The sequence below is a fragment of the Biomphalaria glabrata genome, chromosome 6 (assembly GCF_947242115.1).
Source record: "Biomphalaria glabrata chromosome 6, xgBioGlab47.1, whole genome shotgun sequence".
Classification (NCBI taxonomy): Eukaryota; Metazoa; Mollusca; class Gastropoda; family Planorbidae; genus Biomphalaria; species Biomphalaria glabrata.
This window is the reverse complement of record NC_074716.1, coordinates 13,727,339-13,799,427: the sequence shown is the minus strand read 5'-3', so window position 1 is coordinate 13,799,427 and position 72,089 is coordinate 13,727,339. Positions and strand designations below refer to the sequence as shown.

At 36.3% G+C, this 72,089-nt stretch overlaps 2 protein-coding genes and 1 long non-coding RNA gene across 11 annotated transcripts in view; 1 reads left to right on the top strand and 2 right to left on the bottom strand.

The window, feature by feature from the left end:
- Window positions 1-14,719, top strand: part of LOC106073086 (arrestin domain-containing protein 3-like) — a 209,833-nt gene extending 195,114 nt beyond the window's left edge. For all 5 annotated transcript variants that reach the window (XM_056032067.1, XM_056032066.1, XM_056032065.1 and 2 more), the window contains exons 7-8: window positions 7,860-8,137; window positions 10,041-14,719. In XM_056032067.1, coding sequence (XP_055888042.1) covers window positions 7,860-8,108 — 249 coding nt within the window. In that variant the 3' untranslated portion in view covers window positions 8,109-8,137; window positions 10,041-14,719. The remainder of the gene's footprint in view (window positions 1-7,859; window positions 8,138-10,040) is intronic.
- On the bottom strand, window positions 4,549-9,809 carry LOC129926652 (uncharacterized). The gene is made up of 3 exons (XR_008778372.1): window positions 9,617-9,809; window positions 5,183-5,358; window positions 4,549-5,022 (listed from the first exon to the last, which is right to left on the bottom strand). It is a non-coding gene; the product is annotated as an uncharacterized LOC129926652 (long non-coding RNA).
- An 11,858-nt stretch (window positions 14,720-26,577) lies between the features above and the next one.
- Window positions 26,578-70,630, bottom strand: LOC106052131 (baculoviral IAP repeat-containing protein 2-like). Of its 5 annotated transcripts, XM_056032573.1 has the most exons (11): window positions 70,504-70,629; window positions 56,467-56,572; window positions 55,961-56,032; window positions 42,512-43,185; window positions 42,254-42,276; window positions 38,066-39,305; window positions 36,745-36,917; window positions 35,015-35,135; window positions 30,030-30,140; window positions 28,880-29,053; window positions 26,578-28,541 (listed from the first exon to the last, which is right to left on the bottom strand). In XM_056032573.1, the coding sequence occupies exons 4-11, from the start codon at window positions 43,170-43,172 to the stop codon at window positions 28,210-28,212; spliced, it is 2,835 nt and encodes a 944-aa protein (XP_055888548.1). In that variant the 5' UTR covers window positions 43,173-43,185; window positions 55,961-56,032; window positions 56,467-56,572; window positions 70,504-70,629; the 3' UTR covers window positions 26,578-28,209. The 5 variants fall into 5 exon arrangements, with proteins under 5 accessions (XP_055888548.1, XP_055888550.1, XP_055888546.1 ...); XM_056032575.1 differs by lacking the exon at window positions 55,961-56,032 and having other exon boundaries at window positions 26,578-28,538; window positions 70,504-70,630; XM_056032571.1 differs by lacking the exon at window positions 55,961-56,032.
- Window positions 70,631-72,089: the final 1,459 nt, after the last annotated feature.

Genomic DNA, 72,089 nt, shown 5'->3' with positions numbered 1-72,089 from the left:
GTTCAAGAAGAAACCCAAAGGTATCCATTTTCTTTCCAGCCTTTGGAATCTGCCCTTCATCTCCATATGAAATCTGTCCAGCACTTCTGTCGTAACACGTTTTGACAGTCCTACATTAGAACTAAACTTCCCATCATGTCTTTTCTTTCTTCTGGTTGTTTTGATTACAGGGAATCCATAGTATTCACTACCTTCTTTTGCTTTTTCGATGGATTGGGTTTTTGTCAGTTTCTCATCATTTTGCAGAAAGCATGAAAGGGTACTAATTTCTTCAGCAGACTCCCATATATGCAGTCCAGACTTTTGTAGTTTCTTCTGAACTATATTAATTGGGCGCAGGAGCTTTGACCAGAATTTCAGATAGGCAAAAAATTCTTAATTTTCCACTGCATGAAGAAGATTCTGTGCTAATATTATATGGTATTAAGTCATTGTTGGTTGTTTATGTTTTGTAAAGCAAAAGGATTCAGAGCATACACAAGTGGGAAAGATCCATATCTCGTTTTGCTCGAGTAGGCCTATAGAAATACTCCGATAAGTGGACTGCCGTATTCACCATCACAACTGCTGACGAGTAGAAGACTCAGGGAATCATTCCAACTGATCACAAACTATTGAAACCATCGGTAGCTGAAAATGCAGAGACATTACTCAACGAACGACAGATGAAAAGCAAAGTGAAATACGATGCAAAAGCAAGACTACCTAAAGATTATTCTGTTGGAGAGTTCGTCTAGGTCAAACATGGCAGAAAGAAGTTGTCATAAAAAAACATTCAGCACCCAGATCTTACATCATAAAGACAAACGATGGAAAAACATACAGAAGAAATCAACGCTTTTTGAATAAGAGTTTTGATGAAGACATCTCTGGGTACTATGAAACTGTTGGAACAAACGAAAAAGACAGTTATAGACCAACGTCTAGAGAACTTGTTGTGCCAGTCAAAACAACCAGAAATTGACGAATTGTTAAAGTTCCTAGTAGACAGGGCCGGCCTTATGCGCTTTCATAGGCCCCGCGCTAATTCCATGTGTACATTATTAAATTAAAGCATTATAACGTATATAAAATAACAGAACAGGGTTTTCGCAACCTCCTGATTTTCCAGGGCCTCCAGGAAATCTCATGAAAAGGAAAAATATACGATAAAGTCCTGAACTTTTTTTGACTTTATTCAAATCTCCTGAAGAATAGACGAAATTGACATTTTGGGTGCCAATATATAAAAAGTGGCATTGCGAGCTTTCATTTGATAAAAATTTATTGTAAAGACGAAAGAAGGCCTATTTTCTAATTTAAAAAAAATAATTTTGACATTATGCTTATCCCTACCCAGACTAGGCCCCGCGCGATCCGTTTCGCATAGGGCCCCGCAAATGCTAGGGCCGGCCCTGCTAGTAGATATCACTCTTAAGAACTTTAAAAGGAAGGGTGTGATAATAACTTCAAAAGGAAGGATGTGCTAATATTATATGATATTACGTCATTATTTTTTGTTTCTGTTTTGTGCGAAAGCAAAAGGATTAGATGTAAATAAAAAGAGTTTCCATTGGAATGAGGAAAGATGAATAAAGGGGTAATAACTAGAGTGTGAAGTTTAATTCTGAAATTATAGACGCCAAACCCGAATAATGGACAATTTTACATTATTAAGAATAACTTTTAGATCTGTTATACTCGATTCTGTAAATTTTGCTTCAAGGTTAATCATTGTAGCCATAAAATACTCGCCATTTAGATCTATTATTAGTAAAGGTAACAAGATACCTGGAATTCGCTGTATATCATGCATGACATGCAGTTTTATTCGTGGCAACAAAGTTTAAAATGTAAGACTAATTTTTTTTTTTTAATTTGATCTCTGTGGGAAAAAAATATTTTTAAAATGTCAACAAAGTCAACGTTCTGATAGACCTGAATCTAGGTTTAGTCTTTGTGATAAATTTAATCCATAAATGTGAAAAAAAAAGACACCCGTTGACACTATTTGTCAATCAAATATATTAATTTATGTATTTACAAATAAATTTCGGAAACCCATTTGGGGACCCCCCAGGTGGGGGCCCGGGGGGATTTTAAAATTCTCCCCCCATCCCCCCCTTAGTTACGCCACTGAGTCCACCCAACTCTAATGGGTACCTGGCATATGTTAGGTAAAGTGAAGCGGTTGGTCGTTGTGATGGCCACTTGACACCCTCGTTAACCGTCGGCCATAGACCTTTACATCCTCTGTCCCTATAGATCGTTAGGTCTGAATGGGGAACGTTGAAATACTGACCACTATAAAGTCAAGCGTAAGTAGAACAGTATTTATTCAGCCTAACACTTAGACGAGTAATGTTTACCATAAAATGACTTATGTTTTGTTCATTGTACTCCAGTCGAACCTTACTATAAAATGATGCACTGTAAGTTATTGGGTTTAAGAGGGCAGAGCTAAATGATGACATAACTTTGACATAAGTTTTTAAGAACTTCGTTGCTGAATATTCTGTAAAGATTGTACCCCTCCAATTCTTGTAATAGTAATCACTCTTCCGTCGTTTTTACAGTCAATGTTGTTACTTGTCAGTTTTGGCTTTTACGATTAGCATTAAGTGACGTCATTTTGATTGTACTTAAAGACAGCACAATCCTATTTTCTATTTACACTAGAATGGCCAATTAGTCCTCTCTTCACTCGGAAAAGTCGATTACATTCATGGCATTAGTAGGTTAACCTCGAAACAGCTTCATTTTGCATACAAGCCAAGTTTTTTTTTCTTTTAATACCTAAAGATTCTGTGACAAATGAAGAGAATGAGTACTCTGAAGCCGAGGCCAGTCCTCACGATGTACGGAATGCTAGGATATGTGCCAGTACAAACTACTCACCAACGTACCTAGCTAAACAATCCACTAATGTGCTCGTCTCAGGCACGCACAAACATCTCCTACTTGCATTCCAACACGGAAATCTAGCGTCTACTTTTAAATCTTATCAGCTTGTCCAATCTACGGGCATGATTGAATCGAAGTAAGAACTGATGGATCTCTAGAGAAAACTTGGGAAGTTGTGGAAGATTTTTAAAAAGAGAGAGAAATTTGAGAGGTAGAAAAGAGTGAAGGTGTTAGAGAGAGAGAGAGAGAGGGAGAGAGTAGGGAGGATAATACCCCGAACTGTTCTTCTGTTTACTCTAATGTCTGGAATGGAATCGACTGTGTTTACCCCAGACCTAATTTGACCATTTGGTTCCAGGTGTTCTGGCTACTTGTGGAACCTATTGATTGCTTATGGCATAGGTAAAAACAGGTCTACCATTTTAACACTATCAGGGTATTGTGTAAACATCAACCTTTCACAAAGTCTGTATGTGTGCGGTTAATGGGTTTGATTTGTGGGCCTTTAAAATTTTCTTTATTTTTTTTTATTCAGTTTGAAATAAAGGCTTGATCAGCATTTTCGAAGCCCCTGATTGAATGAGATATATAGATGCATACAGATGTTTTCAAAGCGTAAAGTAATGTAAGTGAGGCTTCATGTGCACTCTGCCTTTATTCAGTTAGTTAATCACCAGTTCTGATCACAGATACAACTGATAGTAATCTGAAGGGCCCGAAACAAACAATGCTAATAGAGCCGGGCAAAACTAAATGACTTCTAATTAATTGCATACTACTAAGCGATAGTGTAAAGAGTGGTATTGGCCTGATCGAGCCAATTATCACTTTAAAAATACTTAGCGCAGGCTGGAGGCTACTTATTTTTAATATGCTTTGCATCAATTCCACTTCCTTTTAGAGGCGGCCTAAATTAAAAAAAAACAACATATCCTAATAGCATTAATACGATAGATCTAGACTAGAGTTTGTTGTTTTTTTTCGAGAGAGAAAGAAAGAAAGAGAGAGAGAAAGAGTAAGTAATGATACTTTGTAACACTGTCAAAATATGAACATAAAAACACGGAACATGAACCTGGCATTTAATTGGGGCATGATTGGGGCCTTTGGAAAATGCATTTTTTCTCTAGGCCTGAAACTGATTGTATGAAGAAATGTATCCGTGTCTAATACCGTACATTGCATGCATTAAGATTAAATGTTGAAAATAATAAAAACAAAAAAAAAAAAGAAATATCCAAAAGTGGGGAGGGGAGTCCACGGTCGAAATATAATATATATTGAATTGAGAAGCCGAAGTAAAGTCATATGAGTGCGTGTATGTGTCAAGGGTGCATAATAGAGTAGGTGTTTCCAAAAAGTCAAAAGTCTATGTCAAAGCATTTACGAGTAAAAGGTTAAAAGAAAACGAAATTTGGGGTTCCAGAGAGCGAAAAGAGAGAGACAGACAGACAGACAAACAGACTGAAAAGAAAATAGCGGGGACACAAAATTTCATTATAACAGATACATTCATTCAAGTATGTTAGGTTGGTCGTTACAATGTGGCTCATTTATTACAATAAAAAAAAGGAGGGGGTGTCCTGCCATAATTATCAATATAAAGGCTGGGAGCAAAACTGCTAGTTTCTATTATATGTAAAATAACACTAACTTATGTGTGTATGTATCAACAGATCTCTTCAACTATCAAACGTATTGGCATGAAAGCTCGTACATCGGTTCCTCTTACCGCTTAGGTGTTTCCTAAGACACGGTTTTTATAGAGTATTGATCTAAACGCCTCAATTCACCAAAAAATGCAATCTTTCTATTCAACATTCGTATTTTATTTTCAGTATTTCCGTAAGGGAACAAATAGGAATAGCACAAAAATAGGATTTCCTGTATTTTTAAGCACATTTTCTTGTTTTTTTCCCGAATAACTTTTTAAAAATGTGCCTTGCGTCACCTCCGCTTTCTTTTAGACGCAATCTAAATATTAAATAATAATAATAATAATAATAATAATAGCATCAAAATGATAGATTTATGGTCTATTATTTATTTATTTTTGAAAGAGAGAGCAAGAAATTGTGTACGTTGATCTAATAGAAGGTAGGAAAGCTGCAGGATTGGCCACTTTAGTCACATTAGAATCTGCAAAGGGAAAAGATCTTCTCTCGAGTCGTAAAATGCCATTTAAAAAATCTGATCTGTGAACAAGTTCTTAAAAAAATGTTTTATAGCTTTCATTGTTAATTGGATTACATGCTGTTCTCCTATAGCTAATAGTAATAATGATAATAGTTGAACTTACTTAAAAATGGCGATTTTTCTAATTAGCCACAAACAGTTCTATAAAACACGTGGATAAATTGTCTTCCCTTGAGTCCATGCAGCTTCCTGCCAAATAGGAGTGTGTCTACGTCTGACAGGTTTATGACTGTCTCTGTTCTATAAAATTGTTCATACTTCACAGTCTGTGAATAATTGCTGGGGGATATCAATCAAGATTGCTCTCAGTGACACGTGCTAGAAGAGACACGTAGTACACTGCTTTACCTGGTAGAAGGTGGGCAAAGACAGATAGTTCAACAAAAATATTCAAAGCCACATTTTAATTACAGTTCGCTACTCTATACAGCTTTACCCAAGCCTTATTATCAGAACGTGGCTAGGCCGCATAGATTAAATTAGTTTGTTGCCTATTTTAAAAATAAATCTGTCGATCGTTGACAAAAACAAAAGACGTTTGAAAGAATTAAACCATTCGTTGTGTTTCCAAATGCGTGGCTGTACTTTTTCCAATGAGACCTTGGCATTAAAACACTTATATTTGAACCTATTTATATACAGGCATATGGGTCTTTTTTACCGTAGAGGTTTCTTTGGTCTAGAGACACGAGGGGTGCGCCATGAGATAGATGAGTTCTTTTCAGGCTCGGGTATCTGCCTCAACGTGGCACCCGGGTGGAAACGATTACTTGAGGAAGTAATTAAGACTAAGACTAAGACTGCTTTATTGATCCTTACGGAAATTTGTTGTGATTACAAGGACTCGTTTCTCATATATAGACAACACAACAGAAAAATACACATAAATACAACAGACAACATAAAGAGTTCATTCAGCGACTACAAACAGGTATCTTGGTGCATTTCATGTTCCCTGATCAATGAGTGGCGGTGATAGAGTCTGACCGAGTGAGGTACGAACGAGTTTTTGTACCGCTCCGTTCTTGTTTTGATTGACAGCAGTCGCCCACTTCGCGACGACCTAGCGTAGTTCTGATGGAGCGGGTGGCCGTTGTCTTCCAAGATTTTTTCGATTTTTCTTAGGCACGTTTGTTCAAAAAGTTCCTTTAAATGTGGTAATGTTGTGAGTGTAATTTTTGATGCTTTTTTAATGATGTTTTCTAGACGTTGCAACAGTTTATGCTAAATGAATAGCAAAACAAAACTCCTGTGGGAGTGTCCAAGGGAATGCGAGAGCTTTCCCATTGCACCGTGTGGAGTTGAATTAGAGCTTCCACGCCCCTGTCGATAATCCATGCGCCGTTCCTCAAGGGACCGTTACACAAATGGCGAGTCCTGCACGGTTAGCTTGGTACAACATAGGAAAATGGCGGAGGTTCCCGGTGTACTCGGCCTTCGGCCATGCATTCTAGTCCATGCGCCCGGAGTGCCAGATATATCGGAAATAGCAATGCTTTACATATCATTGACTTGGACCTCTTCCAGACAGAACGGTTATGTTCAAGCAGGCTTACATATCATTGACTTGGACCTCTTCCAGACAGAACGGTTATGTTCAAGCAGGCTTACATAGACATTGACTTGGACCTCTTCCAGACAGAACGGTTATGTTCAAGCAGGCTTACATATCATTGACTTGGACCTCTTCCAGACAGAACGGTTATGTTCAAGCAGGCTTACATAGACATTGACTTGGACCTCTTCCAGACAGAACGGTTATGTTCAAGCAGGCTTACATAGACATTGACTTGGACCTCTTCCAGACAGAATGGTTATGTTCAAGCAGGCTTACATATCATTGACTTGGACCTCTTCCAGACAGAACGGTTATGTTCAAGCAGGCTTACATAGACATTGACTTGGACCTCTTCCAGACAGAACGGTTATGTTCAAGCAGGCTTACATAGACATTGACTTGGACCTCTTCCAGACAGAACGGTTATGTTCAAGCAGGCTTACATAGACATTGACTTGGACCTCTTCCAGACAGAACGGTTATGTTCAAGCAGGCTTACATAGACATTGACTTGGACCTCTTCCAGACAGAACGGTTATGTTCAAGCAGGCTTACATAGACATTGACTTGGACCTCTTCCAGACAGAACGGTTATGTTCAAGCAGGCTTACATAGTCATTGACTTGGACCTCTTCCAGACAGAACGGTTATGTTCAAGCAGGCTTACATAGACATTGACTTGGACCTCTTCCAGACAGAACGGTTATGTTCAAGCAGGCTTACATAGACATTGACTTGGACCTCTTCCAGACAGAACGGTTATGTTCAAGCAGGCTTACACGCCTAGAGCTCGAAGAGCCTTCGTCTCAGTTCTTTTGACAATCACGCAGTTCTTTTCAGGACACATTATTGGGCTTGCCGGTGTGACCTAAATAATTGCCTGACTTTACGTTGGCCCAAAATCGTTTGTAGGATCTGCCGCAAGAAACACCAAAGTTGGTAATCCAGATACTAAGGGCTCCAAACTTGATTTTTTTTTATGTTTGCTCCTGAAGGTTAAATGCAAGGCGTTGAGGTTGGGAAGAATACTCTACTGCTAAATGACTCAGCTTATTAAACTTACAAGGTACTGCTTCTTGTGTTAATTTCATTTTAAAGTTGATGTATTACAAAGATGACAGTTTCCAGTAAAATCCAAAACAAACTGTTCAGAATCCCGGATATAAAGAAAACGATGTTAACATTTTAGGGTTAATCCTCTCAAATTCCTTTTTCTTTTCAGCTGTGCATCAAGCCATGTGGGGTGGCCAGAAAAGTGAAGCTCCCAGTGGACATTGTGATCGGCACCGTGGCCTTGAAGGACCAACAGCACAAGGTCACGTGCCACCCGCTGCTGTCTCCCGAGGACAACAACTTCCCCTTCCCCTTCTTCTCTGCCAACGACGACAGTGAGGTGTTTCTGACGGACCTGTCCATCCACAACATGCTCCCCACAGCCCCGCCTTGGGAGGAGGACGATGATATCCCGTGACACGGGCCCAGGCCTGCACTAGTGAACAAGTAAGTTATTTAACCTTGGTTAGGCCAATAATAGAATATGCATCCTCTGTTTGGGACCCCCTCAACTCAAGAAAACATTAAGAAACTGGAACAGACACAAAATAGAGCAGTGAGTTTCTTAGCTAACGAATATTCACAGTTGACAAGAGCAACATTTTTAGTAAAATCACTAAATTTAGAAATCCTTCAGGATAGAAGACTTAAAAGTAAAATAGCAATAATACATAAAACACTGAACCATAATCTTCAAATACAAAAACAAAATCTAATAAAATACTCAGAAAGACACAAAGAGAAAGACACATCCACATTCCTTGTTCCATATGCTAGAATAAATTTGTACAAATGCTCCTTATTCCATAGAGTTATTAGAGCAAGGAATGGGTTGCCTAAGCCAGCCAGGAAAACCAGTGAGTTGGCAGAATTTAAGTCATTGGTTGACTAGATGCATGACACGTAGGGTGTAGTCATCTTCTTTCTTTAAGTAACGTCTGTATTATATAAGATCAGTATTGGCCGGTGTGTTGATAGCTTGAAAGGGCTTAGACTAGAAAAGTATTTCACTAATTCATGCCAATCCAATCAATAAAAACTACTTTAAGAACATATTCGACTGTTAGCACAAAATGGAAAATGAATTAGAAGAGGTATATCCTCCCTCCTTGCTTGGTCTCCTCACATTTACTTTCACCTACTCCGTAGTCAGATGGGACCGTTGGGGCATAACACAAGATCTGTTTACAGTCTTTCTTCATTCCTCTCTATTATTTGCCTTTCAATGACAGACCAGCCCATTCTTTAATGTTGTTCCCATCGCTTTCTCTGTCTGCCTATTCTTCTTTTTATCCTGTAACTGTGTCCTGGAGGAAGGTCTTTGCAAGCCCTGAGGATCTTGTGATATGACTATAGAGATTTAGTTTGCGTTTTTGGAAAGTAGTTTTGAAAGTCTTTTGCTGTCCTATTGCTGTAATAATCCTGTCTCTAATCTCTAATAATCCTGTCTCTAATCTCTGCGTTTGTAATGCGGTCTTCTTATTTGATACCTAGGATCTGTAACATCCCAATCCCATTGCTAGGATCCTCCTCTCTATTTAATCAAATGTGTTCTTACATTTCTGATACAATATCTTACGATTCCAATACTATCAAATTTTAGCCCAATTTTAGGCTCTATTCTGCCAACTGTTGGTAATGCTACTGTAAATCTATTTTTACCTCAATTTGCCTTTTTTTTCCAGTTTTCAAAGAAATATCGAAATTAAAATGATTTAAGATTTAAATATGACCGGTATAAGTGTAGCACTATTACCAACGGAACATCTTGAGTAGTCCTATGTGCTAGAGGTGGCGGGAGCAAAATCACCCTGACAAGTAACGCGTGTACCAGACATGTTTAAATCATTTAAAATTTAAATGAGATTATTTGTGTTTTCTAGTTATTTCGTCTACTGGTTTGTCTTGACATTAAAATTGACTTACCTAAACAGGGTTATTGAATAGAAACGTTTAGGAAATGATTGACGAACGATAACTTTGGATCTCCACTGAATGCTAATGACGCCCCCTAGGAATTAATGTCTTGCACAGACTAGTTGTAGAGACTTCCGCTGTCATTTTGTGAAATATTTGTTATATGTGACCGAATGCATACATCCTTGGAAAATAAAAGGCAGTTTGTGCATTAATATTACCTATCTTATTACATTAAAGTGTCCATGGAAAGGGAGGTAAATGGAACAATATACGTATCTTGGTTCTAATGTAATTAGTGGTTGTCTACCTTTTAGTGTTTACCATGCTTGTAAAGCTTACGAAAATATGAATATCTTCTCTGTTTCAGCTATTCTAAACTCAATGTCTCTACTGTATCATTTAATACAATCATAATTTTGTTTTCTTGCAGATCGACAAAATATTCCAAGTGTCATTCCGTCATAGTCACGTGTACTAATTGGAACCATAATTCAACAGTCTTTGACAGTCAAGTTTGAGCTGCAGGGCTAAAGGGGGGTGCTAAACGGACATACACCACACACACAAAAATGGAGAGAACACGGGTCATTGAAGACGAGGGGCTGTCACTTGGACATTTCTGCTTCTCTTGGCTGTCTTCATGCAGTGCTCGGAGAGGACGCACCATTTACTAGACCATGACTCTTCACTTGATTATATTAGTGCATTTACATCCCCTTGTTCTATAAATAGATGTTGATGTTAACTCTCTACACAGCGTGTAGTGATGGATTTAAAAAAAAAACAAACTAACCTTAATTACACGTTGTTTGTGTTTGTTGTTGTTGTTGTTGTGGCATAATGGATAGAAAAAAAATGAATGTTGTATTTGTTACTGTTTTTGTGCTTCTCTTTTAAATCAACTAAATGAACTGGCCAAGTTGGGCTGCTAATACTAAGCAATTATTTTTTTTTTAAATAGGGTTCATAACCTACGTGTTCCTTACCTCTGGGTTAGGTAGGGTTCATTATTTATTTACTATCAAATATTGACTCTTATGGTATGCGATATTTTTGGACACACAACTCGGCATTAAAACTTGGTAAAGAATGTTATAGCCTAAACATTTGAAAGCAGTCACATTTCATACTCGATGTAGATATTGTTGTAGCTTATAAGAATTATTACTGGCGTACTACTGCAGCCGTGAAGATGTATAATAGTGAAAGATCTTTATAATATTTATAAATATCACATAACTGGTTCAATCAGTCACGAATAAAATACTCATGAATATGGTGCGTTAAATACTCTTGCTATAGGCGTACATTGTATTCGTTACTTGTTCAAATCTATTCTTCAAGAATATTGTTATTAAAAAATGATTATGTTGAGATGCTTCAAGGATACTTGACATTTATTTTGATATTATTCCATGAACACATGTAATAAGTTAGAAAATTATTATAAACTATATTTTGTATTGTGGGGCTCACTTAATTAGATATCTACTCGTCAATATTCTCAGCACCAGTCGATCACCGTTTGTCTTTGATACATTTTTTCTTCATTGTAGTCCAAGGGGTGTAACCACAAATTTGGTGCAAAGACCGCTTACTTACAATAATTACATCCCCTGCTGAAATACCCTTTCTTTGTTTTCAATCTCTTGATTTAAACTGATCCAAACATTTAACAAAATTTATTGTAGAAAATTACTTTGTTCAATTTTTAAATGAAACAATTAAACTACAAGTGTGAAACAAGAAGAGCGGTCATTGAGATACATGTAAGTAAATATAATATGTGCAGACCAATTTTAATCAGATTTCTTTTTAAATAAAGAATGTGTAGAGTCTATGTACACACCATAGTGATGCCAGAGACACACAGACACAAACTAGGAAATTAAGTTACACAACATGTTGAAACATAAAAGTAATTCTAACCTTATCTTTATACTACAGAAACATTTGAGTGTTCTCTGAATTTAAAGGAAATAAAACACTTTTTTATACATATAAAAACTTAAAAATCAATTAGAAAAAAAAAATACAATATATTGTTCAGTTTATAATATTTATATATTTTTTTAAACTCCTGACAGTTTATATACATATATATATATATATATATATATATATATATATATATATATATATATATATATATATATATATATATAGCAAGTATTGTCACAAAATAACTGAAGCATCTTTGTAAATCTTCGGTAATTCTTCCCAGTATACTAACTCTAGGATGACTGCCTGGTCGTGTGGTATGCGTTCAGTCATCTTCACGGTCCCGGGTTCATACCCTGCCTTGTTATATCCCATCCCTCTGTGGGAGGTTTGGACTAGGAAGTAGATTATCTTGAACCCTGAAGGAGCATTTGAAACATGTAAATCATACATATAAAACAAACATTGTATGTTTCAGAAAAAAAACTATATCACTGTGTGCATTATCAGATAATATATTAGTGGTAACTTAAAACTGATAATCTATTTACCAATTTAAAAGAAATCCTTATTAGACTCGTCTGAGAGTTTCTCCTTAATTTTTTTTATCAAGTAGTTAAAATTGTGGTACAAGTATCTTTTAGAGTTCATTATTTGAAAAGATTATTTCTGTTTTCATTAGATATCAGTATTGTCTTATTTTGCCTGAATAACATTTTTTCCTTAAGCTCACTCTTCTTCCTTGCTTATGATGGGTTGAGCTCTTGTGCAAAAGACATTTACAAAATAATGTTTTGACCTATTACTCAGTCTAATTTTGTTTATGTAAAAATAATTGAAAAAAATGTATAATTGTTTTTATCTTGTGTACAAACTGCCAAATTTAATTGGTGTTATGTTATTTAGGGTTTAATCATTTGTCTTGTGCTAATTAAAACTTTATCCACTAGTAAATACTATATCAATTTTATATATTACTTCATATTATCTCAAATATAATAACAACAATATGTCTTGGTGATTTTTTTTTAGTTTAGATACTTTACATTATTATTTTTAAAACAATCCTTCATCAGAGGGAGAAAACTCATTGTAAATTATCCCTGGAACCCAGTAAAAATTAAGAGGATAACTCTTGCCTAAAACAAATATAAAACTGAGATAACTCTTGCCTAACCTTACTAGCTCAAATAAAACAAAAGTGGGCCTTACTACATGGCAACACAAACTCTAATTGTTTTCTAATGTGTGTGTGTACAATATTTGCAAATGTAAACTTAACTACACAGTGACACACAGTAAACATTGTATATGTCTAATGTCATGTGTGAACAATGTTTGCTAATTAGGATGCTTGTGAAAGTATGGTCTTAAGCTTGGAGCATATGTTTTTATTCATGTTAAGCATACACATTTTTGTGTTTAAAAGTTTTTAGTCACAATATTGTTTAGTGTTTTTTTTTCTCAGCCCAACAAAAACTTTTTGTAAGAATAGACTGTTGACTTGTATTTCTCTGAAAGAAATAGTGTCTTAGCTTACAGGCAATTTATGGTATGCTAATTGTATTACATTTCACAAAGACATTAACATTTATTCCCTGTGCTGGGACAAACACAAAATTAATTGTACTTTTTAAACATATATGGATGGCTGCATGGTAGTGTAGTTGACGCTCTGGGCAGTTGTCACAATAGTTCAGGGTTTGAAAGCTGCCCACCATTCTGCATGAGGTTTGGATAGAATGAAGTTATCTTCAATTCTGAACTAACTTCAAAAAATATATAACAAATACAGTAAGATGAATAAATGAAAAGCTAAAAAAGAAAAACTACAATTTTATGTCACCAACAGACTCAACACAGAAAAGAACACAAACTTATCCAGGACTGTCATATATTTTTATAAAAACCAAATGTAAGTTTAACAAAGATAGATAACTTTTTTTTTTGTTTCTTTATAAGAATTGAATAATCTTTACGTTTTAGAAATCTCCACACTAAAGTGTAAAGTACATATATCAGGGAGAGTTTTTTTTTTCAGTTTTGACTTTATGTATAATTACTTCATTCTAGTTAGTTTATTGCAACCATTTGATAACGGAGAGACTATATGATGAAATGTTTGGTATGTGTGCATGTTTCTATGCTTGTAAACTATAGAGCTATAAGTGGACTCTATTGATCTATACACTGATATATCTATATATAATGAAATATTATCAGAATATTTATTCTCGGATCTGATATATCCATAGTCTGCTTGGTATTTTACATGTGTGGTCATCTTTTGTATCACTATTAAGTCAGAGAAAGATGGATGTCCATGGCGCTAATAGCTGACCAGTGGGCATGCCAATTAGCTTATACTGTATCTGTATATTTAATTTTAATGGTATCTGTTTCAATTAACTTATGAGTTTAAATAAAATCATAGCAAAAAGTATTTTTCAAGTTTAACTTGTTTTGAATTTTCCTATAGTTTATAGAATTGAAGAGATGCACTTGACAAAACAAGAATCAATTTTAAAAAATTAAACAACTATTTAATTTACTATTGGTAATTAATTATTTTGTTTGGTATTGAAAAGGGAAAGAAATTGTACATGACTGTGGTGATGATATACATTGAATTAGTCCCTTTAAACCTTGTAGAGAGAAATAGCTCACTGCTTTAAAGTTTGAAACTTACAATAGATAACTATAAACCTTCTTTGTTGATAAGCACTTCAACTGCACAGTGGTTAGTGTGTTAGCTTGAGGCGGCTTAATTTAAGCTTTTTTTTTTTTTTTTTTTTTTTTTTTTTTTTTTTTTTTAAAGTTTTTTTTTTGTTTTGTTGTAAAATTCTAGTATCAAGCCTCCATTATTACAAGTTTGTTTTATATCTTCTTTATCTAGGCCATTCAAAATAAAAGTCCGCATGATGGGAACTTTGCCAGATTTTTCTTCATTTAATATCATTTACTTTAGATTTTTTTTTATTTTATGGTTAATGAGTGTATGGACTTCCTTTGAACTTAAATCAGTTAATGAGAGAGAGCAATTTGTTGGAATGTTATTTTGTTGTAGTTCTGCTCTTAACTAAATCCATACTGTAAATATCAATGTATCACAAGTATTGACTTGATGGTTGATTTGGTCAGAACATAAATAAATGTGATTATATTTTTGTCTTGGTCAAATGACCTTTGTGTATTTTCTTTTAGAGTTAATATATCTGTTTCCAATTGAAGAAGGGGGTTCACGTTGATCATTCTGTTAAAACATTCAAACAAATATCAGTACCGAAAATATAAAATACATCCCCACCCCTTTTTTTTCGGTTTCTTTTTTTTTTTACTTTTAAAAATACACATGTTCTTAAATTGAATTTTTTTTGGTCTAAATCAACGCAACAAAAACTTGATTCTGATTTGTATTGACCCAAATTATATTAGGCATTAACTATTAAAGGTTAGAACTATTTATCACACTGTTAAGTCTTGTGGAATAAAATAGTTTCCTGATGTGACTTGACTAAAGCTAGGACCCTTAATGTCACCACCACACAATGTATTTCAGCATTTTTGACAACTAAATATTTTTGTAAACAAATAAGAATTCCAAATTTATTATAACTTGGGCTATTATTAACATTTATTATTTATATTATAATACTGAAATAGTCAACTACTAACAAATAATACCCGCTTCACACACGCACACACACTAACCAGACCTAGCTAATCAAACAAAAATTTCACCCAGAGACAGAATGAATGTCAAAATTACCAAGGCATTACAAATATAATACGGCCTACAAATAGCTAGCCATATGACTGGCACCCATTCATACCGGCCCATACAATGTGTAAAATGTATTAGTGTTAACTGAAGCTTGTTGTGGGTCTCAGCCTCCCACCAATCCTGCCATTCTGGGTAGGTGGCATAGGCTATACTGTCTCAGGTCCGAGCAGGGAATTTAGATTCCTGACACCGCTTGATTTAGGGCTCTCTTTGCTTCTCTGTCTGCCGTTTCATTTCCCTCACCCTCTATGCCCACATGGGAAATGATCCAGATGAAGGCGGCATCAGTGGCCTAGCTTCATGGCGCGAAGGAGTTCAATGAACCCAGGCCCTCGACCCTTATAGTGGCCCACAGTCTGTGACGTACCAACCACGGCGCAAAGGGACTTATTGCGTTTGGGCCCATGACTCATGACCAGTTGGGGCCCACATAAGACCTTGAGGATGACACCAAACTGGAATACATAATTGCACTTTCGTAAAGGCGATTAAAAAATATTACTTTATAAGCCTTCCCAAAATATCCTTATACCAAACGTTAACTTCAAAGCGTTAAACTGTACTACAGTTTGTATACCAGCAGCCTAGACTGCTTTGATGTAAAGATCTGCTTCATTTTATCAGGTTTATTGTAATGGTAGATAGCCATAATCGTGCGTTGGTGGTGTCAATTAAATTGTTGCCAGCTGGCACCATTTTTACAAAGCTTCTATTAACTCACTCTGTCTGATCAAAAGTCTGTACACGTTATTTCTCACTCACCCATTCTCGGATCAAGCTTAAATTTTGCAGAATTATTTCTTTTTTTTTCTGACCACACAATAATCAACAATAATAATAATAATAAACAATTAGTTAATTAGCTATTGGGTTGGATATCACGAACAAGGGAAATTTAACATAGTTGACTCAAATGCTAAATTTTGACTCAGTTGCAAATTATTCAACTTTCGCAAAGCTCAATCTGTTTCTTTTTTTCTGCATTAAAAAAAAATTGACAATTACTCTAAAGTTACCGGGAGGATAGTTAGAGATTGACCATTGGTTATTGGTTGAAACTTGAATCATAGTTTAACAACATCATATATAAAATTTATATTTAAAATTGATATGAATATTGAGATATTTGACAGAAAGCAAAGCTCCACAGATTCAAAACGAGATATGCCAAACTGCGATGCCCAGGCTATGATGGTCATTTCAATATGAGAGGAAAGTAAAATGGCTCTGAGGCATTGCTTCATCAAAAGCAGCCGATCGAGCACTATGTTTACCGTGCTAACCACAACTTATACTTGGTCTGAAATAATTCCGTCAGCTGTGTTCAAGAAGTTGCAGATTTCTATGACTTTGCATAAAATGTGCATATGTTTTTAATCACAGCATATCAAGATGGGCGCTTCTTGAATCCAACAGAGAGAGCATAGTTTATAGGACAGTTAAATAATTGTTCCTTACAAGGTGGTCATCAAGGAATAATGCTCTAACTGCAATGAGATACAGATATTTTGATGTACCAAAGAAGATTACACAAAATACTTTCTGTTCCTCAAAGAAAAAAGAAAGCCTGGAAGCTGCAGCACTTAAAGGAAAATTAGAAATTTTTGATACTATTGTTCTGTACAAAATTGTGAGCGCAATCAACGTTGTTTAACAAATGTTGCAACGTGAGTGTCAGGGTTATGTTAAAGCCTTAGCTCGTTTGCCAGGGCCCCTGACATTCAACAGTCACCTTCGTGCTTGCAATAAACAGTCAACGAGATATTAACAGTATAAATGTTTAATGAGATGAATAGACTTTGATGACAAAGTGATGAAGTAATATTCTTGTAGTTACCCGTTTTACAACATGATTGTTATATTACTTAAATAATCATTCTCCACCTTGCTGTCCTACTACTAAACACATTAATATTCACAATCACAGCACAACACACTGCCGACTCGACTCTAGTATGATAAGTATCTAGTGTGGACTTCGAATCCCATACTAACTCCCTGTAGAGACAAAAGTAAAGACAAACTAAAAAGGTATAGTATACTATGGCATCGAAACAACTGTGAAATGCAGTCATGCCTTAGATACTCACCCTAAACAGGTGAGCACAGAAGAATCTGAATCTCAACAAACGTTACACCAGCATAACAAAACCACTCCATAAATTTACAAGCAAGGCAACAAAGAAAGTGCGTTCAAAAAGTGTGCACTTAATAAACATTGGTGCTATAATACCATAACCTACGCACCGACAGTGAGCATCAAGATCTACGCAAAGCTGTGAATCATCTGGAGAAGATCTAGACTTAATTAGGCTACAACATTGGAGAAGATCTAGACTGAAGTAGGCTATAACATTGGAGAAGATCTAGACTGAATTAGGCTATAACATTGGAGAAGATCTAGACTAAAGTAGGCTACAACATTGGAGAAGATCTAGACTGAAGTAGGCAACAACATTGGAGAAGATCTAGACTGAATTAGGCTACAACATTGGAGAAGATCTAGACTGAAGTAGGCTACAACATTAGAGAAGATCTAGACTGAAGTATTCTACAACATTGGAGAAGATCTAGACTGAAGTAGACTACAACACTGGAGAAGATCTAGACTGAAGTAGGCTACAACATTGGAGAAGATCTAGACTGAAGTAGGCTACAACATTGGAGAAGATCTAGACTGAAGTAGGCTACAACATTAGAGAAGATCTAGACTGAAGTATTCTACAACATTGGAGAAGATCTAGACTGAAGTAGACTACAACACTGGAGAAGATCTAGACTGAAGTAGGCTACAACATTAGAGAAGATCTAGACTGAAGTAGGCTACAACATTGGAGAAAATCTAGACTGAAGTAGGCTACAACATTGGAGAAGATCTAGACTGAAGTAGGCTACAACATTGGAGAAGATCTAGACTAAGGTAGGCTACAACATTGGAGAAGATCTAGACTGAAGTAGGTTACAATATTGGAGAAGATCTAGACTGAAGTAGGCTACATGATTTGAGAAATGAACATGAGGCTGCTGTAGTAGATCTTGGGGTGTTGATCCAGTTTTTTGTTTCACATGATTGAGGAAAATTAAGATCCAATTTGACTACTGTAGACTTGTAAAGAGAAAATTTAAGACCCAGAGACTACTTTCAAAATCAACGTATTTTACCTAACTATCGATGTCATTGTTTCTCATTTACTTGACCGATTTCATGGGCATATCAAATGTCAATATTTTAAGTCGTTCATTTAAGTCGTTTCATTTTAAGTGCAAACGCTGATGCACACATGCGTCTTGTCGCATCTGACACAGATGATATTGCCATAGAAAATTATTCAGAGATGCAATCTTTAAAAAAGCCATCTATAAACACATATAGAGTCTGTGTTCAGTACTAGATTTTGTTGTTTTATTTATCATAAACAACTACATTTTATCGTCAAGCTTCCCAGTGTCACAGCATGCATGTTATTTCTGGCTTTGTCACAGATTGTTCAGCTGAGCTGTTATTCTCGAAGTTGAGACTGATAAAAAATTATTGAAGTGTTTCTATGACACATAGCATGTTGGCTTCACTTTGTGTGTGTGTATGTTGTTTTTTTTTTTTTCTCTGACCAAAAACTGCCGGGTTTTTATTAAGTAAATGTGTATAATAGGAGAAATTACACATGTGGTGGGTTTGTCACAGAAGAAACTAAATAAATGACAAGACGAAGGCAACTCGTAGGCCGATTTCAATCAGTTTATTATACACTAAAGACCTGCAGCCATACGTAAACATAATGATGTAGAACCAGGCACAAAAAGGGAGTTGAGACGACGTAGGTCCAGTAACGTACGGACACTTCAGTGACAAGAGATGCCGGTAGAATAGACTCTGTCCACGTTGGTCTGCCTTTTTAAGCACGGACACAATACGCCACCTATGGGAAAAAGTCACGTGGATATCGAGGTGGCCGGTGTGGCCTCAACAAGTATTCACCCCACTACACACACAAAACATTTGTTTGTTCATGTATAACGCTTCAAGTAGTTTAATTCTGTTCAGAAGTTGAAAAAAAAAGCAATTTAAGACACTGTTGCTCGATGGAGTCCTAATTGAATAAACTTAATGACATTATTACTTATATATAGGAGCAATACTTGCACTGGAATGTCGTTTTCTAAATACATTCAGATTACTCAAGTTTTTTTGTCACACACTAAATTAGTCTTTTTGAGGGGGAGGGGGCCCACCTATATATTCTTGAACCCGGGCCCACGGCTACCTTGCTACGCCACAGTCCAAAGGAACGGCAGTGCCGATAAAGTTTGGGGTCAGCGGCGTCGCAGGTTCTGCCAGGGTGTAGCATTGAGTGCTTCAAACTGCCTTAGGGTCGCCAGATCATGATTTTTCCTCAGGGTTGACTCCCGAAGCCTTTCTCATGATTGGGTATAGCTGCAAGGAAGCAGAGGTTTGAATTCAGAGTTTTCCTTCTCCTAGGTGAGTAGGTGAGTAGCCAGCCATTGGCAATAGAGCTGTAAAGCGTCTATTAAGTTGTAGGTAGGCTACTTTGCTTTGCTTGCAGCTTTCTTATCTTTTAACGTCACGATATGCAGCTGCAAGATTTTCCTTTTGTACTTTACGCCTGAGACTTTATCAAAGATGGAGTACAAAACTAACAGGTCTTGTCTTGGAATACTGTGCTTACAGCATTTTGACTTCTTATAATCTAGTTAGACAGTGGGTTGAAAATGCGCCAATTTGTTATCATCATCATTAAACTCAATTTGAGTGAGGGCTTGAGAGGCTCAAATTCTATTTTGCAAAAGCCCTGGACAGAAAACCCTGCTGTCTTGCGTAGTGCATACGTGTCACCTGAGATGAACTCCAATTGGTAACAAGACTAGAAGGATTAGTCCTCCCGGAGAGCCTTGGCGAGAGACTCTGCTGTTAGGCGTAATGCCTTTAACTCTCATACAGGTCAAGTGACTGCAGACAAACTACCCCGCAGCTCTCAAGCTGCGGACACTCATGCAAGAGATGCGCCACTGTCTCCACCGACTCTCCACAATGTCGGCCATACATGTCACCATACACGTCGAGTATTTTTGGTTTCCCAGACCTGTCGAGACGGAGATCAGCAAGTCTGGGGCAGTCAAAAAGAATACGAGACACTGTCAAGACTCATTTTCTCTCTAATTAACTAATATAAGTATGTGTCATGCTAAATGTACCCAAGTCCTGGACAATACCATAATGACACATACAACGACAAAATAAGATTCAGAATGCCACTTTACCGACATATAATTACCGACATGTTTAATTACATTATTTTCACTATAATACAGAAAAATAGTTAGAGTCTACACTTAGATTATATATATCCAAAAAGTCCAACTGTCGTGGACTAGGAACAAAAAAACACACTCCTTATCATGAGTTACATTATGTTTAACCATTAGTATAGTTCCATGGTTTAACAAAACATCTCACCAAATAAATACAACCCAAAACAATAACAGTTTTGAAATCAACAACCTGAATTGCCCCCCTTCTCCTCTACAGTAAACAGGAGACCCAGGCTGACCAGAACTCAGTCCTGACAGACACGGTTTCCTCTTCTTACCCACAGCGGGGGCACCGTTAGTCAAAATTTGACCATAGCTGTGAGAAATATGAGCCAACAGGACAGTGGCTTGTCTTGCACTGTGCTATAATAGCTTGCTTAGGCCTGGACAGCCTCCACCACGGGAAAGTGCGGTCAGAGCGCCTCATGCGCTCCCAAACTCCACAAGCTTTTTGGGACTTGACCTGGCACTCAAACCACTTTTCCATTTCTATTTTTTAATTTTCTATTTTTTAATTTTAGCCAGAGCATGATGAAAACTCACAGCCTGTTCGTTTAGTGATGTTTGCCCTTCTTGATGGGCCAAGGAGTCTGCAATAGTGTTGCCAGTCACACCTATATGACTCAGTACCTACTGCATTATTACAGGGGTACCATAGCGTCGGTTTATGTTATGTGAAGCCATGATGACAGTGTTGATATTGGGGGGGGGGGGGATTGGTCAAGGGCTTTGCAAAGCCTGTAGTACAAGTTTTGAGTTAGTGACCACAAAAATATTTGTTGCCCTCAAGTGTCCATCGCCGAGTTGAGTCAATGAATTTTAAGGCTTCACATCAAATTTGCAAACGCTGCCACATGGTCCAAAGATTTTGACTAATTCAGAGCCGAAAAACTCGATGTAGGCTCCATAGCTTGCTCTTCCAGAATCGATCGATGCCGACCCATCAGTTTGTGCAAAAATGGCACTGGACTTGAAGGCATTAATGGTCTCCATTGCTAAAATTTGAAGGTCGTTAGATGAACGACTTAGCTTAGTGGCATTAGAGTCTACTAGTTTCAGTCGTATGTCTGGGGTCGTTGGGCGACACCAAGGGGGAAGGGGATGAAAACGTTGAATGTTTTGTCAGTTGGTGGAGAGACCAGCCTTATCAGATAGTCTAGTGGCATGATGCATGAAAGACTGCATCTGGATACGTCTTCTGCATCTCCAACCATCCACTAATTTTCTAGCTGGGTGGTAGGCTATTCATCCAGCATTTTATAGCGTTCAAAGCAAGTCAATATTGACCTTTCTCTCCTAAGGTTTAGTTGACTTACAATTTATTCAAACATGCTGGACTCTCCTCTGACCGGCTAACTATTTAACAATTTAGTGTATGACCTCCAATGAGATTTCCCACCCCCACAAATAAACATGAACCTTGTAGGGCAGGACGAAGCCACCAAGAAGCATATATCATCTGCCATACTCCGAAAGATAGCATCAAACATATTCAAGTCCTACCCATCAGATGTCATCTACTGCTACACCTATGGGTCGGTAATGAAGCACCCCTCTAGATTTGGGTATGGGGTCCTAGTAGTCTACCTGGTGTACAGGACTAACCCAGACAAATTCTCTGCCACATGCTATTTCGCCGCCTGTTCTCTGGTCGTTAATCTTACAGGGATAACTAGGGCGTACGAAATGTCAAACAAAGAAACCAGCGCGACTACTGTCAGGTTGGTCACTGACTCTCGATCCAGTCTCTTAGCCATGGGTGGCGGCGGCGGATAGTCACCTACACTAGAAGAGGCAGTCGGTGCTGCAGATAACATCCACCGATTTATTGGAGCTGTTATGTCTAAGCAGTGAATGCCCTCACAATGCGGCGTGAGGGGCAATGATGCGGCAGACGTCCTCGCAAGGGTATCTGGAAATTTAGGCACCGGATAATTAGGCACCGGATATTTAGGCACCGGATATTTAGGCACCCGGAAATTTAGGCACCCGGATATTTAGGCACCCGGAAATTTAGGCACCCGGATAATTAGGCACCCGGAAATTTAGGCACCGGATAATTAGGCACTTTTTGACAAGGCGGAAAATTAGGCACCGGATAATTAGGCACTCTTTAATTAGCGACCTTAATTTTGAAAGTAGTTTTAAAATGTTAACGTATATGTTATCCTTAGGCTATGGGCTATTGGTGACGTTATCAAAAAATTAGCAACTATAACGATTCTAACTGAATTTTCATGATATAAAAGAAAAACTGACAAAACGAGGAAAAAAATGACAATCGTGAGAATGTGTGGAAAAAATGACTGCGGATTAATAGTCATTATAAAATATAGACCTCACAGGATTCAGGGAAGGGGAGGTAGAGTTGATTCTCTTCTCATTGCTTCCTGACCTTAGCCCTTCCCCCTCAACGCACTCCCACTAAAGGAGAGGATTTGTGGCGGGTAGATGTTGAACTAGGTCGTGAAAATGACGCAATGAGTCTCAAGGCTACACACTGGAGTACAGGGCAGGGTACAGCATTGAACATAACTGCTAAAATGGAAGTCTGGAGAAAATTGTCTTCTTATAGTGGGAATGGAAATGAGCAGGGTGGATTTGCACGCGTTACTTATAGGAATTAAATATGTTGATAAACTAAAGTAGTATATATATTTTATAATAGCATTAATATCTATTATCAAAACTCCTTCTTTTATATTGTTAATGGGTGACCCCTTTAGGAAGATCTATTGTGGGAGTGTATAGGTGTGTTACGTCCTTCAAATGTGGTCATTAACTTTTATTGAATTAATATGTATATTTATGTAATATAATATTTATATAAATAGCAATGGATATCGCAAAACGGCTAGAAATTACGATAAAATATAATGTTTTGAAAATTAAAAAAAAAGTTTATGGAGAAGACAGATGAGTTAAAAATTTAAATATCATTTTTTTTTTTGGAATATTGGTCTCTTGTTAATACTTATTCTGCTTATAGAAGATTGTTGATGTTCCAATTTAACCCCGCCTTCTCTATCATAAACCAAATATATTTACTACAATTGTCGAGAAGGTATGATTCCTCCATTCCTTTTGTGTTCAGTAAGCCTACCTTATACAATTATTTTTTTCTTCAGAATGAAAAAAAAAACGACAAAAAAGGTTTCATACACTCATTATTAAACACACACACATATTAAAAAAACAAATAAAAAAAAACACTCGTTTCCCTAACTTTCAAAACTGCCAATCAAATTTAACTATCTTCATTTCCCTTATATATATTATTATTTTTATTACTGTTCTTATTATTATGATGGTTTTAACAGAAATGTGTCTACCAAAGTTTTTGGAAGGCCTCTAAAATATAATCCCCAGACTTCCATTTGAACACCTTTGTGTTTCCATACCCTTTAGTCCAGTGTGTAGCCTTCAGATTCACTACGTAACTTTTACGACTAAGTTTACATCTACCTGCCAGAAATCCTCTCATTTAAGTGAGAGTGTGTGCGCCCCCCCCCCCGCCCCGCCCATCCCATTTTAAGAGTACGACCCCTCCTTTTTCCACAAGCAGAGGGCGATTGCGATTATATTTAACGCCAACACTCCCCGACATAATAAAAATATTTTATAATACTTTTTAATCCTAAGTATTTACATTAGTAACTAAATATTTACACAATTTGCATAATCATCAATTTAAAAAAACTCAACAGTCAACCTTAGGGGTTGGTGATGGACGGAAGCAATGAGCGGAGAATCATCTCTACCTCCCCTCCCCTGAATGCTGTGATGTCTATATTATATAATGACTAAGGAGTCATTTGTTTCCACACATTCTCATGATTGTCATTTTCCCCATTTTGTCAGCTTTTCTTTAGTTAGAATCGTTATAGTTGCTAATTTTTTGATAACGTCACCAATAGCCCATAGCCTAAGGATAACATATACGTTAACATTTTAAAACTACTTTCAAAATTAAGGTCGCTAATTAAAGAGTGCCTAATTATCCGGTGCCTAATTTTCCGCCTTGTCAAAAAGTGCCTAATTATCCGGTGCCTAAATTTCCGGGTGCCTAATTATCCGGGTGCCTAAATATCCGGGTGCCTAAATTTCCGGGTGCCTAAATATCCGTAAATACGCGGTGCCTAAATATCCGGTGCCTAAATTTCCTAAATTCCCTCGCAAGAGAGGGTGCGTTAGCAGCTACGAATCCATAAAAAAAGTATCCATTTTGCCAACAACCATCACCATCCATCCAACCAATCACAGCCAACATTTCAACCAACCATCAATCTATTCAGCTAATCAACAATGCCAACCAACCACAACCACCCATCTGTCAACCACCATTATTAAGATTTTAGCCATCCCTACAGCCGACCAACAATAACCAACCAACCAACTACGCTGATCTACAGGATTACCACATTTTCTACTATAGCAGACCTGCCTACCAAAAAAAGTCCAAATGCGTAACGCTGATGGTCAAAATGCGTATTTTGGCACCAGAATGCGTAACACTTACGCGAACCACTATTTTGTCATATATATATATATATATATATATCTAGACTAGATTTGGATCTATGTCTATATAATGAATATAATCTACTCTAGATCTGGGCTCAAGAGTGTTACCGATGCCGTGGATCCGCTACAAACATAGGTCTACTCCAAACCTTCGTAAGCCTACCTTCATCCTTGATCTATTCTATACTAAGACTAAGAATTTAATCTAGTCTAAATCTAGACTAGATGGTAGTAGATGTTATCGATCTAGATCTAGTCATTCTAAATCATACTGCAACTCGTAATGTCTAGCTAGATCTATTCCTGTATAACAAGTTATCTAGATTCTAGATCTAGAATCCAGATCTAGATCTAGACTAGATATCTACAATGTCACTCAATGTGTTTTAAATCGATAGCACTTCGATATTTTTTTTCTATACAAATGAATACGGGAATCAGGGATTCAACATAATTATTTTCTACTAATGAACTTACAAAAAAAAGTCACGTTGGTGTATCAGCTAACTGACGGTACCAACCCGCCACTCCCTCACTCTCGCGTTCTTCATTTCTAGACTAAATCTAATTGCTTTTAAGAACCAATCAACGTATAGATCTGGACACAATGTGTTCCCCCACCTTTTCTGTTCCCTCCCCCCCCCCCTCAACAGGACGGCTTACCGTGACCTCCGTGACCGATGGTAAGCTAGGCAAGAGAGAGAGATGGGGGGGGGGGGGAGGATACGAAATGCGTAACGCGACGGGTTAAAAGCTATTTGCGTACTGACGGTCATTTTTGGGAGATTTTGCGTAACGAATACGCATTTTGCGTAACGGTAGGCAGGTCTGCTATAGGCATTTGTCCTTTGAAAGGCAATAATCCAGAAAGTTCCTCCTTAAGACCTGAATCTCGCATTATAGCACTCAATTCTAGTTAGCAACTGAATAATGGTAAAATAAATTCAGAACACAACTACTAATATTTTGGTGTTCAGCAATTTAACGGAGATCACAAGTTTGCAAACTATTCTTGTTTTCTAAAAATGTTCGTGTGCGTTTCAACAATGTCTTATTGTCTACTGTCTAACTAAAGTGGAACAGCCGCAGCCAAGAAGTCAAAAGAATCGTATGTCGCTCGAAATCCAGTCTAAGATCACTGGCATTTCCAGAAGTTACAGCTAAAATTTACTTCAGGAAATTTCCATTCAATTCCTTTTTTTTTAACTATATATAACATCTACATCTAACTAAATTCAACATAATTAGTGAGAGCAAGAAAAAAATAGGCAGAAAGATTTTAACCTTTTTAAATCAAATTCAAAATATGCCAAAGAAAGATTAATGCAAATCATACAGATATGTTACAAATAGACACACACACACACAAATTACAATAAATGGCATACACTGTTTTTAAATGAAAAAAAGACTTTATTCCGTAATATACCTGGAACTATATATTTTGATTTTACAAATTACATTAATGTACAATGAGCCCTCCAAGCAGAATGAATAAATTACTTGCTCTCCCCAGACATCAGGATGAATGAAGTAGTAAAACTAGATCTGCTACTGTAAGCTAGTCTAGAAACAATGATAATGCTGCAGTTATTCATGACCAATCAAGACTCAAGTTTAGTAACAAGAAAAGGAAAAAGGGCAAACATTTTATATTATATACCTAGACTTGAATCAATGAAGTTCACTAATATCAATCAAGTGGCATGATTTTCTAATGAATATACTTCCAAGAGCCCCATGTAAACTGATAACTTACTTGTATTCACCAAACATCAGGAATGAAAATGGGTGAGGTAATAGTTGAATATGGCATGGATTAAATATTCTCACATGGTTGAACATCTTAAATGATTATAATGCCCATATGGATGAGTACAAATTGGTATGTACTGTGAATGTTCCTGTATTCGCTTGGTGAACATATTAATGATTAAAAGGATAATGCCCATATGGATGAGTACAAATTGGTATGTACTGTGAATGTTCCTGTATTCGCTTGGTGAACATATTAATGATTAAAAGGATAATGCCCATATGGATGAGTACAAATTGGTATATACTGTGAATGTTCCTGTATTCGCTTGGTGAACATATTAATGATTAAAAGGATAATGCCCATATGGATGAGTACTAATTGGTATGCACTACTATCAAGTTTGTGTCAAAGTAACAGTACTGATATGATTGATTGGTCTACTCTGCAGAAGAATATGTAGCTCCACAAACTTCTCCAAGAAATACCTAGTCTGGTGTTAAGCACCACAGTGAGAGCTCATGTGTTAATCAACCATGGACACCAGACTAACCATGGCATATTGTGAAAAAAACAACAAACCCTCAAATCAATCACTGAAAGAAATTAGGAATTACAATAACAAATTGAATCATCCACTGGTTCTAACAAGTATACTACAAGTGCAAGGCAACAAACCAGAGTTCACTTAACATTCTAAACTAGTTTCAAATATTTCTAATGTATTAAATACTACAGGAAAAAAAAATATAATTGTAAAGTTCCTGGAAAAACATTTCTAGAGATTGGTGATTTAATTATTATTAAAAGTTATTAAGAACAACAATTTTCCATATAATAAGCAAAGCACATAATGTTATACAAGTACGTAGCTTGACATTATTTAGGATAAACAATCTACAAGATTTAAAAAAAACAAAAAAACATCCAAATCTGTATGACAAAAAAAAAAAAAAAAAAAAAAAAGCCCTGAAAATAAAAAGCACAAAAAGAAACACCTATTTTGTCGAGGCAGGTAATGCTGGGAGGCCAGTTTTTTTTCATCAGTAGAGGGCTTCACTGATTTTTTTTTATATATACACACATTTACAATCGATAAGGTTAATTATGTATTAGCTGATTAACTAATGATATACTAGGGTATACATATGGTATACAAGTTGCAGAACCACTATGGTATTATGTAGTCACATGAAAAGGTGCTTTATGAGTTGATTCTGCACAATGTAGCCCAGCATCCAGAGGTAAACCTCACAAAACAAAGTGTTATGATAAATATACGCTGCTAGTGCCTACGATAACTTTGTTACAAGCTCTGCATGTACGCTCATTGAGTGCACAGATCTGGCATGCTATGACATGCCCACATGGAAGAAAGACACAGCCTACAGGTCGCATTTGACATATCATACATATTGTTCTTTGATTTAGATAAGCATTCTCTCTGACTATAGCCTGATATTGTTCGATTGGGTCTTCCCTTGAGGAACCGTCCGGCACTTCAAAGGCTCCAGCTGCAGTATTCTCTTCTGTGGCTCTACTTTCACTAGCGTTAGCTAATGATGACAGTTTGTCAGAAGTGTTGATTGGTTCATCTGCTGAAATTTAAAGTGAATGTAATAAACATTTATAGAAGGTTAATTACGTAAGACAATCATATGAAGATGATCAAATTAAAGTTTTCAAAATGCTGGTTCCGCTTAAAAGTATTGTCATACACCTAAGCAATACTGAGTGACTTTGCAAATATTCCAAGAAACTTTCTACACTCAAGTGTGAACTGGTATGTCACGGTGAACCAAAGATGGAGTTGCTGAATTCTTTTTAAACGTAGAAACTAATAATATTGAGCATTTTCTTTCAATATGGCTAAATGAAGGAATGTGTTAATTTTGAGTGACATTAAACATTTATAACAAGATCAAAATGTTGTTACCTGAGATACGTGGTCTAATGGTAGCCATTGAAGTATCAGCGATACTACTACTACTAATGCTATCATCTCTTCTGGAATTATTGATGCCAGTTGAGGCTGGTACATCATCAGCTGAATAAAGTTCTCGTAAAACATCGAATAGTACATCCTGCTGAAGATTCTGAGCCGTAACACCTGTAGTAACATTTAAAGATTACTTTAAATCAGGAGTGATCTAGAATATTTTACACAATTTACTATCCATTTTTAAATAGTTTTCCTTAGTCAAACAACTAGGTTTCGAGAGAAACCTGCCAGTCCTTAGCCCCTAAACCTAACTGTCCCTAATGGGAGCACCTGAGGAGCACACCACTTTCTTACATACATATTTTGAAAAATTATAATAGACAACCAAAGCATTCACACATTAACTAGTAATTGTTTTCCCAAAGATAGACATAAACTGTCGAATTTCTAGAAAAATCATTAGAAGCAATTTATGAAATCTGTGTCCGCCCTGAACCCAAGTCTCGTACAATTGAAGTATAAACATTCTTACAATTCTGACTCCTTAGGGTCTTTATCAACTAAAATATCAATCAATTTTAGGCTTATATATGTGCCCAGTTCATGTTTATTGCAAATTTTGCATATAAAATCTCACCAATTCAATATGAACACATGGGGTAGACACGTTCAATGTAGTTTAATTACAAATGGTTGGTTGTTTTTAAATTCTTAAACTTTTTTTTTTCATGTAAGAGGTGAGTACTAAAAAATAGGTAGTGACATAGCGACATTTTGGAAATAACCAAAAAAATTAGAACAGAGTTAATTTTCTTTGTTTAAAAAAAAAATTTTTTTTCAATGATAATCACCTGTTAATAAAAACTAATTTTCCATTCTATATGTTATTTATTGTTTTACATTTCAAAAATATAAACAAATATCATATTTATATCCTTTTTGCTGAATTCAATTTAAATAGTAGTTGTTTTCTTTTTTAGATCTATAACCATGTGACTTACCATTTGTCCCCAGTCTGTAAGTTTTATATGTGTTAAAAACAAAGGCATGGGTTTCTTTTAATTTTATACAAAACAAACACAAATGTCTTTCAAGTTTAATAATAACATGATAGAAACTACATGCAGAAAGCAATACTTCTTACCAATTTCCTCGACAACATTAGTTACTGCTTGAATAACTTGATCAGATCTCCAACCAACTCTCAATGCTTCTTGAGCCGCAGGCAACCGAAGGTATTCATGGTCTTGTTCATCTAGTGAATTAGAGTGCTACATGATCAGTTTCAATCACACAAATTTTTTGTACCTTGCAATGGCTTTTAACCACATACCCGTAAATTATATATAAAAAGTGGGGGAAAAAAAAGGTTATTTCTATTACAGTATTGGTATTTTTATGTTTCTGTTCTAGTGTAATTTGAGTTTAATCTGATATGCCAGTACACTGTAAATCAAAGCTAGTTTGAAATCAATTTATAATGAAAACTAGTTTGTAATGACACAAAACAATTATTTTTGAATGAATATTATTCTTTTTTTTTAAGAAATTTTTCTTAATATTTAATAATTTAAAATTAATACAAGTTTAGTGAAGGTATCACATGACCTAACCACAGCAGTGGAATTTAATTATTATTACCATAAATAATCTCTAATGCCTCAATAAAATCCTAGTTATAATGTAACAAACAGGGTATTTATAATACCACATTCTTTTCCATTCAAGGTTGTCTCCTGAAGCCTCAGTACCGCAAGGCAGCGGGGGTTTGAAGTCAGAGTACCCCTCTCCTAGATGAACTGCCTTACTAGGCTGACGAGCTCCATCTGCCCGAAGCTCCCGGTTTTGTGGTGCCAGGTATCCGCCTTCACCCCTTCACCTGTTAGTAAGAGCAGTTTCGCCGGGCTTAATATCTAAGCCACACGAGCAGGCCAGGTGCTGGACTTAGTTGTCAGAGGCTATTTGAGACGCATGCCATTAGGAGTACTTTATAGACAATGGGAGCTTAACCCCATTGACACCCCTGGCCATGACAACCTTTGAAACCAGGAGTGAAGCCCCTTAGGCGTTGGGAGTATCAGCTACGAAATTCCCTCCGGCAGCTTCTGCAACTGAGTTGGTGCCAAATGTAATGCGATGCGTTCCTTTGGATCACATCAGCAAGGTCGAGAGAGGGATCATGACGCATGGGCCACCCATGACCCCTTTATCCAAGGCCCAGGAATGCGCCCCGGAGAGGAAACTCTGGTGCTGCTGCAAAGCGGCTAAAACAACACGGGAGACAACAGTTACGGGTTATAAGTCCAACTTGATTGGCGTAATGTATGGACGCCACGGGTTGTCGTCTCTGACGGTGGGAGAGGTCTTCGCGCCTCACTGATCAGCTACCGCCCGCCTCAACCTGGGCAGCCCCCAGTCAGTTAGGTGCTGATCCGCCACAGCCTGCCTGCTCTAATGGGTGCTTAGAGCTTAGTTTAAAACGACAAGTAGGCTGGAAACTTGCACCAAGCAACAAAAGAAGAAAAATTAAACTGAAAAAGAAAATCCCTGTCATGCGACTGGCCACTTGGAATGTCAGGACAATGTGTCCTGGTCTCACTGATGATCTAAGGCAGATCGACGATGCAAGGAAGACGGCAGTTATAAACAACGAGCTAAAAAGGCTACATATTGACATTGCAGCCCTGCAAGAAACCCGACTGGCCGAAAACGGCATGCTCCGCGAGACTGACTACACTTTCTTTTGGAAAGGGAAGGCACAGGATGAGACTCGAATACATGGTGTGGGCTTTGCTGTCAAGAACAGTCTTCTTCCCATGATAGTCCCTCCAGTTGGTGGCTCGGAACGGCTACTAAGCATAAGTATGATGACAGCATCTGGAAAAGTCACTCTAATTAGTGCCTATGCCCCCACACTATGCTCGCTTCAGGAGGACAAAGACAAGTTCTATGAAGACCTCAAAGAAGCCATTGCAAACATTCCTCAAAAAGAACATATGATCCTTCTAGGTGACTTCAATGCCAGAGTAGGATCAGATCACACTACCTGGCCAGACTGTCTTGGGCTTTTTGGAATCAGAAAGATGAATGAGAACGGTCAAAGACTGCTTGAATTCTGCACATACCATAAGCTCTGCATTACCAACACATACTTCAGAACAAAGCCACAGCACTGTGTCTCATGGAGGCACCCTAGGTCTGGGCACTGGCACCAGCTGGATATGATACTGACACGAAAAAAGGACATTGGAAATATACTGCTGACACGTAGCTACCAAAGCGCGGATTGTGATACTGATCATACTTTAGTGTCCTGCCGGACAAGACTGCTGCCAACTAAGATCCACACTTCACAGGGAAAAAGAAAATCACACCTGAATACTACTAGCACAAAAAATCCTGATCTTTGCACCGAATTTGAGAACAAATTAGAGGAAGCTTTTAAAAACTTCTCTGTGACTGAGGTAGAAAAAAGCTGGACGTTTATGCGTGATACAATCTACCAAACATCATCACTGGTCTTTGGAAACAAAACCAAGAAAAGCGAAGACTGGTTTGAAGCTAGTCTACCAGAAATGGAAACTGCCACTACGAACAAGAGAGCAGCCATGCTAATCTACAAGAAGGATCCCACCCCAAGCAACTTAAAAAGGCTCAGAGCTGCACGTAACAATGCCCAAAGAGTAGCGAGACAATGTGCTAACAAATACTGGCAGGAGCTATGCGAAGATATTCAATCTTGTGCCGACTGTGGTAACATAAGAGGACTATATGAGGGCATGAGAAAAGCCTTTGGACCTCACACCAGCAAGTGTGCTCCGCTCAAGTCAAAAGATGGCTCAATCATCAGCGATCGTGCGCTGCAAATGGAACGATGGGTAGAACACTATGCAGAACTCTACCAGATTGAAAACGCCATCTCACCAAATGCTGTTTCCAACTTCCCATCACTTCCAGTTTTGACGGAATTAGACGAAACGCCCTCAGTAAAGGAGCTGAGCATTGCCATTGACATGCTTGCACATGGGAAAACACCCGGAGGAGATGGCATTCCTGCTGAAGTAATTCAGGCTGGAAAACATGCCCTAATCAAACCACTCCATGAACTGCTAAGCTTGTGCTGGGAACAAGGAATGGTCCCCCAAGAATTGAAAGACTCCAACATTGTTACAATTTATAAAAATAAAGGCGACCGCTCTGATTGTAACAATTACAGAGGCATCTCACTGCTTAGCATAGTCGGAAAGGCTTTTGCTAGAGTATTACTAAGCGATTACAGATCCTGGCAGATCGTGTTTATCCAGAGTCGCAGTGTGGCTTTAGGGCAGGTAGATCTACAACAGACATGATTTTCTCTCTGCGGCAGCTACAGGAGAAGAGCAGAGAACAAAAGCAGCCCCTCTTCATAGCTTTTATTGATTTGACCAAGGCCTTTGACCTTGTTAGCAGAAGCGGTCTGTTTGCTGTACTAGAGAAAATCGGCTGCCCAAATAAGTTAAGAAAACTAGTGTCAGCTTTTCACGAAAATATGCAGGGTACCGTTCAGTTTGAAAGTTCTTCCTCCAGGCCATTCTCCATTAAGAGCGGTGTAAAACAAGGATGTGTACTGGCCCCTACACTATTTGGCATCTTCTTCTCAGTCGTACTATCCAGTGCTTTTAAATCCCTGGAAGACGGAATATACATCCATAGCAGATCCGATGGAAGGCTCTTTAACCTGGCACGTCTTAAAGCCAAAACGAAAAGGCGTCGTATCTTGATAAGGGAGCTGCTGTTTGCAGATGACGCGGCACTCGTATCTCACTCACAAGGAGGTCTACAGAAGCTAGTGAACGCCTTAGCAGCTGCTTGTCAAGAGTTTAGCCTTACTATAAGTCTCTCCAAGACCGAAATCCTGGCACAAGACGTCGCAGAAATACCTATAATACAAATTGGGAACCACACCCTTTCAGTGGTGCAGGAATTTACCTACTTGGGTTCAACAATTGTCAGTAACCTAGACTTGGACATCGAGCTGACAAAAAGGATAGGAAAAGCTACCACAGCATTGGCAAAACTCTCCAAGCGCGTCTGGGAAAATGGTAAATTGACCACAGCGACCAAAATCCTAGTCTACAACGCCTGTGTTGTGAGCACTCTCCTTTATGGCAGTGAAAGCTGGTCAACATACATGTACCAAGAGCACAGATTGAATAGTTTCCACTTGCGCTGCCTGAGACGCATAATGGGCATCTCTTGGAGGGACCATGTCTCCAATCAGGAAGTTTTGAGATTGGCCAATATGAACAGCATGTATGCTCTCCTGACACAAAGAAGATTACGCTGGCTCGGACATGTCACCCGAATGCCAGATGGTAGAATCCCGAAAGATATCTTATATGCTGAGCTTGTGGAAGGAGTCAGACCCAAGGGCCGCCCAAGACTAACATATAGAGATGTCTGCAAGCGAGACATGAGAGCCTCAGGCATCAGTGAAAGTATGTGGGAAAACATAGCCAAAGACCGGAGTGCATGGAGACAGACTGTGCGTGCTGGGACAACCCTTGCTGAGAACAAAAGAATTGAAGCGGCTTTAATCAAGAGGGAAAAAAAGAAAGCTGCCCTGTCTGCTAGCCCTAAATCAGAGGCATACACATGTACGAATTGTGGCAAAGTCTGCCGTTCTAGAATTGGCTTGATTAGCCACACCAGATTCTGCCCCGTCTCAAGATTAAGCCAAAACCAGTGACTCACTTGGGCGCATCCATTGCCTTTCGAGACAAAAGGAGCCATATATATTTCCATTCAATTTATGAATTGCACTGCAAAATCAATGAAGTTCACATTGCAGCCAATTTTAAACAAAATTTAGAGATTACTTTCCCAGTGTAGAAATGTTCTAAAGAAAGTAATTATAAAAAATGTACAATTCATTTTTGTAACAATCACTTTTATTTTCAGCAGCACTTGATGTTTTACTGCAGTTTACTACAAAATCAATTAATAAATTAACTAATATAAATGCTTCAGCTTCTGTTAATGGAAATTTCAGAATTTGCTTGCCTACTAAGATTTAAAAATTACAGGTTTAAAAAAAAAGAGAATTACTAATCAAAGGCACAAATTTAATGTGTAAATAATTGTACTTGCTTGATGCTGGGCTTGGGTCAGGAGGAGGAGGAGGTGGAGGTTGCTCAGGTCCAGAGAGATCAGTGAATTCAGTAACTACTTGATTGTCTGGTCGGTTGTTTTCAGCTGCTTGGACTCTTGCCTAGTTTGAATTTCAAATAATCAATATCAATATAGAACTCTGAAATTAACTAATCTAAAAAAAATAAGCATCAATAATTATCTGTAACTGGACTAATTCTGGACTTTATTCTTTTATTAATTAATTTACACATCTAAAATTTTATAAATTTCTAGAATTCTGAGTAAAGGTATTCAAGGCAGAAATGAATACCCACTGCTGTAGGATTCAGCTATCACAATGTTATTACTACAACAGTTCTTAAATAGTAAATTCAAAAAAATACTTTGATAAGACTTAAAAACACAATATATAATACATTTTAATATATGTTTTTAAATCTAAACTTTTTTTTCATTTACAGCTAACTTGAGAAACTAAATAATGAAAGCTGTTTGTACAAATCTATGGCTCATTCTGATTCAAAAGACAAAAGATGCGCCCAGATGATCATTGGTTTTAGCTTCTTCTTGAGTTGGGGCAGCATTTGGTGTGACTAATCAAGTAGATTCTGAAGTGCAAAGTTTGCCACAGTTCATGGATGTGAATGTCTGAGGCCACTTTTGCTCTAGATGAGGTTCATACCATCACGCAGTCTGTCCCCATTCTGTCTGATCTTCATCTTGTGTTATTCCTTCCCAAATACTTTCATTGATGCTTATTGTCTTCAAATCTTGGTTACAGACATCTCTGTAGGTTAGTCTTGGGCGGCCCTTGGGTCTGACTCCCTCTGCAAGCTCAGCATAGAGGATGTTCTTATGAATTCTTCCATCTGAATAAGTGGTATGTCCGAGCCAATGACTTCTCTGTGTCAAAGTAGCATAGGTACTGCATGTATTGGCTGATTTCAAAACTTCCCAATTGGAGACACAATCCCTCCAGGAAATGCACATTATGTGCCACAGGTAGTGCAAGTGATAGCTATTTAATCTAAGCTCTTGATGCATGTATGTATCCAAATGTTTGTCAGACATTACTTGAATATAATTATCCAACTTACATACATACATTGAAACACAGACTTAAAAGAAATGAACCCAATATCACACAAAACAATCCATTGTCAGTGAGGCTTTTTAACATGCAGCTGCCAAAGTATTTACTAGCCTTTGTAATCCTTTTTGGGAATGGGTGGTGAGTACAGCGATGTCGGTGAACAGCATTTCCCTAATAAAGATACACCCTCTTTTATATTATTTATTTATTTGGGCCATGATAAAAAGCTTTCCATCGGATCTACTGTGAATATATAATCCATCTTCCAAGGCTTTAAAAGTGTTAGTGAATACAACTGAAAAGAAGATGCAGAATAATGTTGGAGCTAAAACACATCCTTATTTACCCCATTCTTTATGGAGAATGGTCTAGAGTTGGAATTGTCAAACTGTACAGAGCACTGTTTATTTTCATGAAAAGCTGACACAGGTTTGCATAGCTTATTTATACAGAGACAATTTTCTCTAGTACATAATAAAAAACTGTTTGTCACTTTTAAAATAGATGTTACTTGTTGTTACCAAATTGTTGATTCTCAGATGAAAAAAAACATCTTGGAAACAATGTATCAGCAGAATTTGTTTTTTAAATCTAGAAAACTATCTTCATTTACTATTTTTAGAGTGTAACATACTTGCTCTTCCTGAAGGTCCTGTTGAACTTTATTAATATAATCTTGACCTTTGTACATTTTATTATATACACAGTTGGGCCTGAACCTAGCATGCTGGTAAGCTGGAATGTCACTTGGTCTCCAGTATTTTAGTCCAAGTCCACAGTTGAAACACCGCACACAGTCAGCATAACCTTAAAAAAGAGAACATTTCATATAGATAGAAATTTAAAGTGCAGTTATGGCAAATATCCAAATTGTGCTTATAGATATTTAATATTAATATTGTTATAAACCTGGTGGTGGCACAGATGGGGTAGTGCTGTGTGTGTTTTTAGCCAACGTGGTCAGCCATGATGAGTTGCGACAACCAGCCAAGATGAGTGACAGTACACAGCAATTCGGGAAGGACCTGTGTTGTGAATAGTACTCAGGCAAGTCTTATTGAATGTAGTTGGGAATGGTTGGGCCCTATATAAGAGCGATGGTGTCTGAGTCAAGTCACTTCACATTATCTCGCAATTTCACAACTACAAGTCGAAGTTAGTCCAGAACAGAGAATTGAGTACAAGTCAAGGAAGAGATGGAGAGCCAGTGGCGTCTGATACAGCATTACAGAGTTGTGGCAAAGTTTTTGTACAGTAAGTGTTATGTTGTTGCCAATTGTACAGTATTGGCTGTGATTTATTGGACATTAAAGTGTTACATTACTTTGGAACCCTGAGTTGGCAAGTTCTTTGAACAGGTTGTGTCGTGTGGTGCAATTTTCAGAGAGCCTGGATAGTGAGAAATGTTACATAATAATATTACTAAAACTATCCAGTGGCATTCCCAATTATTGGGCATCTGATTTTAGTTTAGAGCCAGCTAAAGGAAAAGCCTCTTGCATTAGCTGATTGAATGAAGCCTTATATGCAGAAAGAAACTTTCAATGTCTCATGACTTGCTAAACTGAAAAGCTACCAAAGCTGAAAAGAAAGTGTTGTATTTACTATTCTATCATTTTTATTGAAAGGATTTCTAACATGCAAATGAAAACTTTCTGGTGGATTAGAAAGGCTTGTATTCAGAATCCTGGCAAAGACTTTTAAGGTTTTGTTTCTTTTGCTCTGAAAGTGGAATACCATTTTTAATTTATTGGGTTGTTATGCAGAAATTATTGCAGAAATTATGCAAGATGTACTGGTCTACCTTTCTTGACAAATCCAATCAAAAAAAAAAAAAAAAAAAAAAAAAAAAAGCTTGCTTAATAATAAATACATTTTTTTAGATGATACAAAAATTGAAGAAATTAAGAAATTCAGAGATATAAATGCTTGATATGTATGACCTAAATCTTTACCTGCATAAAAGAATCCGCCAGCCGCAAGATCATCAGGACGCTGAGGGTGGTCAGGATTCCATCCAGTAAATGTTGCTCTTCTAGCTGAGCTGCTGGCAAACTGTGGATATGATGCTCCACTTAACTCAAATGATGCAGTATGTCCTCCCACAGCACCCTCTTCTGGAGGATTTTGTGCATTGTTTGTTTCTTCTGCACTGGTTTCTGGAATAGTAGCAGCTTGGCTTGGTGTGTGAGTAAATGGGACAGGCTCTATGGATTTAGAAGTGAGTACTTCTCTAGATTCTGATACATCACTCTCTTGAAAAACTACAGAGCCAGAAACTTCATTCAAGTTTGTTGGTAAACTTTGATGTGACTGGGACACAGAACCTTCAGTCGTATCGGGATAACTTGAAGGCAGTCTAGTTTCTCTAACATCAACTACTTCAGTAAAACCGTTATTCACATCTTGACCTCCAGAAGCAGACCCAATGCTTGGTACAAGTTGATTTGTAGCATTACTGTCTTGATGATCTAATCCTGATTCAAAAAAGGATGAAGTCAAACCACCAAAAATTGACTGATAGAGCAATAAATCACCTGAATCTATGCCCCGCGTCCATTCATTCAAAGGAATATTACGTTCATGCCGCCGACATTCATGCTGGTTAGCCATTTCAATAGACTCTGCATTGGTAACATCACATACATATCCACAACTAAAGCAACTAATACGTCTAGTTTCATATGTGTAATAAAATCCAGCCTGTGCCAGTTGTGTGAACCACATATTTAGACCCTCTGGATGATTAGCATAAGCAAAGGAGCACATTCTACAAATTTCATATCTCATAAGTTCACGAATATCTGGCCTTCTATTTTGGTTGAAGACTGGATACAATTGTAATGTTTGAGGGAAAGTATGATGCTGTTTAAATTTTAACAGTTCACCTAAATTTTGAAGTATTACTTCTGCATGATCTTGTTTCATACCAAGGTTGTATTTCAAGCTGCTTTGTTCACAAAATACTAAGTCGTTTGTTGCATCTTTTTTATTACATATGCTACACATTTCAAGGGATGTAGATAGTTCTAATTGAGTTACACCATGATCAATGTTTTTTAATTTGCGACACTTGCGATGAGCTGCAATTTTTCCACTAAGATTAAGCGAGCATGAACTTTCATTGAGTGTGTGAGAAAACTCAGCAGTTTTCCCCTTATCTGCAAGGCAGTCTGTATGCATCAGCAGTTGTTGCTATTAAAAAAGAAAGCATTTTATGATTTGAAAATAATTTTAAAAGTTAATTTTTTAATACAGACATTTTTAATCATGTTAAAACATAGCTTGAGTCCAACCATGCAAAGAGGAATATATATTTTATGCACAGATAAAGTACCCTCTCTTCATCTGATCAAATGAATTTACAAAATGTAACTTCCTGTCTTTGTTAAAATTCGATTTATTATTATTATCAAATTTTAGTAGTTCGAATGCTGACAAAGTCTAGTAGACCAAAATTGTATTTATTGCAAGTAGAAAAAAAAAGTCTGATACCTGCAATTAGTCAGACTAACGTTTACCTGCAAGTTATTTTTAGCGGCCCCGAAAGGGGAAAAGACGCTATTAGTTTTGTGCGAAATGTCTGTCCGTCCGTCCCGTTTAGATCTCGTAAACTAGAAAAGATATTGAAAATCCGACATCACAATATTTTAGACCATTCAAAGTTCTGATGCAAAGGCTACTTTTTTTTTTCTGAAAGCGAAAAATCTAATTTTTAAAATCAGTTATGCAAGCAGATTTTTAAAGAGAAAAAGCTAATTAGTATGCATTATAAGTTAGACCTAATTTAAAATGAATAGTGATCTTATAAACTTCATTTTTCTGAACATTTTTTTTTTATTGCGGAATTTTTTTATTTCGAATAAGAGATTGATCCTTTTTAAAACAATTAGATCAATTATAAGACATCAGTTAGGCCAGAGGAGGCACAGTGGCTGAGCGGTAAAGTGGTTGGCTTCCGAACCGGGGGTGCCGGGGTCGAATCCTGGGATTTTCAACTTTGGAATCTTTAGGCGCCTCTGAGTCCACTCAGCTCTAATGGGTACCTGACATTAGTTCGGGAAAAGTATAGGCGGTTGGTCGTTGTGCTGGCTACATAACACCCTCGCTAACCGTAGGCCACAAAACAGATGAACTTTACATCATCTGTCCTATAGACCCTAACCCTAACCCATCTAACTTTACATTCACTTACACCTATCCTTTGATCTGCGGGAACGTTGGGGCACTACACAAGATCTGTTAACCTTCTTTCTCCATTCTTATCTCTCATTTGTCTTTGATATAATTTCATTTGGATGTTCTTTCTGAAAATATTGAAGCCTGCCTGGGTGGACCTCTTCGGGGGCCAATTTTGAGTTTGTGTTTCCACACAAACTGTCTTTTGTAACTTGTTTTAGATATGCTTTTGCGATCTTGCATCCAGTATAGAAAAAAATAAAAAGAAATTGCTCAATTAGGCATAATTGCTTGCTCAATTAAGCATAATCAATGCTTTAATTCAGTTGTGCCCAAAATACGGCCCGCGGGCCAGATCCAGGCCCACGATGTGGTTTTCTCCGACCCGCCGAAACGTCTGTACAAAGTGTAGATTAGGTTGAAAAATTTATCTTTACCCACATTAGGGTCCTGACTTTTTCTCTGATGAATTGGTATCATGCCATTTAAAAAGTGTAGGTTTATGAAATGTGAGAGCTGAAGAAACTACAAGTTGACTCTGAATTTAAAATCATACCAGGAAAATTGAACGGATCTTTAATTATTTTTTTTTGGAACATGATAATAAACCAACATATTTATTTTGTAAATTGTAGCTGTTTTAAAAACAATAACATATATACGGCTTTATTTAAAACAAATAGGACGGCATTCTTGGTTTGAGCCGTGAATAAAAGGTTGTTAAACTAAGTTTAGAAATTGGAGGATCGATGGGAATATTTACCAAAAAGAGACAAGAAAATGTGTCGTTGGTAAAGCTAGCTACAAAGATGCTCACATTTTAAGAGAGAAATGAAGCCAGTTAATATGCTATAAATTAATGCTGGTTTCTAATAAAATTCTTTTAGGTCAATTTCATTTCGATTATGTACATTTTCGGTCATGTGGCCCGCGACATGAGTGTTGGAAATAAAAAATGGCCCGCAGATCAAATTAGGCTGAGCATCACTGCTTTAATTGAAAGGAAATATTTATGTGACATTAGTTTGTATAATAAATGTAGTAAATATATATACATATTATCTCTTTTTTTTTAAAGTGTATTTACCTACTTTTGCACCTCCCCTGTATATGACATTTCTACAAGGTGGTAGGTACCCTTTTCAGAACTTGCATTGTATAGTTCATCTATTTCTATGGCAGATGGGTAATTAGGGTGTGATGCAGCCAGCACAACAAACAAACAAAAGGTCAGGTACCCCATTAGAGTTGGGCAGACTTAATCCCTAAATTCAAAACCTGAGTCTTCAATGGGATTCAAACATGAAACCCCTCAGCCAAGCTCTTTACCACACAGTCCACACCCCTACATCTCTTCAACATGGTATACAAACTTTTATTAAAATAAATGTTTCAAGTTTTGTAACTGACAAGGGTTAACTTTTGTGCCAAACACAATTTTTGCAAACAAAAACAACACATTTTCTCATCTTTATAAGTTGTTTTTGCCCTATTAACAAAAATCTAGATATGCATCTTACAATGTTATGGAGTTATGACATTATGAAATAAAAAGTTAATTATACCGGTACTTTTAATTACATTTAGACTATAATGATGGAATTTATGCTAAAAAGTGTCTTGTATAAAACCTAGTTAAGTTCCTTTTTGCTTAATAGAAGTATAAATATGAAAATTATAGTATTAGAAGTGTGATTAATAAGAAAAACAATTTATAAAATCAGTGTTGGATACACATACAAAGATACCCAATACACAAAGTTTAACAAAATCTCTATTAATCCATTAGATGTGATGATCATTAATTTCAAAACTAAAGTGATAATTTAGAACCAATGTTTTTCAATAAATACAAATATTTATTTTATTATTAACTAAAATTAATAATGAAATTGAACTAAAATGTGTGTCATTAAAGGAATTACAATGAAGAAAAGAAATAGATAATATTAAAATATACATACACAAGATAATCTTTCATCAAAATCTGAAATGTTTAAAAAAGAAAATTAAAGATATAAATGTTAGTCAAATCTTTGAAGAATGTTGGTATTCATTCATTTAGAACAATTATAAATACACACAAAGAGTATTTATACCATAGTTTGCCTTTTTAAAATATATAATGCTGACCATAGCAAAATATAGTCTACTTTAACAGCATTTATTATAGCTTTACACAATGCATCACCTACTTTCATTTTTATTTTAACTAATGTTACCTTCTTTAATAACTCCATGATGACTGTAAGACTTGGGATAAAGCTCAGGTTTCAAATTAATTGATCCTTTAGCCACATTATCTTGTGATCTGCATACGACACTATCTATTTCCAAGGTTTTTGAGTGATTTATTTCATCTGTATATCCAGCTACATTATGTGTATATTGTAGAACTATAGGTTCTTTAGACACTGATGTCAGTATTACCAGTAGTTTACATGAGACATTACTTTCTTGCGCATATGGACCATAGGCATAGGCACTATCAGTTGAAACAGTAAGCAAATGTTCATGTGCCCTTTTTAGAGAAATGTTCTTATTAACTAGTAACATTAGATCATTAATTTCTGGTAAATCTTTTTTTCTAAATTTGTATTTAGAGCCAGTGATATTTTTTTTCCTAGTGGTAAGGCTATTTACTGGACTACAAATGAAAATAATTGGAAGGCGTACTATTCGATGAGCTTGATTGATTAATTTTGCAAATTTTCTTTTGAGAAAACTCTTGAATTCGCTCAAAGTTTTGTACATGCCAGATAAACAAATGATACGAATAGTTTGATCCCTCAACACTGTTTTCAGACATAAATAGTCTTTATATTTTTGTTCCGGATGCCCGAGAGCTTGATCAAAGAAATCCATACATGGATGAGATTTCATAGCTTTAGAAGAACTGGGGAAAAAAAAAAAGAAAAAAAAACAACTTTAAATCATAGACTAGTTTATCTAAACAATGCCATTGTTTTGTTTTTTTTGGCATTGTTTTCCTGCAATTAACTTTTAAGATACCATTAAACAAATGGTCACATTAGACAAGTATTTAAAGCTTAGATCTTAATTGAAAATTTAAATCTAATGGTTACTAAAGATCTGTCAGTACACTTCAATTTCAGGACCTCAGGATTATCCTGCATCTGAACTCTACTTGAAATTGACAGGGTGTGACATGCTGACAAAATGCATCTGATCTGCTAAAGGGGTAATTTTTTTTTTGAAAGGAACAAAAAATATTTATAATGCATTGGCTTTACAGCTTCATTTTTGAGAAATGATTCATTATATTAAAATTGCTGGTAAAATCATTGGCAAAAAACAAACCCCATTTGGGCAGTTGTTTGAGACAAACATCTATAAAAAAGCTAACAAGATCCTCGAAATAAAGAATCACCCTTTGTGTCAGGATTTTGTGATTTTACCATCACAAAAAAGATACAAGACACCGATAGCAAAGACAGACACAAACACTCTTTTGTTCCCCTGGCAATCAAATCATTAAATAAGAACAATCTGATATAAACTTTGTAACATGTAAATTATGAGTGAGTCTGGTGTGAATGTACACTTTGGTTTCTTATAGTTGTAATGTTTTTTGTTTGGTGTAATGCACAAATTGTAAGACATATTTCCATAAGGACAATAAAGATTATTATTATTATTATTACCAATATTTTCATTGAATAAAAAAATTTCATCAAGTCAAGTTTGTTTTCTATATCCAAGAGGCTGTGTTTTAGAATGTCACATACTAGATGACAGACAATGCTTTATAATAAAGGGAAGACAGGAGGGTTTGAGTAGTCAGTTGTATACTTGAGCTTCATTTTAGTATGCTCAGTGTGTCTTTATTTATTCAATTAAGTTATAATAAATATTGTACCATTAATGATTATATTAAGTAACCCCTTTTAGACCTTGCAATCTATAGAGCAGATGATGTTAAGGACATCTGTTTCTGTGGACCACAGTTAACGAATGTGACGTAGCCAGCACAACGACCAATGGCCTATACTTTCCCCTACTAATGCTGGGTTGCCTGAGCTAGCCAGGAAAACCAGTGACTTGGCAGAATTTAAGTCATTGGTTAATATGCATGACTGAATGCATGTCGCGTAGGACGTAATCATCTTCTTTTTTGATAAGATAATGTCAGGTACCTATCAGAGGCAGGATTCAAAACCAAGACCTTGGTTCAGAAGCCAAATGCTTTACCCCTCAGCCACCGTGCCTCATGTAACATTATATTGAGAGAATTCTCTTGCCTGCTTGTACTGCAAATGAAGTTTGTGCAATAAAATTATTCAGTACTGTACTTAATTTCTTAATTTTATTCTACTATCTGATCCACATCATACTATAGTCTTATGTCACAAGATCTAAATATAGAATCACTACAAGGTGAAAATCACACAGCTCCATCAATGACACTAGGTCTATCAGAGCCCTCAATGTTTGGCTACAAACTAGAGCCTGTGTTAATTCTTGTATCTTTCATCTGTCACTTTTTTTCTACCACTATGGCTACTATGACGGTTTCAGACATTCTTACGTCCTTTGCTCTTGTCTCTTAGAAGGCAAAGTTTATGTAGAAAGCATTGAAGGAAGCTCTTAAATTGTTTTCTATGCCAAGCTTGAACTACTTTTTCCAATTGTTAGCTGACAAAAATGACTCTTAGGGATGTAGGAGTCATTCAATTTGCAAATATGTGGTCTGCCCACTACAGCTGAGACTGCATCAAGGCTGTATGTATACTTTTCAGGTTGCTCCTCTAAGGACTTTGGTATCTGTGAATCTCATCCTGTAATTTATAATTTAGGATTTTAATATGGCTGGTTATGTTTTAATAATGAATTCAGCTTCCTGGTATGCATTCTATATACTGTAAGTGGTGGGCAACCTATTGCTAATTTGAATGCACCACACAAACTTTTACCCCTATTAGTCCTTTAAAGGAGGGGTGGGCAAATTATGGGCAGCAGTCCACATATAGCTTGCCAGAGTGTTTTATGCGGCTTGCGAACTACAGAAATCAGATGTGCTCACAGATTATACACATAAAAATGCAAATATATTAAAATAAATAATTTTCAATATCCATTATACATTTAATTATTGAAATTTCTTATTCTTATCCCTTATGATGGAGAGGATAAATGTCATGTCATTCTAAAAAGTTTAAAGTAAACGCAGATATAATTCTTTTATTGGAAATATTTCTAAACATTCAGTTAAAGTCACAAACTCAAGCCAGTATTTATTCAATGCTTTGAAGAATAGTGTGAAAGTGCTGGATTGAATTGGAACAAGATAGCAAGTTTAAGAACTGATCTTATAGAGCTTGTTACACAAGTGCTTTGACTGAGAAAAACAGTTGTTTTTTTTAAATACATTTAAGAACAATATCCTAACCATAAACTCTAAACGGGAAAGTTTGCACAAAGCTGCATTGAATATCAATCAAACTTATCAGAGCTAGGTGTCTTAAAAACAGACAGTTCTTGATATAAGTAATTGAAGATAAAGGAAAGAAAACATTCTGATGTTCGGAACCACAGTAGTATCTGCTGGTTAAGTATGTGCAAGGTAGATCTAGTGAGTAAAAATGGAATCTCAAGGAAGAAATTGTTGTGTTCCTTGAAGGACATTGACAGTGACTTTGTTAAAAAATATTTCTAATGAAGAGTGAAAAACAGACTTAAAGTTTTTCATCTGAAATATTGCAATGGGTTGCTTGCACACATGAAATGTCTAAATGTCTTCAAATGTAGATTACGTGCATGTGAAATCTTTGCAAATAAAGCTTTACCATTAGTCCTGGCAAGCAAGCAAGTGAAAATAGGTTTTATCATTGTTTCCTTTGCTGAACAGCAAAACTATTTCTAGTCTATTCTAGTGAAATGGTTAGAAAGTACAAAATTGTATTTAGATAAAAAGATCCTTGATTGTGGAATTTAAAAGCAAATTTTAAGACATCAAGAACATGAAAACAGTTTTCAATACCCTCAGTTCACCATTTAGTGTAGATCAGATAGAAGCTGATTCAGTATCATTCAGCTTCACTTCAGAAGACATATTAGATCTTTAGCTATTATATGATATGACATACTCACATACTATACATACCTCAATTAAAGAAAATTATGACATGAGTCGAGAAGTTCCAGTCAGTTCTTCCACAGCATTTATTTGTAAGTTATATTAGATCTATATATATATATATATGCCATACATACTTATTTAACTTATAATTTATTAAATAATATGCCATAGTCATAGTATAAGTTATGGCTATGGCTATGGGTACCAGAAGCTGCATTTCAACACAAAAAAAAAACTTTGATGATCATGATGATGATGATGACATTATTTGGCATATTTTTTTTCTAGTCATCATGAATGATCATTGAGTATGATTACTAGACTAGATTCTATGTATGACTACTAATTAGAATAGTACTATGACCGTATGTATGACTATGACTCTATGAGTGTCTAGATCTATATATCTATTTTCTAGACCTCTATGTAGATCTAGATCTATTTGTATCATGTATGACAGTCACAGTGCCATGCCGCATAAGTTTACCACGTGGGATCTATCTAGATCTAGTCAAATATACACTATTATACTGTGACTATTACAAGTCAACAGTACACAGTCACAGATCATAACGGGATTTCCGGTAATCATGAAGGTTAGCCTCATGGTTTAAACTAATGGATAGCCGAAAATTAACAAAGATAATTAAAAATATATTATTACTTAATGGAGGTAATGAGTCCCGCTCTGACAAAATACAGATAATTAGACTATTCAGAATAAAATATAAACGGGGTAATTCTGAATGAGTGCATGGTTAAGCCATCTTTGTTACTGATTAGTTATTGTTTATGTTCCTAAGAAATCCTAAGATCGTGTCTTTAAAAATACCAAGAATTAACATGAATTGTGTGGTGCCCCAGCGGTCCAGCAGACCAAATTGGAAAGGTGAAAGTAAATGTGAAGTTAGATGTGAACCTGGCCTAACTGCATTGATGTCTTATAATGAATATGTAATTGATCTAATTGTTTTGTTAAAGGTCAATCTCTTATTCAAATCCTCAAGAAAATAAAATTTCTGTAAAAAATAAAAAAAATAGTTATCTGTACTATTTCCATGGAGTTGTTTAACGCTTTGCGCGATAATATGAAAAAATACTTATTAATTGTTGTTTTAAATTATGTACAACATATGCATACGATACATACTAAATAGATTTTTTCTCTTTAACAAAAAAAAAAGAAAACTTTTTTTTTGTGTAAATGTAGAAGTTATATGGCAGAACTTGCAATACTTAGCAATAGAAATGTAATAAAAAAAATATTACAATACGTTGAACCCCCCCCCCAACCCGGCTACGCCCATGCTTCGGAATATGGCGGGTAATTATATGCCTATTGGTGGCTTCGTCCTGACCTTAAAGGCTAATGTTTTTTTGTGGAGTAGGAAATCTCCACAGAGGACATGTACTAAATTTTTAAATAGTTACCCGATCCCGATCAGAGACACTAGCGAATCCAGAACTTTGGAGTGGGGGATGTGATTTTTTTCCAAACCCTAACCATAACGCCCAGTAAACCCTAACCCTTTGCATAAACGCGCGTACAGCATATATAAATATATACATACATATATATATATATATATGCATATATATAATGAGAATTTTAAAAAGAGCAGTGTGTCTCAACCTTCGGCGAAAAAAAAAAACAAACAGCCATGTTGAGCCTTGAAGCTTTTCTCTTGACAGCTAAGGGGCCTGGGGGAGCGCCGAAAGCTCCTCCAGTGTGGTTCGGGGCGAAGCCCCTAAGCCAAAAGTGTTTTCTTGCATTCTTAAGTGAAAAATGGAGATCTCCTGACGTCTACAGCTCATTATTCATCCCATTAAAAAGGACCATTTGAATAATGTTTTACTTAAAAAATATTATAATATTAATTTACAGGGCCTTACAACATTGCAAATACAATCGACTGGTTGCTTGAAAAGATAACGTAGGCCTACCCAAAATATTTAGATTAAGACATTGAGGATCGCAGCCGAAAAAGAAATTATTCGAAAATTATTTTTTTTTAAAAAGCTCATTTGTAAGTGATACATTTTGTTCAATAGACATGTTTGTAACTTTGTTTTGTTACTATAATTCAAAGCACTAAACACAACATTTCGGAAGTGGGAGGAGAAATTAAGTAGACCAATTAGATTCTACTGTTTTTTTTTGTTATGTTTTTTTTTCATTTTTAGGATCCAAGCATATATAGTGAGTTTTAGTCCTAAATTTATTTATACAATAGAAAAATATCAGTGTGAGTAAAGGTTGGAAAAAGGTGACTAGGAAAATAATATTTGTGTTCAGAACTCATCTCAATTGTTACTCTTATACTAAAAATTTCGTATGAACTCTAAATCTTACAAAGTAAAGTCTTTCTTAAATAATAATGTAAATCTGTCGCCATATTTGACTATTCTGTCATGTTTTCGTCTGGAAAGGGGAGGGGGCGGTAGAGTGAAAACGATTAATCCTCGCTCCTTTTTATAATTTCTGCTAATGATTGCATTTGGCATTTAGAAATAGGGGTGGGGCGTATATAAATTATTTTAGTGACAGTTTTTTTCATTTTGTAATTTCTTAACTAAAATACAAAAAGAAAAAAGTATTGATTTATCCGATGGGCGTAGTGCGATTGCATGTATTGCCCCTCCCACCTGGTACAACCCTTTTTCATTTAAATTTACTAATGATAAAATTTGAGATTAGACATAATATACAAATGGGTTCAAATATCAATATGTAGCTTATTTATATAGATATTCAACTAATTTTGTTCACAAACTATGATTTCTCCATAAAAATAGGATTGCCCTCCCCTCCCCCACTCAGAGGGCTAGAGTGGGGAGAGCAGTAGAAGCACCCCCCACCCACCTCACCGAATCGACCAAGATACCAGAAGGGTAGCGACATAATATAAAAATGATATAGTAATGCAAATAATTTTGTTCACAAACTATCTCTCCATAAAATTAGGACCGCCCCCCCAACTCAAAGGGTTTAGGTGGGATGGGCGGTAGATGTATTCGCCCCCCCCCAACACACACACACACAATCGGCTAACAGGGAAACGACATACTATAAAGATTGGTTGAAAATATCAATAACAACTTTTAATCATATAGATATTTAATTGATTCTGTTAACAAACTGTGATTTCTACAAATAAATTAGTGGGGGCGGGGGCGGGATTGATGCCATTGCCACATCCCCACCCCACCAAATTGACCAACATACAAGAGGTGGGCGAAATAATATTAAATTGGTTGCTATATAAATAATTAGTATATATTATTAACATAACTAATAAATTCGTGTACAAATTGTGTGATTTCTTTACTAAAATTCGGGGGATCGGCCGAGTGGAGGGGCGGCGATCGCCCTTACCGCGCCCCCCCCCCGGATCCGCCAGTGGTAAGAGGAGAGTCCAGCATGTTTGACAAATTTGCCTCTATCTGTAAGAAAGACCACATTTTAATGCAGTTCTTTTCAACCCACTGCCTAACTAATATGGATGTAGAAAATCGCGAGTCGCCCTTTTTATACCTTTCCTACGCGATTAGCATCGCACTTTCTCTCTATCCTTTATTGGGCTTGTCTTAAAGGTGCCACTAATAAACCTACAAATCCCCCATTGATCTCTGAGCAGTACCTCTGTTATATGCACTACTGCTATCTAAACAGGAAGCCGAGTATGTTCGACTCTTCAAGAAACTGATGGAGCTAAGACAGTGTTTCTCAAACTGTGTGCCCTGGCACACTAGTGTGCCGCCGAAGATTTGCAGGTGTGCCGCGGGAGTTTTCAGAACGCCACACGTGCAGCGTTACACAGGCCTGCCTACTATTAAATGTTTATTTTACATTGCGACGACATCTCCACTTACAACGACCAGTACTAGTAGTGGATCGCTCCATGGTGACGGAAAGGAGTGTTAGCTATTCAGGTTATGGAATTGTCCTTTATACATATATTATTATAATGACTCAAATGTAGGCCGCCTTAGCAGACGCACAGCAGTTCTTGAATTGGTAACGATAATAATAGCGATGTGTTTCATGTAAATTGTTAAGTGTAAGCTAATAATAACAAATTATTAATAAGCGTTATTTATTATCCATGTAAGAATGAAACTGCGAAAGCGAAAATGAAAAGCAAGGAACCAAACGAAGGTACAAAGAAGATTGCATCGGATATGGTTTCGTATCTTCGGGACCTGAAGATTCTCCATTGCCATTCTATTTGATCTGCAATGCAACTTTGTCGAATGAGGCGTTTGTTCCAAGCAAATTGAAGAGACACTTGGAAACAAAATATCCAGCTGTAAAAGCGCAACCGAAAGAATACTTCGAAAACATCAGGGCTCAACAAAATAAACAAGCGAAGAAACTTACGAACTACCTAAAGCTGCCAGAAAAGGGATTGATTGCAAGTTATAAGGTTGCTCAGTTATTAGCAAAACGCAAGAAAGCACACACTGAGGCTGAATCAGTCATTGCACCAGCTTTAGCAATAGTTGTTGAAACAATCCTTGGACCCAATGCCGCCGAAAAAGTTAAAAAAAGTTCCTTTGTCAAATGGTACTATTTTGCGCAGAATTGAAGACTTATTGTCAGATTTACAAGATCAAATCTGCGAACACTTCGACGTGAGTGACGATGAAGTGTCTCTGCTGTGGTCTCTTCAAGTTGATGAATCCACTAACGTTAGTGGCAAAGCCCAGCTGCTAGCTTTTATTCGGTTCATAAAGGATGAAAAATGTGTCAACGAATTCTTATTTTGCAAAGACTTACCAACTACGACCAAAGGTGAAGATATTTTTAAGTGGTGAACGAAAACATTTTGCTATTCAAAGTACAGTGGAGAAAAACTGTGTAAGCGTTTGCACCGATGGCTGTCCTTTCATGCAGGGAAATATAAAGGGATTCGTCACTCTTATGCGTCAAGAAAATCCACAGAGAAGCTCTTGCCTTCAAATCTTTGCCGAAATATTTGATGTCTGTTCTGGATCAAGTGATTGAAGTTGTAAATTTCCTCAAATCTCGACCGCTTGCATCCCGACTTTTATCAGAGCTTTGTGAAGCAATGGATTCAGACTACAAATGTCTCCTCCTGTATTACACCAGCATTCGTTGGCTCTCCAGGGGAAAAGTGTTAAAGCGTGTCATCCAACTCAAGGCTGAGCTGATTTCATTCTTGGAGGCTGAAACAAAAGACTTTGGATTTTCTATTCATGGCGAGATTTGGTGGGTTAAGGTGACATTTCTCTCTGATTTATTTGACAATAAATTCATTGAATTTGTCTTCAAGGACCATCGGAAACCATCATCATTGCATCCTAAAAACTGAAGACATTTGGTGAAAAATTGATTGTCTCGAAAGGACTGCTTTCCTACTTACAATGAATGTGCTTCAAATAAAGAAATCACCCCCGCAATTCTGTACACTTTGACACTCCTGCAGTCAACATTACAGCATTACTTCCCAACAGTTGGAAGTAATGAGTATGGATGGGTCAGCTCTCCATTTGGAAACAATGAAGCTACAAATCTGACAACCGAAGAAGCAGAGCAGCTCATTGATTTAAAAAACGATGCAGTTCTTATGTCAAGTTTTGCCGAGAAAAGCCTGAAAGTGTTTTGGATTTCAATCAACAAGTTATATCCTGCAATCAGCTTAAAAGCAATCAAAATTATTCTTCCATTTGCATCTTCATGGTTTTGTGAGTTTGGATTTTCAGCACTGACTGAAATCAAATCTAAGAAAAGAGAGAGACTTCTTACAATAGACGATGAAATGCGAGTTTGTTTGTCGACTTTGGAGCCTTGATTAGATCGCATTTGCTCTCAAAAAACAGGCACACCCTTCACATTAAATATAATACTTAAAAACAGGTCAAATAATTTTTTTTTAAATTATAAAACAACTGTTGCTCTTCGTGGTGTGCCGCGAAATTTTTGTAGTTTGTACTGTGCCGGCAGACAAAAAAGTTTGAGAAACACTGAGCTAAGACCAACTCTTACTCCACAGAGTGTGATGTTAGATTTTAAGAAGTCAAAATGCAGTAAGCACGAAGTAAGTAAGCAAGCAAAGGAAACTACATCAAACTTAATAGACGTTTTGCAGCTCTATTGCCAATGTATGCAGTTTCTACGTGAAATTTTGACTTTGTGGAAGCCCTTCTTTTTTTTTTCAGATTTATGGAAGTATGCATGTGTGTTTTTGAAGTGCATTTTTAGAATAAATAAATGTGATACATTATGAAATTATTTGCTTATTCTTTAACTTTTCATTTTATATTATACTGTAAAGAATTTCACTTTCCAGGCTCTATGCAAACTACACCACACGATGTTACCAATTAAAAAAAAAACACTTGACAACTCAGGATCCTCGCTGGCATTCCAGAAACTGACGAATCGTCACTCGATCTTTCTGGTGCCCGCCCTGGAGGAGACAGCCCATCCCTCCCATAATTTTCACTATACACGGGTTGGAGGGGGCCACAAAGCGGCACACACACCCGGATTTACTGAGGAAAATGGCATTGGACACACTAAAGGCCTGACCGGCCGATGCTATTTACTGTTACACAGACGAGTCGGTCATGAAGGACCCCGTAAGAGATGGGTATGGGGCCTATATCCGTTACCCAGACCATGAACCAGACAAGCTGTCAGGCACATGCGGCCTCGCCTCATGTAGCTTTGATGCAGAATTAAGGGCGATAACCAATACCCTCATTACGTGCTCCAAAAACTGCGTGAAAAGATAACCGTTGCGACTAACGTTGTAATGGTTACCGATTCCCAGTCCTGCCTCCAAGCCATGGCTGGCTTAGGGGGAAAGTCCAAATTGGTGGAAGAGGCATTAGGCGCCGCAAATAACATCCGCCTACTTATTGGAGCTGTCATCGTTATGCAGTGGGTGCCCTTGCACTGCGGCGTGAGGGGCAATGATGCTCTAGCACGAGAAGGAGCGCTGGCCGTGCCCACTTTCGAGTCACCAAGTACGTTCCAACAGGCTACGACAGCAATACGCGAGTGGGTACATGAAAAGTGGTTGAGATCCTGGGATGACTCCAACACTGCCAGGGGAGTCTGGCAGCACATGCGCCGCCCAACTCGAGAGGACCCGTGGTGGAGGAACAAACAACAATAGCGCACTGGCGTACGGGACACTGCCCCATAGGTGCGTACTTCGCCCGGTTCCGGCCAAATTTTGATGCCCGTTGCCGACACTGTGTGGAATCAGAAGAGACGGTGGCGCACGTCTTGCAAGAGTGTCCGCAGCTCCGCGAGCTGCGGGAAGACGTATCCAGTGGTTCACTATGTTTGTATGGAAGCTATGAGGCACTACGCCAAACAGCAGAGTTCCTTACCAGGGCACTACGGGAGACCTAGGTCTCCCTGCCTTGTCACCAATTGGAGTTCATCTCAGGTTAATACACTCGTCTAGCGCTGGCCTGGGGCAATGTAGTCGGTTAACTACACACACACACGCACATCTACCTATTTCCGCACCACCACCACCACCAAAGTGGTAACAGTACGATATCTGAAGTACTTACTACAAAATGACTGAAAAATATTGATAAGATTAAAAATATTTGATCTGCGCTATTTTGTCTGGTCACCTGTGTAAATACAGTGACCTGGTCTATCGGGCTCAAGCCTGCCCTGAAGCCGGCCTGCCCTGGCGCCGGGATTTCGGCACTTTGAAAACACCAAAACAAATCACTCCATAAACATCTGCTCGGCAATCTTGCCTTCTGTAGAGGTTAGTCTTCCTAGTTCTTTCTTCTTCCTCGTTCTCATGGAGGTTAGTCTTTACCTATCTTGATGATAAGAACAAACATCGCTTGTAGGCCTACAATTGTTACAGTTCATTTACTGTTTGTGTTATGACATGCCCCTGTTTAACATTATCAATGAAACAAATATTTAGCCTAAGCTGCTTGTAAAATGTTTTACATGTTTCGGATGTTCCTTCAGAGTTAAAGATAATTTACTTCCTAGTCCAAACCTCCCGCAGGACGACGGGAATGGGCGCGAGCAGGGTTTGAACCAGGGACCATCGATAAATCTGAACGAAAGTCCAGCGTGCAAAACGCACGGCCGGGCAGCCATCCTGCCATTTTGCAATTTCCAGGACTTTTTGATATCCTTTGCAATTACAGAACAATTCCAGGAAGCCCTTGAAATCACGAGGCCACGGAAACTCTGTTATTATATATACATTAGAATGGTTTAATTTATTAATTTACACCTAGAATTAGCGCGGGGCCTAGTTAGATTATTTTATATTATATTTTTTCTCGAAGAGAAATTGCGAAAGTTAGAAGTTGAATCAAATAAAAGGTCATAATATTTATTCGTTTGATGTTACTAATTTGTTGAATATCAACTGTGGATGTCATAAGATGAATAAATTCATTTTGAAATTGTGGTGATATATATGACCGGTTTTTAACGTTTCCATGACATTTAAAAAATGATTTAATAGTAGTGTATCAAACAAGACTACAAGTAACGAATTCCAAGATTTGTAGCCCTACCATCTAGAAGTTATACATTTTCGATGTCCAGGCAGGGCCGGATTAAAAGAAGGGCAGTGGAGGCTACAGCCACAAGAAAAAAAATCCATATTTCGACGGCTTTTCTTGCCGGAAGCACTCCACTCACAATCTTATAAAATGCGTCATAATGGCACGGTATTGAAAACTTTTTTTTTTTTTTACATTTTTACCAACAATACTATAAATCTTACAGTAAGGGACACACTGTCGTGGTTCCAAAGTGTCCGCTTATATTGTGCTCGTATTGTTGTAATATTCTCAGGATTTACTATATTGCTTAAACCATAAAGATTTACATTTTTGTTACTAAATTTTGCATATTAAATAAATTTAATTTTTTAAACGATGGACAATTTAATTTAATTTTAATTTAATAAAGTACCGGAAGCCATATACGCTAACTACGCCTCTGACGTATGTAGCACAACTATTCAATGGCACTCCATACCTTTAGGTAGTAGGCCTATGCATGGCATCATTTTTTTGCAATTTAAAGGGATAGCTGTATAATAACAACACATCTAAAGCTTTCACATTTTAGGCTAATTAGAAAAGTCAGTGTGTTCTGAAGAACATGCAGACTTTAGAACTGGTAGAAGCATTGTTGAAGAAAAATATAACAACAGACTATTAAATGAAAAATGCCCTTAACACAAAAAGAAACTGGAACACAGCTTCATAGACTTAAAAAAAGCAATAGGCCAATTTTGGCAGGATGGCAAGTGATGAGGGAGTTCAACATACATAAAAACATTAATGTTATCAGAACCCTATTCAAAAAAATGTGAATAGCTCAGTACTTTTGAACAACAAAAGACAATTTTAGAACATCCATAAAAGTGCGGCAAGGATGCATTCTCTCTCCAGCTCTTTATTTAAAATTTTCTAGAGCATTTATTATGATGGAAACTCTAGGAGAATTTACTCCTAGCTTGTCCATAAATGGGCGGTCTATTTCAATCTCAGGTTTGCAGATGTAATAGGCATCATTGGAGAAAATGCTTACCAGAAACAAGATATTAATTTAAAACTTGATGCTGCAGCTTGAGGCCTAGAGCAGTTTGCATGGAAATCAGTGCTGAAAAACAACAACAACAACGAAATACTAATTTTTGGTGGCGATAGTACGAGATGTTGCATACAGTTGAATGGCCAAACATTAGAAGCCGTTGACTCATTGAAATACCTAGGATCAATAAAGTAGAGAAAAATCCGTTTAAGCGTGGTGTCCGCAGTCATGAGTAAACTGAGGAAAAATAAATAGGTGTCAAAGGGCTCAAACAAGTAGGCTTACTCCCCTTCTTGTCACGTGAGATCAACAGCACGAGAGTTGCGGCCTTGAGAGCTTAAAGTCGTAACAACGCTCAGATTTTGGGCTACTAAAGCTAGTCAGACAATGATAATGTCTTGTTCCGGAAAAGTAGCAGTTAATTTCCAGCACTGCTTTCATATTTCCCAGCAATATATTTAATCTAAGAGAGATAAACAATGTAGACTTTATGATTTACTTACATAACAGGTTCTTTTAGGTTAAGGATTCCAAAAATCACATATTTCAAAGCGATTGAAGTTGAACTTTAATAGAATTCTCGTGAAACTAATGTCTTTCATCTGGATTCTGGAAATATAAAGAAAAAACAACAAATTACTTATTATTATGTAATCTATATTATAAACACAAAAACCACTAACTGACAGACCGATTTCGTTAACTAGCAAAGGGACCCGAATGAAATTTCGTATACTGGTTCATTTTACCGCTAAGACGCGGTTTTGACATAGTCACATCCTGAAAACTGCAATTTGCGAAAAACTGCAATTTTTCTATTAATTTTTTGTATTCCCCAAAAAGGCTGCATTCTGTATAAAAAATACTAGCATTGCATACCAGCTTCGCAAATTGTTTTGTTCCCAGGCTTAATATGTGTTGTTTTTTTTTATTTATGTGTGTTGTATTTAATACTAGCATACTGTCTTTTTCTCTAGAAATAGATCTAGAAATTAGAATTCACAGAATAGGGTTTGTTGGACTAGTCCGTTTCGTTTCTTTGATTAAAAAGTATTGGGCCGGAAGTCGCTTTTTTCCCTATATATCTTTGTATTTTTCAGTTATCTTTTTAAATTAAACTGACATTATTATGCTATAATTTTAAGTGTACCTGATAGAGAAAAAAAATTCTGCACAAAAATACGGGTAGTTGGGATATAAACCGATAGAGGCTATAAAAAGAAAAGACTTGAAACTAGCGCGTGAAACTACACATTTACAGTACTTTATTTGATGAGTATTTTACCCAAGATCTGTGGAGTTTTTTTTAGGACTAGCTTATTTCATGTACCCGGCATTTTCCATTTTATATACACCCCAAATGACAATTTTTTGTCTATATATTTCAGAAATTTTTTTTTTTAATTTTCAAAAGATTTTAATAATTTCCAGAGCTTTCCAGAACTTTTTAGTATATTTTGCAATTTCAGTAGATTTCAATGAGCTCCTGGTAAATCAGGAGGCTGTGGTAATTTTGTTATAATTTATAAAATGGTTTAATTTATTAATTTACACCTAAAATTAGTGAAAGGCCTAGGAAAGTGCGAGGATCACTGCAGTCGCATAGGTTGCATTGGCCTAAGGCTGGCCCTGCAAAATAACGGCGTATGCTACTAGTTTTTGAGATGTCAAAGAAAATTCTGAGATTGTGCGTAGGACTAACTTTTTAAAGTTGTTGTCACGTGGGAAGTGGGAAGAGGATTACTAAAAAGTGATACTAGAATTTATCGTCAAAAAGTATGTGTGTGTTCTAAGGCAATAAGTAAGCCTTCTTTATTAGGTTATTTCAATTCAAGTAAAAAATCTACGCACAGGGCCAGCCTTAGGTATAGGCAAACTAGGGAGCCGTATAGGGGTCTCCGATTAGTAGAGGCCTCGCACAGATCTCCAATTTTTTCAGAGATAAAATAGCGAAACTTGTCCTGGGTGTTATTGTTAGAGTACACTAGGTTTTAAATATGTTTTTGAATCTTAGTTTTTTCTATGTTTTTTTTTTCTATATTTCATTTGGGGCTACATAGTTCACTTTCCTCAAAGGTTTCAAATAATCTAAGGTCGGCCTTGCTACGTCAGATAACATAAACAAAAACAACATAGGGTGTTAGAGAGAGATAGAGAGAAAGAGAGAGCGCGGAGCGTTCAATGCTAGTATAGTAGTATATAAACTTCTAAATGTGCTATATATGCGGGAAATATAAAATAGATTTTCATACATGGTGGATAAATTATAAATAGAACACTTTTTGGTGTTTCCGGTGTACACAATAAAGAAAGTGTCGATAAACTATTTGTAATTCTTTAGTTGGTAATATTTAGTTCCAGTCTCGACACAATCTCCAACAATCCTGTAGTTCTCTGACCTATATTCTATGTAAATCTTTAATTTTAGGTGTTGGTTAAATGTAAAAATATTTGTTTTACATGGTTCATGTGTTGAAGATTATTTACTTTTTAGTCCAAACATCCCGCAGGGCTCTAGGGGATAGCAGCGGGCAGGGTAAAAACCCTGGACCATTGAGACGACCGAACGACAGTCCAGCGCGCATACTGCACAACCAAGCAGCCATCCCGTGGTTGTTGATAATGCACAATAGTACTTAAAAAAAAATTAAGTAGGTACTCATAGACGAAAGAACTACACAAAGTTATGATCTTCCAAATTCAAGCACTTTTATCCATTCCCCCCCCCCCCCCCCCCAAATATAGAATTAAATTTCCAACATGCTGCATTTCAACTCTTGCGCTAAATGGTAATAATATAAATAAAGAGCTCTTTTTGCACAATAAGAGCAAAAGCATAGATTTATATATACTATATTTAGACTGGACATGGAGACTTTTAACACAACAAAAAATGTCGTGAAAATTTTTTAGAAAGTTGGATCAAGGCGTTGTTTTGTAAAGTAGTTAAAAGAAGTTTTTTTTTTAACACTAACCTATGTAACATATAAATTAATTTTTAGATCCATTATGGATCTAGTAATTGAACATCAAAAATAAGAGTACTCTCGTCTCATAATTATTATTTTGAAATTTTTTTGTTTGTAAAATGTTTTACATGTTTCGGATGTTCCTTCAGAGTTGAAGATAGTTTACTTCCTAGTCCAAACCTCCCGCAGGACGACGGGGGATGGGAACGGGCAGGGTTTGAACCCTCGACCGTCGATAAATCCGAACGACAGTCCAGCACGCAAACCGCACGACCAAGCAGCCATCCATTTTTAGATACATAATCTAGAAAGATCTAGGTAATCAATCTATTTAAATGTACATAAGACATTAGATGATTTAAGTTAACATGAATTATTTCCATCTAGGATTTTTGAAACATTTTCTCAATGGAAACAAACAGGAAATGGCTTTGTCTCTGTAATAAGAAATAAAGGAACACTGAAGAGTAACCTAAAACAAGGCTTTATTAAACTAGAACGACACATGAACTGACGAAAGAGACTTGGACAGTAGCACACTAGATCAATGTTGTGAACACATTCTCACGACGTTACACAAACATAAACAAATAGTAACTATTTCACCACAGTCTCATATATTTGCGTGAATATCCGAGAAATGATTTTGCATTATTTCATTAACTTTGAAAACTAAAGATCATTACTTTTCTAAGACAGAAAAGATTGAGTAGGGCGACTCCACCTAGAGCCTGAAAAAAGAGTTTAAGTACATAAAAATCTATATATAGATAGGTCTGTGAATCAATCATTCGCGGATAAGAATTCATTTCCGGTTTCCAGTCTAGATATAATATATATGTCTATGAGAAAAAAGTTAACTCTTCTGTAAAAAAAAGTACGTTAATTTAAAGTATCTTTTTCGTCAAATAGTAGATTACTTTTTGTCAGTAAAAAAAAAACCGTTAACAATGCAAAAAAAAAAAAAAATTGTGAAAAAAAAATTAGAAGTCATCCTTCAAATTGGAGGAGATAGCAAACAAGAAAACATTATATAAATTAGGTCAGCCATCTACACTCAAATTTAATAGACAGAGCTCATTTCTTCAGTCGGGAGGGGGGATTTTACACATAAGATCCCTCACAATTCCCAGATCAAGTTGATAGTCTACACAATTATTCATAGTCGATAGTAATATATGGATTAATAAAATGATAAACCAATTAATTAGTCGATTAGAAGAAATTTTTGTTTATATCGAAAAAAAAAATGACCTTAAATCCTACGGTTTTGAGAGATATCTCTTAGATAATCTTATTTAAAAAGTATTTATATATATTTCTTGTCACACTTTCAATAAAATTTGCCCGCATTTCAAAAATTCCTCTTTTGGACTGTGTACTCTAGTTTTAATTTGATACGGCCGTTCTTTAAAACGCCCTCCCAAACACACTCAATTCTATCCTGTGAATTCTATATCCCCTTTTCTCTTCTCCCTCTCTGCCTTCGCCCCTCCTTCGACCCTTTAAAAAAATTGAATTTAGCATGGCTCGCTTTATAACGTCCTTCACTCACTCTCAAGCATATAGGTCTCTACGTTTTGCCCGTGAATTCGCGATCACCTGAATAAATTATTTCCTCCACCCTATGCCTTAGAAAATAGTTTTACATACAATATCTGAGTATTCTTCGGCTTTTCGGCTCTTTATGGAACTATTTTAAATACTCTATGACACTATATGGCCGGAGACCTTTTGTTATATTGCATCCCCCCCCCCCCCACTTTTTAACACTGCCCTAACAAAACGTTGAATTAGAACGGCCCGCTTATATCGACTGCTCCCACACAAACACATACTTCTGGCATGAGAATACTAGTTTCACTTTTTTCACCCGCCTCCAGCCACCACTCCTGAATTGGATCCTATACGCAATCATTGACTTTTCGTTGGCTTATTAATTCAATATTAAAGTATTTCATAAGCTTTAGGCTATGCTGCATTTTGGTGGGAATCCATTTTTTATCACATTGGCTTCGCAACGTTCTCTCACATAAGAATTCTGTTATCTGTTTTTTGTTTTCAAACTCCACCCTTAACACATTAAAAAATAATATAGTTATACCGTAACTTATACCTAAATTTCATTTTATTTTTATAAATTATTACACACATAGACACGTATTCAGTCCATCAGTGTGCAAAATTTCTACTTGATTCGAAAATGCGTGTGGGAGACCAAATGTGTACTTATTTTTACCAGACAGACAAAAATATTAAATCAATAATATTGCAGACGCCTCTCGGGAAAAAACTTTGTACATTTTACAATGTCCATACTAGACGATAAAACGTTTGAAATATTTGAATCCGTCAAACTTTGGTGGTTTTAATGTCATTTTACTTTTATTTCATTAATGGTCAAACATGAATTAATAACTACAATAACAATACTTTTATTTTTTTATTTGCTCTTGGAAAAATAAATTGGCTGACTGGCTTCGCCCCAACTCCTTCTTTTTGGGACGTCGCACCCATCTTAATTGAAACCTTGCGCTCCTTTAAGGGGATGTGCGCCACAGTTTGAGAAACGTCTCCCTAGGTGGCGCGAACCCTCCCAGTCTGAGAAACGCTCGGTTAGACCAAAACTTCGTCACGGGGAAATAAACTAACAGTGAGAACAGGCTAAGTTTACTACAAGTTATTGACTTCACGAATAAATAAATAATAATAATGTTAAACAACATGCAAAATAATGAAATCCTAGACCTCTATCATTCCAGACTAGATCTGTGCTGTTAAAGTGCCAGAGTCAATGTCTCTGAAGACAGTGTTGACAGGGGCGGTCTTAGGCCACTGCAACCTATGCGGTCGCAAGTGGGACCCGCGCTTTCATAGGCCCCGCGCTAATTCTAGGTGTAATTATTAAATTGCAAAATATATACGAAAAATTAAATTCCTGGAAATCTCCTGAATTTATTCAAATCTCATGAAAACTCATAAAAATCTCCTGAAAAAAAAAGACATAATTGCCATTTGTGAGTGTCATTCATTGCGGAAAACGCCAATCCTACGTGCTTTAAAAGAAAATGGCATTGTCAGCTTTCATGTAATAGAATGTAATAATCGGAAGTTCCAATACTTTATTTACTTTTATAGTCACTGGCATATAAATATGCCATAGGTTGCAAAGATCGTGAGTGAATGAATAGAATTCAAAGTCAATTTTTTTTTCTAATACAAAATCTTAATTTTCACTTATTATCCTTCTTCCCACCCAGACTAGACCCCGCGCAATCAGTTTCACACAGGGCCCCGCAATTGTTACGACCGTCTCTGAGTGATGATGTTTAAAAAAAAAATTAAATTTAGATACGCAAAAGATGTAGACATCATATGATACTGTTGTAACCACGCTCCCGCGCTACACTAATGGTGCGCATCTGAGCACTACTGAACACGACTAGTGAAAGACATATAGAGACAGGAAGAAGGACTGTTGTGAGCCGGATAGAAGTCGTGAGAGTCTAAACAGTCTGGTGCTGAGTGCTGTCCTGTGTGATACTAGGAAACTGTGTGTGAGACCTGGAGCGACACTGGGAAGTGTGTCGGTGGTCTGTTCTGTGTTCTGGTATGAAGTAGGATTCTTAGAACTTAAGACTTATTACTCCCTGTGACTTTATAACAGACGTCCAAGTCTAACTAGTAACTTTTACTATTTGTTGATGCTTATACTAGTTATAATAAATAAATACATCGTTTACTGTTGCCGACCTGTCTTTCGTTGAGGAGTGCCTACCCTATAGAGTTACAACAATACCATAGACCTAGAATCTGCACAAAAAACAAGGAGTATTAGAATAGAACTATATCGCACAATAAACAATCTCTACTCAGAACAGAACAAATGTATTTTACCAGAAAAAGCCATTTTAATTCACATTTAGAGTGTACAATTACGTGGAAACATAAATAGGATGCAGGCATAAATGTGTAAACGTGTAAAAACCCGATTGTGTGTAATAATTTTATCAATGGATTTTTTTTTTATATAAAATGTTTTCTTTATTTAAATGCATAATGTTCTAAATCTAGATTTAGACAATGTCTCAATTGTTTTATTGTGTATTAAGTTAAGGTGAATTATCCCAGACCTTCATTAAGGAATGGTAATTTCCGAAGTATTCAGGTATTTCCCTCTTCTCCATTGATTTTCCCTAACCCAGGCTTAGTTTGTTGCCAACTAAAAATTCAGAACTTCACATATAGAGAATATCTTCTTTATTTTAGATGTTCCCATATCCAATAACCAGGGTTGCCAATGAAACAAAGTGTAATGTTATTACTGATTAACTAATAATAATATAATAATAATAATATTTATTGTCCGTATGGAAATTTATCTTACAATTTGTGCATGACTTGTTTAAAGAAATATTGTGGCCCTCTCAGAGAAACCTGGTCGTGCTGTATGAGCGGAGGACTATCGTTCAGTTGTCTCGATGGTCGAGGGTTCCTACCGTGACCGCTTGTTTTGGACTGGGAAGTAGATTATCTTCAACTCTGAAGGAACAAGATCTTAGCCAAAACTTTTTGAAGCCGAAAGAGTACGTGATTAAGACAGCTAGTATTTTTTAAAATATTATCTTATCTTATATAATACAGACGTTACTTCAATAAAGAAGATGATTACGTCCTACGCGTCATGCATTTAGTCATGCATATTAACCAATGACTTAAATTCTGCCAAGTCACTGGTTTTCCTGGCTAGCTCAGGCAACCCATTCCATGCTCTAATAGCACTAGGGAAGAAGGAGTATTTGTACAAATTTGTCCTAGCATATGGGACGAGGAATGTGCCTTTATCTTTGTGTCTTTCAGAGTATTTTATTAAATTTTGTTTTTGTATTTGAAGATTATGGTTCAGTGTTTTATGTATGATTGCTACTTTACTTTTGAGCCTTCTGTCCTGAAGGCTTTCTAAATTTAGTGATTTTACTAAAGGTGTTACTCTAGTCAAATGTGAATATTCGTTTGTTATGAATCTCACTGCTCTATTTTGTGTCTGTTCCAGTTTCTTAATGTTTTCTTGAGTTGAGGGGTCCCAAACGGAGGATGCATATTCTATTATTGGCCTAACCAAGGTTAAGTAACATTTTAGTTTTATGTTCTTATTTGATTTATAGAAATTTCTTTTAATAAATCCTAATGCTTTGTTTGATTTTTTTGTAGTTTCATCAATATGTGGATTCCATGATAGTTTTTCATTTATTATAACACCTAGGTATTTTGCGTTTTTAGTCTGTGATACTGGTTTGCCATGAATAAGATAAGTGGAATTAATTTGTTTTAGTTTTTTTGTTACTCTTAACAACTGACATTTTTCTGGGTGGAAAGACATGCTCCAATTTGATTCCCATTTCTGTAATTCATCTAATTCTCTTTGTAAAATATCTGTGTCTTGTGTTGTTTTTATTGTTCTATATATTATGCAATCGTCTGCAAATAATCTGACTTTTGTTCCTGAACTAATGCAATTTGGTAAATCATTTATGTAAATTAAAAATAGTAGTGGACCCAAGACTGTACCTTGAGGTACACCTGAGTTTACTGTTATCGGTGTTGATTTAGAGCCATTTATTAGTACAGTTTGTTCTCTCCCTATCAGAAAGTCTTTAATCCACTGATGCAGTGGACCATTAATGCCGAAATATTTTAATTTTTTAAGCAAACTATGGTGGTGAACTTTGTCAAAAGCCTTAGAAAAATCTAGTAAGATAGCATCTACTTGTTCACTATTATCTAAACCTTTTGAAAAATCATCAATTAGTCCTATTAGTTGTGTTTCACATGATCTATATTTCCTAAAGCCATGTTGGTATGGTGTGAGGACATTATGTTTGTCTAAGTGGTTTATGATGTTGCTACATATTATGTGTTCTAGGATTTTACATGTGATGCTGGTAAGTGATACTGGTCTGTAGTTTCCTGGGTCAGATTTTTCTCCTTTTTTAAATAGGGGGGTGACATTAGCTTCTTTCCAGTCCTTTGGTACTCTGCCCTGGTTAAGTGAAGCCTGAAAGAGTATTTTGAACACTGGGGCTAGCTCATTACTTAGTTCTTTGAGTAATCTAGCTGGAATACCATCAGGTCCAGAAGCTTTATTTGGTTTGGTGTTGGCTAATAGTTTTTGAATTCCATTTTCTTGTACTACTATATCTTCTATGTTGTCTACTTGGTTCAAATTCAGTAATATGTCTTTGTCTCCTGGGGCTGAGAATGCTGATGCAAAGTATTTGTTTAGAATGTTTGCTTTTGTTTCATTATCATTATGTATTATGTTATGTTCATCTTTTAATGGCGCTACGCCTGTTGTTTCCATTTTCTTAGACTTAATGTATGACCATAGGTTTTTGTTGTTATCTTTAGATATTACATTGTTTATGTATTCACTCTGCAGCTGTCTGCTTACTTTTTGGGTTAAGTGTTTAATTTTTATATACTTTTTGTAAACTCTTTCTGCATTAGTTTCTTTAAATTTTCTATAGAGGTTTTCCTTCTGTTTACAAAGCTTCTTTAGTCTATTATTAAACCAGCATTTTATATATTATATTATATTATTTTCTATATTATAGACGTTACTTTAAAAAAAATATGTAAAAAAAAAATTATAATAATTACGTCCTACTCATTTCATGTGTCAATCTAGTCATGCATGTTAATCAATGACTTAAACTCTGCCAAGTCGTTGGTTTTCCTGGCTGATTCAGGCAACCCATTACACTCAATAATGGCACTAAGGAAGAAGAAGCCCTTTCTTTAGAAATGTGTTTAAACATTCAACATAATGTGTCCCACTATTTTTTTATTTTCGATTGCCACCTACTTAACAATGGCTGCCTGGTCGTCTGGCCTGCTCTAGACTGTCGTCTCGATGGTACCTGGTTCGAGTACTGTCCGCCACTATTCCCTCCGTCCTGTAGGAGGTTTGGGCTAGGATGTAATAATAATTTTAATTATGAAGCAACACCCGAAACGTAGTCTGTGGTTATTAGGTGAGATGGAAATTAATGTTTCGTCATCTAAGAAGTTAAACTTAAACCCTCTGAAGGGAGGTTTCAACTCAAAACCCGTCTTGGCTACGTTCATAAAATTTGGTGACTGGTTTGATTTAGTTTTTTATGAAAAGGGTTTTTAATATTAAAAACTCTGAAGGGGGGTTTTAAACTCAAGACCTCCCGATGCTACGCTCATGGAATTTGTTGCCTGTCGTTTGCTTTACTTTTTGTTTTATTGAGGAGGGGGGTTTTAACCTTAAACCCCCTTTGGTTGTGCTGGGGAAAGGGATGGATCAACATTAAAACCTCACATACAATAAAGAAAATTCAAGCAAAAACCAATCACAAAATAATCCCCCCCCTCTATGGGGTGGGGGAATTTAATTTCGGGGGAGGGTTGAGCCCCAAACCCCTCCTGGCTACGCCAATGCTGCAGACCCTAAGCAAAGTTAATTATAGGTGGCCCCAATTGAAATAGAAAAATAAAAAGAAAGCAAATATGAAATAACGCAATTAATTAAACATTCCTGCATCTACATATAGTAGTCTCGTTCTGAAGCCGTATGCAACAAAGCTGGTCTTTAAAGCGTTTCCATGGGGCACCTCTTTTAGCGCAACCACCTTTTAGTTCACCAAAACAGACATTTTTGGCATACGTTCATCCCCTAGCGTAATAATAATAATAATAAGAAGAATATACCACTTTTAAAACAATACATACTAAAATTAAGGTAGATTATATTATGAAAGGGAATTGTATATTTAATATTATTTTGGTAACATCGATACATAGAATTTTACCACTTTCCCATATAATGTTATAAAAATATATAAGCTATAACTTACTTATTTGTGTGTCTCCTTGTGTATTAGCCAGTGAACAGAAATTTTTTATCTTTGTTTAAAAGAAAAGAATACACATTGTATGTAAATATTCCGACGTGTTTTTTAAGCGGTTGTTGTTGTTTTTTTTCATTAGTGGTGCACCATATCCATAACCTATATGATAACATATTGATAAAGTCGTGCTAAAGATTCCTGGTTAATTATGGGAGGAAAATTCATATGCTAAACTGTCTGTCCACTTGCGCTGAAGACCAGGGTTCTTTGTTTTTTTGTTGTTGTTCTGTGTAACCCGATCATTCCATACATATATTTAGGGTGAACTAAAAGGTTGTATTTAATAATACAGGTCACAGAAAGAAAGATAATACGTTGACAACAGATGAACGAGCTTTTCAAACTCATTAAAAGAGAAGTATTGTATTATAAGCCTACTAAAGTCTGTATTTAACTCGTAAAATAAATCATAGTAAATTTAACACTAATATAAAATTTTGTGATACTGGGTAATACGATTTGTTAAAAAGTTTCGTTTTTTAATAGAGATACAATTAGGTACTTTTTGTCTATGTTTAAGATCCTCCGAATACGGGAGGGATATTAAACATACACTACGGTATCCGCCATGTTCAAAGGAACATATATGCCAAATTTTATCTAGGATTTGATTTTTGTTTGGGACATACATACATACATACGCCTTACTTTGTGCTTCTTTATATATTAGATACATAAATAAAAATAAATAAATAAATTTATTTATATAGGCCTATGCTACGACAAATTCGAAATCTAGACATTCTCCATTTCTTACTTTACCTTAGCATTCTATACAATTTCTAGAAATTCTATACAATACCAAAGCATTCTAAAGAATTACTAGTTCTACTTTATACTAAAGGTAAAGTAAAAATATCTTATCTAGAAAGAAATTTGTAAATAAAATATTAATTAATGAAAATGTAAAAACCAAATGAACATACATTCGTATGTCAACTTTCAAATAATCAAATAATGCTAGATTTAAAAACAAATCGTAATTTTTAAATTGTAATACACTTATTCACATTAGTGAAAATCATTTTTTAAAATTTAGTCAGTGTTGGTGCGTAGGTTTTTATTAGCACCAATTAGGGACAGAATTTTGGAACGTACATTCTTATGTTGCATCGCTTTTTAGCTGATGGAGTTTGTTGTTGTTGTTGTTGTTATTATGCTGATCTAACGTTTCTTTGAGCTTTGTCTGAGTACCCCTGTTGTTTCTATGCCATTAAGTATTAGACTCGTCCTTTTAATTTGTCGTTCTTACTTCTCTACAGGAAGTTATAGTGATGGGCTTGTGGGTTGAATCTACACTAGAGTCAGCAGTGGGCCAGTGTTGTACGTTTGTTGTGTAGAGGCCATATACGTACTAATGTATTTTGTTTTTGGTTTATGGGACCGCAAGGTGCAGAATGCTTATTTGACTATTAAGATAATATCTATAATATAATATTTGGACATTGTTAAATTCAATTATCGATTACGTAATCTTTTTTTTTTCGTTTTAATTTACTTCCATTTCATTGAACATTGTATTGTTTTGTTAACATCTAGTCAATTATTTATTTTAAGCACGAAGGTGCATATTGAATGTCATAGGCCCGTGTGAACGAGCTAAGGCTTAAACACAACCCTGACAGTTCTAACTAGTCTACAGAAAAAAATTAAGATGCAGAAACAGTTTGCATACTCAGCGGCAGTGGCGTCACTAGGGTGGGTGCCCCACGCCCCCCCCTTATTTTGTTTGTTTGATGTGCTGTAATACATATAGTTTATAATTACCTACGTTATTTGATTGTTCCACAACTGTAACAGTTTAAAATTTAGCTGTTTATTACAATTTATATACAGTTCATTGGGTTTGTGTAGTCATGTGAAACTTTGCACGCATCCTTAATCTTTGGAATCGAAGACATTGACATTAGGCCTAATATATAGTTCAATTTTGTTACAATGCAACCATATGTAAATTACACTGTTTTTTTTTATTTCAAACTTAAAAACATATCATTAACTTCAGTAAAGTTAATGTCTTTAACGATCTCATTTTTAATAAAATTCCCCTTTGTAAAAGTGACGTTTGTTCCTTTGGCTCAAAAAGTTTTAATTTTAATTGTAAAAATCCTTTTTCACATGAAATGCCAGATGGCAAGAAAGGCTTTGTTCAATGATTTAGAGTAATTTTTTAAGGTCTTAGTGGCATATGAATCATGCACTGTCAACTTTAATTTTCTTCAAGAATAACTTTTGTTACCTTTAGATCCTTTCTCAGTCATTAATATTTTTGTTAAATTAATATTTTGAAATTGAAGTTAAGAATTTTTCGGTTGAATTGCTCCAAATTTATCTGCTACATCCAGGCCAGATCGGCACAATGGTGCCCTTTCTGATCACTTGCCAATAGAAAATGGCGTGAAGCAGGACTGTGTACTTGCTCCTACTCTATTCGCTATCTTTTTTGGTGTAATGCTGGGTCAAATGAGGGAGCGATTGCACGAAGGCATCTACATCCGGTTTCTTTCTGACCGCAATGTGTTCAATCTTCGACGTCTGCTATCCCATACAAAAACAAAGGAGATGGTCATAACGGAGCTTCTCTATGTCGATGATTGCGCCCTGTTAGCTCACTATGAACATGACCTCCAGAATGTGGTAAACGAATTGGCATACGCTGCCGCCTCATTCTGTCTATCTATAGACCTCGGTAAAACACAAGTCATGTACCAGGAGTCACCCAATAAAACATACTTAGCCACAAGGATTACCGTAAACGGACAGCCCCTTTACGTTGTAGAACATACTCCCCTGGCAATCAAATCATTAAATAAGAACAATCTGGTATAAACTTTGTCACATGTAAATTATGAGTGAGTCTGGTGTGAATGTACACTTTGGTTTCTTATAGTTATAATGTTTTTTGTTTGATGTAATGCACAAATTGTAAGACAAATTTCCTTACGGATAATAAAGATTATTATTATTATTATTATTATAATAGTACGTGAACGACACCTAGATGTAATGAGCATTATATAAGATTAGCAATGATCTGAGATTGGGTGTCGGAGAAATAACGTGTACACACTTTTTACCAGACTGACAGACTCAGTTTATATAAGCTTTGTAAAAAAAAGTATTTGGCTGTATAATGTCTAAGTCATATATATATATATATATGATAATATGATGTATTTTATTAGATAAGATAAGAAGGTATGTAAGTTGAAGCTGAAGTTGAAATTAAATGTGTTGACCATATAACTATATTTGAAAGTGAAGCTAAAGAACCAGAGTCTTCTTCTTAAATCTAGACTAGTTTGTTAGAAAGAAAGCCCTATGAATAGGTTAAAAAAATCAACCAAAAAGGACAATAGTCATAATAGCTGCAAGAAGTTCTTGCTTCCCATTTCACCTCTTCCCCCCCCCCAAACGATTCCTATCACACGGATAACCTCTCACACCTATCCCCTACCCCATATGTCCTCATCAGAGATGGACTAGCATATAGCAGGAATGACGAGCTACACCAAAGCAATTATAAATTGAATTGCTAAGCACATGGTTCAGAATTCAAGTTTCTCTTTATACACATATAAAGTATTAATTAACAGCTTTAAATTTAACAAAATTAATACACTAGGGTACTCACATTTATCAGTACGACCTTGTTTACAAAAATTTACTTTTGATCATATCTTTCCTCATTAGACATTATAGTCTTCAGTTTAGGCCTACATAATCAATATGATATCACTGCTTTAGTTAGTAAGGCTGTTTTTATAGCCATTTGGATCCTCACACGTCATTAAGCTCGTGGTCGAAAATATTGAATTTCCTGTAACCAGCTAATACTACGTTGTATCATTAGTGTACAATTCCAAGTGAGTCAGCAGTATCTCTTTGAATAGCGTCTGTATTATACTGTTACAGATTGAGTTCTCTCCTTATAAAAAATGGCCTAAGATGTTCCCTTATTGACTTTATTGGTAGGCCTACTTTTATGCAAGATCTTGAAAGATCTTATCCACAATACAATTCCTTTAGTCTTATAGAATTTTCGTTATTCCCTATGAATCTATAATAAAAAAAACAAAAAAAAAAAACTTAAAAAATCACTAAAGAATTCCCCAATGGTGACGAAATTGACTCATTAATACTGTGTGCATTCTCAGAATTTCCCGCTATGAAGTCAGAGACAAATATAAATTTGTCTTAAATAGAACAGCATTCGTGGCCAAACATGGTTGTAATTGGGGTTAAAAGTGCAACAAAAAAAATGTAAAAGAGGAGAAGAAAAACGTAAAGATAAAGATTAAAAAAAAGAAACAATGAAATAACCTGCCAAGAAATGCAACAAAATGATTGATTTGTTTCCTCGCCAGTTTGGTTCAAAAGATATAACAACCTCATGATGATAACGGTAAACAGGTTTAGGCACAACTGCTGGAGACATGGGCGTAGCCGGGGAAGGGGGCTATGGATTCAAATTATTAATAATTCTTTTCTTGTACGTTTTCAAAAATATTTTCCAGCACTTCCTCGGTCTTTACTTATGAAATATTTGATTGATAGAAAAAAAAAAGCCATTAGACCCACTTAGTGTTACCAGACACCTTCACATCAATAGGAGGACTAAAAGGGAAAAAAAAGGACAGAAAACCCCAAATAAAATCCTCCGTGGGGGGGGGGGGAAGAGGAATTAGATGGCTTTAATTTTTATTGAAGATGGATTTGAGGTTCAATTGCCCTTGCCCAAGCAATTCCAAGGTTGCTTAGAGGCAGACACAGACTGGGTGTTAAAGTCAGTCCTGGCATATTCTTTACATATTTCAACGTGCAAAAAACGTCTATCATAATTTACTTGAGAACATTACCGCGTAAGCTTTTAAAGTTAAAATGATAATTACCAAGAAGTCTTTCAGAACATTGTAAGTTTTGTAACTATTTAAAATTCGCTATAGCCATTTGGATAATTATTATAAGACATACACACTTAGATCCTGCTTCCATATCACCATCATAGTGTTACCAGAAATCCGGTTGTATCACTGTTGTTCACTGCAATGATAAAACTGGCACAGAAAGAAAGTCGAAACTTCATAACTTCCGGATTAAATTCAAACATTCACAAAACATAGATCTAAAGATGTTAAGTTTCATTGTGTTGGTAAGTAATTTTAAGTCTAAATTTCTTTTTACGATTAGCATGGCAATTGCTCCATATGTATACGATAG

Coding starts and splice junctions, on each gene's coding strand:
- LOC106052131 (XM_056032573.1), bottom strand. CDS start 43,172: ATGAAATCTCATCCATGTATGGATTTCTTTGATCAAGCTCTCGGGCAT. Junction 39,306..42,253: donor TTGATGAAAGATTATCTTGT/GTATGTATATTT, acceptor CTTTTTTAATAG/CAACAACTGCTGATGCATAC. Junction 35,136..36,744: donor AGGACCTTCAGGAAGAGCAA/GTATGTTACACT, acceptor AATTCAAACTAG/GCAAGAGTCCAAGCAGCTGA.